The sequence below is a fragment of the Lactuca serriola genome, chromosome 4, assembly GCF_051521515.1.
Source record: "Lactuca serriola cultivar US96UC23 chromosome 4, Lser_US96UC23_V15, whole genome shotgun sequence".
Classification (NCBI taxonomy): domain Eukaryota; kingdom Viridiplantae; phylum Streptophyta; class Magnoliopsida; order Asterales; family Asteraceae; genus Lactuca; species Lactuca serriola.
Window position 1 is genome coordinate 98,432,872 of NC_136411.1, and position 72,089 is coordinate 98,504,960.

General features: G+C 37.7%; 5 protein-coding genes across 10 annotated transcripts in view; 1 reads left to right on the forward strand and 4 right to left on the reverse strand.

Moving 5' to 3' along the window:
- Nucleotides 1-12,420: 12,420 nt before the first annotated feature.
- On the reverse strand, nt 12,421-14,009 carry LOC145102166 (wall-associated receptor kinase galacturonan-binding protein). Its single transcript, XM_079039537.1, has 3 exons — nt 12,945-14,009; nt 12,826-12,864; nt 12,421-12,685 (listed from the first exon to the last, which is right to left on the reverse strand). The coding sequence occupies exons 1-3, from the start codon at nt 13,738-13,740 to the stop codon at nt 12,558-12,560; spliced, it is 963 nt and encodes a 320-aa protein (XP_078895663.1). The 5' UTR covers nt 13,741-14,009; the 3' UTR covers nt 12,421-12,557.
- A 481-nt stretch (nt 14,010-14,490) lies between these two features.
- LOC145102167 (orotidine 5'-phosphate decarboxylase) lies at nt 14,491-17,718 on the reverse strand. Of its 5 annotated transcripts, none has more exons than XM_079039542.1 (8): nt 17,581-17,718; nt 17,235-17,257; nt 16,359-16,614; nt 15,513-15,635; nt 15,252-15,410; nt 14,997-15,169; nt 14,785-14,890; nt 14,491-14,633 (listed from the first exon to the last, which is right to left on the reverse strand). In XM_079039542.1, exons 3-8 carry the CDS (start codon nt 16,587-16,589, stop codon nt 14,604-14,606), a joined length of 822 nt encoding a protein of 273 aa, XP_078895668.1. In that variant the 5' UTR covers nt 16,590-16,614; nt 17,235-17,257; nt 17,581-17,718; the 3' UTR covers nt 14,491-14,603. The 5 variants fall into 5 exon arrangements, with proteins under 5 accessions (XP_078895668.1, XP_078895665.1, XP_078895664.1 ...); XM_079039539.1 differs by having other exon boundaries at nt 14,997-15,193; nt 17,581-17,717; XM_079039538.1 differs by having other exon boundaries at nt 14,997-15,193; nt 17,468-17,615.
- An 834-nt stretch (nt 17,719-18,552) lies between these two features.
- Nucleotides 18,553-23,167, reverse strand: LOC145102169 (dihydrolipoyllysine-residue succinyltransferase component of 2-oxoglutarate dehydrogenase complex 1, mitochondrial-like). 2 transcript variants are annotated; one of them, XM_079039543.1, is made up of 15 exons: nt 23,043-23,167; nt 22,577-22,658; nt 22,181-22,267; nt 21,744-21,792; nt 21,615-21,642; nt 21,334-21,404; nt 20,991-21,065; nt 20,843-20,898; nt 20,677-20,721; nt 20,322-20,588; nt 20,148-20,242; nt 19,981-20,071; nt 19,798-19,908; nt 19,519-19,713; nt 18,553-18,982 (listed from the first exon to the last, which is right to left on the reverse strand). In XM_079039543.1, the coding sequence occupies exons 2-15, from the start codon at nt 22,634-22,636 to the stop codon at nt 18,791-18,793; spliced, it is 1,422 nt and encodes a 473-aa protein (XP_078895669.1). In that variant the 5' UTR covers nt 22,637-22,658; nt 23,043-23,167; the 3' UTR covers nt 18,553-18,790. The 2 variants fall into 2 exon arrangements, with proteins under 2 accessions (XP_078895669.1, XP_078895671.1); XM_079039545.1 differs by lacking the exon at nt 23,043-23,167 and adding an exon at nt 22,858-22,881.
- Nucleotides 23,168-28,036: 4,869 nt separating this feature from the next.
- On the forward strand, nt 28,037-29,098 carry LOC145098653 (uncharacterized). Its single transcript, XM_079036271.1, has 2 exons — nt 28,037-28,484; nt 28,641-29,098. The coding sequence occupies exons 1-2, from the start codon at nt 28,037-28,039 to the stop codon at nt 29,096-29,098; spliced, it is 906 nt and encodes a 301-aa protein (XP_078892397.1).
- A 32,246-nt stretch (nt 29,099-61,344) lies between these two features.
- LOC145098654 (aspartic proteinase-like) overlaps nt 61,345-72,089 on the reverse strand; it is a 16,786-nt gene continuing 6,041 nt past the window's right edge. Inside the window, exons 3-13 of the mRNA XM_079036272.1 lie at nt 66,007-66,101; nt 65,609-65,721; nt 63,281-63,449; nt 63,143-63,182; nt 62,973-63,037; nt 62,349-62,462; nt 62,202-62,266; nt 61,955-62,111; nt 61,752-61,871; nt 61,544-61,632; nt 61,345-61,429 (exon numbers count right to left, since the gene is read on the reverse strand). Of these exons, the coding sequence (XP_078892398.1) occupies nt 61,345-61,429; nt 61,544-61,632; nt 61,752-61,871; nt 61,955-62,111; nt 62,202-62,266; nt 62,349-62,462; nt 62,973-63,037; nt 63,143-63,182; nt 63,281-63,449; nt 65,609-65,721; nt 66,007-66,101 (1,112 nt within the window). The remainder of the gene's footprint in view (nt 61,430-61,543; nt 61,633-61,751; nt 61,872-61,954; nt 62,112-62,201; nt 62,267-62,348; nt 62,463-62,972; nt 63,038-63,142; nt 63,183-63,280; nt 63,450-65,608; nt 65,722-66,006; nt 66,102-72,089) is intronic.

A 72,089-nucleotide genomic window follows, 5' to 3' on the forward strand; every position in this document is an offset into this window, starting at 1 on the left:
AGTATTTTCCAATTACACCCTTAATATGAAATTGTTTGCAAAATTGGTCCCAATGAGCCTTAAGTGAGAAATGCGCCTTTGTTGCGTATGCTGGACGTACGTGGTCGACACTAAAACCCTAAATTTTAGGGTTTAGACCCTATTTAAGAATCATTAACTCCCAATACTCCTTCGCCTCATCAGCTTCCCTTTCCCACTTCATAACTTAAAAACCCTAATTTCCATTTGTGAGTTTTTGAGCTTATTTTGGTGATTTGGTCTCCATTGTGGGAGGGAATACGCCATTGGATAGCAAGAACAGAGCTCCAAGCTTTGAGATCTGAGTTTTACACCCATTAAGCAGCCTCTAGAAGGTATAAAGTTCTGAACTTGTTGATTATCTCATTAGATCTTGTTAGATGTGAAGTTTTGTGCTTTTTAGTCCCATATTCTTGGTCTAAGTGTGTATGGATTACTCTAGAACAAATGAGTTGTCGTTTTGGACGTTTTAGGGTGTTTAGAGTTATAAAAAAGGGACCTTCTTTGCTCACATCCCTTCATGCATGCTTTTGGTGGCTTAGGACCTTAGGTTCGGTTAGGGTTTTGGTGTTGGACTCTTAATAGCCATGCAAGATCATAAAGTTGGAAACTTTATGATTAAGAATGTTATTTGGGACTAGATCTGGGTTTTGGACAAAAGGACTTAAGAGAATAAGCACTTAATGGAAAAGTAATATATGACCGAGTATGCTAGGTGTACTTCTGAGTACGTTGCACATACTCGTATGGAGTCTCGTTACTAGATGGTGAGTACACCATGCGTATATGTTGAGTACATTGAGTGTACTCAGTCTGAAGTTCGACTTCTTTGACTTGTTGACTTTGACCTTTTACCAGGTTTTGAACAAGTTTGACCTAAGGGTATTTTGGGTATTCTAAACAATACTTTGAGACGAGGTCATTGTTTGTTGTACAGGTGACCTGTAGAGTTGGTATACGGAGTTGTGTTGTGTTCAGCTATCTTTTCAGATTAAGAGGCAATTTTTCCTCACTGTACTTGTTGGTCAAAGGCATCAATGTCGGCCCAGTTTGTTATGTATCATAATATAGAGGATGTTTATATGTTGTAGTGATCTATTAGATATGTGTTATTTGTCTGTTGACTGGTTATATGATTAATAGTTTTCTGGATATATGTTATATGTTATGTATATTTCGACATAGTATGGTTAGTTCAGGCAATGTTGCTTTGTGAGGAAGCCAACAAACCTGGGAGCAAGCCAGACATAAGTTGTGGGCCTGAAAGGCAAGCCATACTTATGTTGTGCGCTCGGGAGTAAGCCAAACTCATGTAGTTGACTAAGGGGTAATCAATTATGTTAGTTGTGGACCCAGTATGCATCTTGTTATATGTTCGTGTGGTGGAACTTTGTGGGAACTCACTAAGCTTTGGCTTAAAGTTTCAGATTTATGTTTCAGGTACTTCAGATGATCGTGGCAAGACGAAGACGTGATCGTACACATCCTTTTATGACATTTTTTCGGAGATTTTATGATACACTGTTCTTGGGATATTTGTATTTGATACTTGGTCTTGATACGGGTTTTTTTTTTTAAAAAACAATGATTTCTCTTAATTTAAAAATGAAAATTTTTATCGTGTTTTTGGAATGTTACAAAGTATGATCCGTTTTAGTGAATGAAAAGTTTTAAACCATCAAAACTTCAACAAATAAACATGTATTCTCCTCCAAAGTCGTAAAATCATAAAAGTGGGTCGTAGAACTCACCCTAGTCGCGTGAGTTTCTCTTGATCGCGAAATTGGAAAACCGGTCACTAATTCGACGTTTTGGAATAGGATGCTTTGAGATCGATCTGAACACACATAAGGGAAAATAAAGATGTTAGAAACCTAGGAAAGTCATATATCAATAGAAATGACCGCCACAGCAGTCTCGCCGAAGTTCCATGCGTCGTCGACCACGGTGGCACATGGTGGTTGTTCTTGGTGGATTTCGTCCTGATTTCACTCATAAAATTTGAATCCTCATATGTGGATCGAGATTTGAAGCAAATAGGGAAAGGAGGGTGATGGGGTCATCCGGCAACAACGCGGGTTAGGGTGTGTTTAGGCTTGCTTTTCATCCAGAAAGAAGAAGGAAAACAAGGAAGAAATGGGGGCAGCAGCCTCCGATGGGTGTCTCACTTTCCTGGCGACTGAGAGAGCAAAAAGAGAGAAAGAAAGAAAGAAAGAAAGATATATATATATATATATATATATATATATATATATATATATATATATATATATATATATAGAGAGAGAGAGAGAGAGAGAGAGAAAGTAGAGGAGTGGAGTGGAAAGGAAGGTCAGAAGGAGTTTGGCAACTTCTATAATCTTATAAGCTAAATTTTTGGAAGATTTTTGTGGTTTGATTGTGTACTTGGTGATCTAGGAAGGATTTTGGAGAATACATTACATTATTGTTCCGTGTGTGCATTTGTTTGATTGTGTGTGTGAGGAGATGAGCGAGTATGGCATAGGAACGATTAGAAAGTTGGTCATATTCATGTACTTAGTAGATTTCTATTAGATTTTAATCATGTGGTGATATTTTAAAAATAATAATGCCTCCTAAGATCAAATCCATAGTAAAACCAAGGATGTGTACGGTCACGCCTTCGCCTCGTGTCACAGTCCTTTGAAGAACTTGAAACCATAAACTAAATTGTAAGCATGAAGCTTAGTGAGTTCCCCCAAAGTACCAACATACAAACAGATAACATATACAAATAATAGCTTGTCTGGTCCAATCAACCATCGGGTTGTAATACCAATATACTATGGATCTAGTCAACCATCGGGTTGGAATACCCTATATACTATTGGTCCAGTCAACCATCGGGTTGGAATATCCTAGGCCCAATCAGCCATTGAATTGGAATGCCCCCGGTCTGTTGGCTCATGCACATAGCAGAAAAGCCTCAACCACCAACAAATATGCTCCCATATAACAGATAAACATATAAACAGTCTACAGACAGTCAGACAGATCCATAGATCAGTAAGCATAGCATCATCCTATATACCAGGATACCGATCTAACAGATCATTATAGTACAATAACATACTATCACATAACAGGATATCAAATCCAAAGGGCCTGACCTTGGTGCTCGAACCACAAGTATAGTGAGGAAAACTCACCCGAAGTTGTTGAATATCTCAGACAAGTTCTCAAACCACTGATCTGGAAATCCTCGCACGCTAGAACCATCAAATATCATCCAATTAATAATTGAATCTCGACCCATAATCAAGAATCTAAATTACTTGCCTAATGACTAGGGTAAGAGACCGTTTTACCCCTTTTTCTTACTTGGCCCAAAACCAAGGCCGAATATGGACCAACTTCCTAATTGGGCCCAAAAACCATTCTGAATCAAATTCCAAGAAATCCCATAATCAATCCATGGCCCAAGGTCAGAAGTCCAATGGCCCAATAAGGCCCAAACCAAAACCAAAAATTTCACATCCTGGGGAGTACGCCAAGTGTACCTAGGGGTGTTCGTTTGGATGGATCGGTTCGATCCGATCCAATTAAGTAAATCCAAATGGATTTTGGTTTTCAAAATATGGATCCAAATAGTCCAAACTAAATTCAAATCCGATCCGATCCGATCCGATCCAATTACAATTCAGTTGGATCGGTTTTTAGAATTCGGTTTTCAAAAACCATAACATTTTAAAAGGACATAGAATTATAATATGATCTAATTTTACAAAAGTAGCAAAAACAAATTATTTACTTGTGATTTAAAATTTATAAACAACCACTAAGAAGACATATTATAGTTTATTATTTAATAGATAAAAAACTTTTGACAGAAAGTACATATTAATGTCTTTTATTAGGTAAAACCTTTTGAACTTATTTTAAAAAATTATAAAATTAATAAATAATTATAGATATATTCAAAATAAAAAACATAACAAATTGTTATTCGGTTTTTTTGGACTATTCGGTTCTTATTTTATAAACCAAAACCAATCCGAAATCCAAAATTATAATTCGGTTTTGTTGAAAACCAATCCAAAAATCCGAATATCCGAACAAAATAGTCCAATCCAAATTGTCCAATTGGACAATTCGGTTTTATCCAAATAGTGAACAACCCTAAGCGTACCAGAAGTGTATGCCCTGTGTACTCACCCTCTAAGCGCAAAGTACAAGTCCTTAAAGCATGAAACTGCATATACGTTGAACATACTTTTGAGTATGCCCAGCGTACTCATCAGGGGCCAAAAATTCACATTAAGATCTTATTGGGTTAAGACAAAGGCATCCAACCACTTCTCTTAACCCTAAATGATGTCTTAAACCATAAAGTTGAAACCTTTAAGCCTTTACATGGCTAAAGAGTAATAAAATCTCCAAAAACCTTCCTTTCAGAACACTTAAAAGCACTTAACTCTTGCATGGTGCTAAGGAAACGATCAAGCAAGCATTTTTACTGCTCAATACACTTCAAGACCTCAAAAAGGATAGTTAATATGGTTTGGAGTTCTACATACTCACAAAGATCCAAACTTTGGGACAAAAGCTCATGAAATTATGCCATAAAAAATTTATGAATAGATTCATCAAGTTTTAAGCTTTATACCTTGAGAAGATAAATCATGTTGCACTAAGCCTAGATCCATAAGCTCCAAGAAATCCCACACTTCTCCAAGAAGCTCCTTATTCTTCCATGAGCACCAAAATTCATGAAATACCACTAAGAAATCAAGAACCACACCAATGGAGGCTAGGGTTTCATTTCTATGGTTTCAGGGGATGGAGGCTGAAGATAATAGGGTTTGCTGGTGAGTTAAGGTGCTTAAATAGGTTCCAATACCCTAAATTAGGGTTTAGCTCTGACTGGAGTACGTCCAGCGTACTTCTGGTACACCCAACATACTCCCTTAAGGCTCATTGGTCATTTCCCTTAGTACGCCCAACATACACAAATGTACTCCCCGCGTACTAGCTTTACACTAGTACGCCATGCGTACACTTGTGTACGCCCCGCATACTCGGTTTCCCATGATAATTATCTCCACGAACAGGTAACGAGAAGCTCTATACTTCTATCAACTCATTATTGCCTTAAAACTTTCCAAACAAAAATCCAAAATTCATAATAGGCCTGACTGCCACTTTACGGTTATACCCTTGGGCTCCAAATAACAAACTCAAATTCCAGATCATGTATCCTACCTTATCCACACCTAAATGGTTCTAAATCCCCCTTTCTCAAAGGCCCTAAGCCTTATGATAACAAGTCTTTGGGTCACGAACCCGCATTAGGAAATGATTCGAAACATGGTGTTACATTAATTGATCATAAAATATGTCCCTCCTATATATATATATATATATATATATATATATATATATATATATACACACACACACACACACACACACATTATATTTAGAATTATCGTGTCATTTCCGTCGTTAAAATCCACATGAACCGGATAGGATTTTTATATTATTCCCGGAATAAATTACCAATAATGAAAACCATGTCGAAATCAATAATTTAAGGTTTCAAGTTCAATTTGGTGTAATTCTATGGTTTTCTCGAAACCGGTTCCTCATTGGAATAGAATAGCATCTAAAATAAACTTGGATGAAAATCATAAGTCTTTGAGTTCAAAGTAGGTTAATTTTTAAGCAATTAAGTATAATACCACCTAATCTTGCTTAGCAAACATTGATGTATCATACAATAGGTCTAATTATAGTAACGTTCACAGTGATTGACGGTCAATTGTTGACCTAGTTTACCAATTGTTACAGTATGTATGTGTTCATGAGTGTGTAAACCAAAGTAGCTTCTTCCAGTGATACCATTCATGCTAGGAAGATAGGGTTAGCTCAATCAATCAACCTTACAATATGAATGAAAGCAACTCACAAACCTTTAAGAAAAAACATCTTGAAGCTCTTAAATTCTCACCATAAAAATAAAGCATTTAAACCTTTGAAAAGGTTTCCATCAAAGTTCTATACAGGCTTGGCCCCCATATGTGCATAAAAATCTAACTTTAGATCAATAATACAAGCCATTTGTCTAAAATCTAAATTACACCATCTCCCCAATGGTTGATCCACAGTAAATGCCTATGTCTTGTGTGGTGATTTCTTTTCCATTTAGTTTTCTTATAGGGAAAATAACAAAAAAAAAAGTCATTAAGTTTACACCAAAATCATAATTTGACACTGTGTAACATCCCAAAAACTGTGGTAAAACTTTCATTTTTCAAGCACCCAAAAATACAACCAATTTGTCTCAAACCAACCATATTATAACATATTTTCAATATTAGAGTAAAAGCAGATGTTAGTGCGGAATAAAATCAAGAGGATGTTGTGTGATTACGTCGGGCCCTTCCTTTGAAACGGGAAGTACCTGAAAGTGTTAAACCACAAAATCATAAGCACAAAGCTTAGTGAGTTCCCCCAAAATACGATATTACATATAAATGGGCCCATCCAACATATAAATGGGTCTAGCCCAACATAAATAACAATAGGCCCAACCCAACATAAAAATGGGACCAGCCCAACATAATAAATGAGCCCATGCTAGCATACAAATGGGCCCATCCAAACATATAAATAGGCCCAGCCCAACATAACATGCAAGAGTCACAAAGACAACTAGCATAATCCAATGGAACGATATTTGTGCCTTCGACCCACGAGTATACTGAGAAGACTCGCCTCACTGTAGACAAACGAATCTCACACTCGAGTTGCTTAAACTAGAATTCCCATACTAAAAAATGCATCATAAAACCCAAATTAGAAAATTAACATAATAATTCACACTTAAGGGTCTTAGCCCATAATCATTCCCTCTTTCTAGGTAAAATATCATTTTACCCTTCCATGTCCATAATACACTCAACTTGACCTACAACCCGTTTTGACCAGAAATCTACTTCTGGGCTACGCCATACGTACCATGCTCTACGCCCAACGTAGAGACTTTGGATGGAATCAGGAGAGAATCAGGCTATGCCCAACGTAGCCAAGATTACTCCCCGCTTAATGCTTTATTTTGCTAACTTCTTATTAATCCTTAATCCATAAGGACCAAACGTCCAACTCTCAAATCTAGTCTCAAATAACATCTTAAGTGATAAATCCATCAACTTTACGCCTTTCATTGCTTAATGGTGCATAATATCAAAACCTTAAGTCCAAAACACACTTCAATTCCCAAAGACACAAGCATGAAAGGATGGGAGTAACCAAGATCCCATTTTTATCACTCTACAAGCATTGAAATGATGGAAAATGTTACCCATGAGGTCTGGAGTAGCTCATACTCACTTGTACCAAGGTCAAGGGACAAAAAGCTCATAAAACCCACAAATAGCTAGATCTAACAAATAAATCATCAAGGTTCAAACTTTATACCTCCTAGAGAATGTTGATGCAACGCTTGGTTTCAAATTGATTCATTATTCGAGATTGTAGCCCGATCATCAGTTATCATAAGTATTAGGGCCTTAGATAAGAAAGTTTTAGACCCATTTGGATGTGGGTGATCTTGGTTATGTGATGAAAGGGTTCGGTTTGTACTTTAGAGACCAAGGGTATTGGTGAAGGCGTTGGTTTGGGCCTTTTATGAATTTTGGATTTTATTTTAGTTGTTTTTCAAGCTAAATAAAGTTCATAGAAGTGTAGGGATTCTTGTTACCTTTTCGTGGATATAAAGAACGTCGAAAACGGATAAGGGATGCGAAAGTTATGATCATTTGAAGTTAGAGGGGTTTTGGGCCAAAACGGGTACGCATGGCATGCCAGGTAGGAACACATGGCGTTCAAAAAGGAAATTGGACGCGGGCCAACTTGGGAATGTTGGGTGTTCCTAAGGGAATGTTGGGCTATTCCAAAAGTTTGTTTTTAGGGTTTAGCACCTTTATAAGCATCATTATGGACCCAAACCTCTACCATTCTTCAGCCTCCATCTTCTCTAACCCTAAAAACAAAACTCTAGCCTCCATTTGAGTGATTCTTGAGCTTCATAGTGTTTTAAGTGTGTTTTTGGTACTTGAGGAGGAAGAAGGAGCTTCATGAAGAATCATTGATTAGCTTGGAGATTTTGGATCTAAGATTTATTTAGATAGATCTAGCCTCTGGGGGTGTAAAGTCTCAACCTTAATGGTTTTCTCATATGGATCTACTTGGGTCTTGAGTTGTTATGTTTTGTACCTTGAAGAAGAAGAAACTTGGTAATCAAGCCTTGGTTGGAGTTGAACTTTTAGATCCAGATTCTTCATCACAATTGCAAACTATGAAAGGTGTAAAGTTCTCATCTTGATACTTCTACATCATAAGATCTAAGTTAGGGCTTGAAGTATGCATGTTATGGTCTTTTGAGGCTCTTTGTGAGTTTGAGTCACTCCAAGTGCCTAGGATTGTAGATCTTGCCTTTTCTAAGTTGGATTTGACATAAAGTTGGAGTCTTGATGCATTAAGTTCTCCCATGCTTTAGTTATTGGTCTCTTGGTGAAGTTTGAGTGATTGAAATCATGATTGGACCTTTTTGAACCATGCAAAGGCTTAAAGACTTCTCCTTTATGGATTAAGTCACTGATATGAAGCTATTTAGAGGATTTGGACGCTGGAACTAAGGTATTAAGACGTTTGGTGTGATTTTTGGTCAATGACCGGGAACGCCATGCATTTATCTCGGGAACGCAGCGCATTCGGTTCATCAGTGAGCTTTTGGTCATGGACTTATTTTAGGGTTTAGGCTTGTTTCCTTGGGCTATGAATTATCTGTTTGGGCTCTGGTTGGGCCTCAGGACCTTGAGTGGGCCTTAGGTTTGGTTTGGGCCTCGAGTTGTGTTGTTGGGCCATTAGTGGGCCTTAGGCCAAGTTTGGGTTGGGCCCATTAAAGAATGGGTAAAATGGTCTTTTACCCTAGGATTCGGGACTTATGAGTTGAGACCACTGTTAATGGATAATGGCATAATTACTAATTAGGATTTATTGGTGTTTAGTGTAGGATTTCCTGTTCGGCAGCCGAGTGTTATCTGATCAGCAGCGGATCGAGGTGAGTTTCCTCAATGGGTTTAATGGGTCGAAGGCCCCAATATCGGCCCATGGTTTTATGGTAGGAAGCTAGATGTTTGTTCGACTCTTGAATGTGTTCTATGATGATATGTTTATCGGGCAAGGCCTAAGGAGGTTATCGTATGTTAATTATCAGTATGTGTCATGATTACCGGGCTAGGATCGATGTCGGGCGGGGCTCGATGACTGTATGGAATGTTATAGTTTTTGTGATTATTGCATGTGTTAGTAGGTTGTATGATTATATGATTATATGGTTATATGATTATGTGAGTATCGGGTGAGGCCCAATGTTAGGCGGGGCTTGGAGAATGACAGATCTATAATCTGAGCGGGACTCAATGTCGGGCGAGGCTCGAGGCCGACTGGGACTCAAGACCGGGCGAGGCCCGTTTGAGGGGGGACCCAATATGTGATTTATGTATGTGTGGTATGTGGTATCTTAGGGAACTCGCTAAGCTTTGTGCTTACGATTTTTAGTTTATGTCTCAGGTACTTCGATTTTCGAAAAGGAATGGCTCGGGTTGACTACATGGCACACATATTTTATGTTCTACATTTGACTTTGTTTTGGGATTTATACTTTGATTGTAATGTATCAATTTTGAAACAAGCAATTAATGATACTTATTCTATAATTAAAATGAAATTTTATGTCAATATTTTTGGGATGTTATAGTTGAAGAAGAGTAGAATCTGGATCCACAAGCTATGGACTCCCAATCATACCCTCAAGGCCTCCTTCTTCACCAAAAACACAAAAAGGGTTACTCAATGCTTCAAATATCACACCAAAGGGCTAGGGTTTCGAGATTAATGAAAGAAATGATGGAGGCTGAGTATGGAGAGGGTCTTAAAGAGTTAAGGTCGTTAAATATGGGGCACAACCCTACAATTAGAGTTTGAACCATGTGCACTTACGCCATGCGTAAACATGTCTACGCCTTGCGTAAGGCATTAAACCCTCGCAAGGACTTGTTGACCTACGCCATACGTAGGAATACCTACGCCCCACGTAGGACCAATTTTCCCAAAATATAATTAAGGCTTTAATAGCAATCTAAGAAAAGTACCTAAGGAAACGGGTGTTACACGTTGTGTTTTTTTAACTCAAATTTGATATTATGTTTTCCAGTTTATTACAATTCTAACTATTTGGTCGGTCAACACTGTTGCTTGCGGACGTGGCATGATGATATGTCAGTTTTTGATGACGTGGCATAATGACATGACATGCTGACATGTCAAAATTGTTTTTTTTTTCACAAAAGATATTAAGTTTTCACTTTTTTCAATTTTAACACTAAGTTTTATTTTTTTTTTCATTTTTGACACTATATTCTTTTGTTCAAATTGATTATCATTTTTTTTCCAATTTTGTTCATTATTGATTATTGCCCATTTGAAACCGTATAAATATTTTATATTACATTTTAAACCGTATAACTATAAATACAGTTTTTTTCATTTAAATACCATACTTTGTATAAATATAAGGCTCTTTTAAATTCAAACCATAATGTAGAAATTACACATATTTTTATTTACAAATAAATAATTATATTAGGTATATAGTGATGTTGCATATAACGTTCGCTTGAAGCATTGAAAAAGAGGCGGGAAATATATATAAAAAAATATATCAAAATTCAATGAAAATACTTAAATAGATGTAATAATGGTGATATTTATCCTTCATAAATATTTTTGAAAAAAATTAATCTGAAAAATATGATTTTCAGTATTGTTAATGAACAGTGATTACATACCTCCAAAATAATTAAATTGTCATTCAATAATTAAATGACCATTCAAGATTAAGTCATGATACCATTTGGGAGTTACAGTATGAGATTCAAGATGTTCCTAATAATATTATGAATTTGATATGAGATCTAAAAATTTTACGGGTTGCAAACCTGGCCTCTAGGCCTTGAACGAATACATGTCTTTGAACCTTCACGATTTTTATTTAACTAATACATATTTGTTAAAAAAAAACATTGTATTCATACAAAAATATGGTTTTTAAATGAAAAAAATGTATTTACACAGTTCAAATCTAATACAATATTTATACGGTTTTAAATGGAAAATGGTCAACACTGAACAAAATTGAAAAAAATTGAAATTGAAAAATTGAAAAAAAAAATTAATGTTAAAATTGAAGAAATTGAAAAGTTAGTATCTTTTGTGGGAAAAAAATCAATTTTAACACGTCAGCATGTCATATCATCAACCGACACATCATCATGTCACGTCAACAAACAATCAGGTTGACCGGTCAAATTGTTAAAATTATAACAAATTGGAAAACACAGTGTCAAATTTGAGAAAAAAAAAACATAATACCAAATTAGAATTTTGATATAAACTTAATAACTTTGGTATTATTTTTTCTTTCTTTTATATATATATATATATATATATATATATATATATATATATATATATATATATATATATATATATATATATATATATGGATCGCCTTAGGTAGTTTGGATTCTCCATAGGATCTCCCGAACGAGTACGATGGAGCAACGCTTTGATTGGGCATAAGGGCATCCACAATGAATTGAACTCTATAGAGTTTAACGGAGTGTCATATCATCATTCACTATTTCATACAATTCTATTCATTTTAATCCCACAATGCATTAAACTCTACAAGTTCAATGGAACATATTAACAAAATATTTATTTAAAGATTTAAATACTTCCTTTTTTCCCATTGAAGAGTTCAATGGTCATTGAACTCCAAATTCATTGAATGCCAAAGTGGCATTTCACAAGTAGAGTTGTATCAACTAAATGACAAATAGGCATGACACCTTATTGAACTCTTCCATTAAACTCTCTATTATAGATGCTCTAACAATATTATACTTCAAATCTAATATGTTTCAACCTTGTGCTGATCTACTGCTCCAAAAAACTAACTATCTCTAACTCGACTGTAGACGTAACACAATTATCCCGATCCAATGAATCGTATAAATGCTCTGTGTTTTACCCTTGCCTTGTAGTAGTTGTGAGTTAATAGTTTGGTTTCCCTAACACTCTTTTTCCTCAATATAGGTCAACCTTTTCTACTTACTGATTTTTTGACTTCGCATATCCTATGGTTAACTAAGTAATTATAATGATCAACATTTACCCAAATATCCTATGGTTAACTAAGTAATTATAATAATCAACATTTACCCAAATATCCCGTCATAAATTGTTTTCCAGTTGTGTAACACCCAAATACTAGATACATACCAATCTTTACTCTTGTTAAAAATCACAAACTTTAAACAACTACTAATAAAATTTTATATAATATCACCAATATGACACAACGATTTAGATCAAAAAGAAAAAGAAAAAAAGAACCATATAAAATATATTGTATAGGAATAATATAAAGTAATAAATGTATTGAAGAATCAAAAAAGCCTATTCTCATTGCTTTGAACTCCATGTGTGACTGGTGCTTGAGCTTTCACTTTTCTAAAGTACCACACCCCTGCCCCTATTCCAATTGCTCCGGCCACCGAAACTGCCGTCGCAGTCCCTACAAAATCAAAAACTTATTTAACAACAACCACCGTCATCTTTGTATACTAATGACACGATAATCAATGAATAAGGTATTAAGTTCAAGTGTTCAACTCAATAACACACAAAAGAAAGTAGAATACATAAATTTCTCACCAGCAACTACTCGATTACTCTTCCCATGTTGAGAATGATCTACAAAACATAAACCCGTAAGTTGAGTACTTCAACAATATAGTAAAGTTGTCACAATAAATAACCATTTTTAAACGTACCTTTGCAATAAGTAGTGACATTTCCATGATCACATAAGCACGAAAAACCATGTGTTCCAACATCAAACCCACACGTACCACCTCCTTTACTTCCATCCTGACATTGCAAACACCGAGTAGTAACAGGAATATCAAAGTCGATCCTAATCCCATACTCCGGGGGTATGTTATACGTTTGTGATTCTCCTAAATTCCTCCAATACACACTAGTATAAGTCTCGCAATACTTCAACATCAATCTTAACGACTCAGTAGCTTTTGGATAATACGAACAACACGAAGTGCTAGCACCTACTGCATGTGTGCACTCAGGTAAGTGTCTACACAAATAGCTAGCACTATCACACGTCGAGTCGCATCTATCAGGGAACCTTTCACAAACAACCGGTTTAGGCTCCACGATCACGTCCTTTTCGCTACAGTTGAAGAAAAGATAGTCGTTTTGTGGGGAAAGCGAGAAGTGGATGCTTGTGTCGAGGCTAAAGGGTCGAGGGGGTCTGAAGTGGGTAGCGTCTTGGCAGTTCCACATGGAAGGATCTGTTACGAGGATGTGAGGATCTGAATAGTCGATTCTACGAACTGGGTATTTTCCTGATGGGGTTCTGAGTTCGAGGTGGTTGGATTCGGAGCATACGAGGATGTTTCTGTAGTAGGGGCTGCCACAGCCGTCATCTATGCCGAAAGGGTAGTTGATTTGTGTGTCGCCACAGGAGGTCCTGCAGAGATTTGATTGGGATTTTACAAGGGTGCAAAGTGTAAAGATTAGAAAATGTAGGGAAATGAGAAAAGTGGCCATTGGAGAGAGTTTTAAGGAAGGCGAAGAAGAAGAAGGAAGAAATATGACAGGCAAAAACAAGAGTGCGTTGGTGAGGATTTAGGAAGAGACAATCAAGTTGAATGGTATTTTTGTGATTTTAATCAACTTTTTCTTTTGTCTTTTCCTTTTTCGGTACTTCATTTAGTGCTTTTCCTCTTCTTTGTTTTTCTTTTTAGAGTAAGATTATACTGATTTTTAAGTTAAGAAGGGATTTGTTTGTATGGAAAATCATAGAGTATATGCATTTCAGTATTTCTTTTTTTTTTTTTTTTTTCCAAAAGTTGATTTTGTTTTTCAGCAGATGTGTATATGACGATATCAATACGCGTTACAACATTTTTTCACTTTTTCCATTCTTGGAATTTGGTTTTTGAATGTCAAACTTCACAATTTATTGAATTAAATCCACCTCAGTATATGATCAAAATTTTGAGGTCATATAATTGGTTATATATAATTTATAGACTAATCTAAACAAACTTATTTACATGCTTATATTATCGAGGCCATATAAGAAGTTGTAGTCATTGTAAATGGTTTTTGCAAATAATGTAACAACATTCTGAACAAAATGCAAAACAAACATAACATTCTGGAAAATGACATTCTGTAAAATGAATATTTTTTTGTTTTCACAACTTGTCTAAAGTTAACGATTATTATAAGATACAATACTATTTATTATGTTTTTCATTGAAAAAAAAAAAGACAAAAGCGCTATGCAATATATTGTTCACAAAATATATCACCCTTTCTTTAAATCAAGTATAAATTAAGTGCTACGTTTTTACACATGGTTTACTTTGAACAAATATTTTTAAGTCTTAACCTTAATCGCCATGCTATACCCGTGGCCACTGTGGACTAACAACCTACACAGAACCAACACACGTGTAAGCTTTTCTCAAAAAAAAATCAATTTTTGTCCAACTAAAAATAGCAATTTTGTCTCATTAATTAATATTAGTCTCCAATGCAAGCCAAACACAGTACAACCTGTTACACAAACACTGTGACACTCACCTCGAGTGTGCTAAAAATTAGTCTCATTCGGCTAGCAACAACCGATGGCTCTTCCGCACACCCCACCACCGCCATTTGCTCTAGTTGAAGTGTTTTCACCGGAAGCCTTACCCAAAAAAAAAAGATATATTTTAATTTTACAACATAAAGAAAATATTGATTTGAAAATAAATTTTTGATACAAAAGAATGTTTTTAATTTTTTATTTTTACCATGCCATTCCTCTTAAATAGTAAGCGTTTGCTATTATGGCACAAAATCCTTTCCATTGAAGCTTGATTTCATCAGAGACAGGTGGCGTTGGAGACCACCGAACTATGGTGGGTTGTGGTGTACACAATATGGTTATGAAGATAATACTCAACCATAATATACACTCGTTCACCTGTATCATGAAATATGGGATTTTCTAATATAAATGAAAAGGGTATATTTGGAAATTCCGTTTTTTTTTTTTTTTAAATTACCTCTTGGTAACAAATCTTAGATTTAAGACCGGTGGCCCCACCATAAGTTTGCATTTCTTGGATCTCAATTCCGGATTCTTTGATATTTGTAAGTTCTTTTCGTAACCCTTCATCAGTGCACCCCAAAGCATATGCGTTTACCCCAGCACTAATGAATTCCTGATTGGATGATTTCAAAAAATTTAATAATAAAATTGTTTTCTTCACACTTAAAAAAAAAAAAAAAAAAAAAAAAAAAAAAGATTAATTAACAAAGTTTACTTTTAGATTGTCGGCTCCTCCTCTGTCTATGAAGTTGCGGTATCTTTTAAACAAGCTTATTGCTATGTTGCGTGATGATCGATACTCTTCATCATCTGATGAAATCGCATCTTGTTGTTGACACTAAAACAATTCAAGAAAACAGACTTAATTGCTATGACTATTTCTTTTTTTGAACAAAATGAATCAGTGTAAATGATCATTTTACCTTTATGTCTACAAATGATGTGGAATAAAAATGACTATTTATATGTGACATGTTATAATGACAAATTTTGACATTTAAGAAACTTAAATTAGAACTTTTTAATATAAACAAGGGAAATTTACGATAAACTCCGACTATTCTGGGTTGGTTTATGGTTTAATCATAACATTCATTTTTCGAACAGAAAAGTCTCAATTATCTAATTTTATATGATAATCTGTCATTTTCTGTTGAAAAAAAATAATAAAGATTGTTTCGTTAATTTGGGCAAAATATAAAATAATCGGGCCTGTTCTGTTGAAAAAATAAAAGTTGAGATTAAACCGTACACTAACCCAAAATATTGGGACATTATTAGAGTACATATATAGTTTAATAGAAAAAGGCTCTTAACCCAGTAAAAGCCCTTAAATTTGGTAGAAATCTTCGGTTTTACCCTTTTGCGAATTCCTAGTTCATTAAAGTTGGAAGTTTGCAACTATTCTATTTCAATTTTACCCTTTTGAGTTCTGGTTCATTAAAGCCCTTAAGTTTGGCAGAAATGTTCATATTTTCTCAAATTTTTATTAAACATCATTTATGGACAACACTTAATGAAGAAAAAAAATAACAGAAGAGAAGAGGATGTTGCTTTTTACTAGTAATCTCTTGGATGTTGTTTGATGTGAAGATCGGTGAATTTTGTCACGATTAAAGCAGCTTTTTGAGGAAAAATGTGAACTTTGAAATCCATTACTACAACATCCCTTTGCAACCACACAAGAATTTACACTAACTTTGCAAGGAGTGATTGGATCGAGCCTAGTGGCAATATCCGTAAATAAGCAAAAGTTGTTGATAGCTCCTGGACTTTGAGTCATCATCACCATGGTTTAACCATGATATGGTAACCACCTTCAAAAATACAAGTTTTGATACATGTTAAAGTAAAATGCATATGATAACCTTTATAGGAATATGCTTTCATTTAGTTGGGATATTATATTATAGCATTATACTCATAAAGTTTGCTTATTAAGGCATTGTACTATGAAAAAAAAAATTACCAAAATTAAAGCAATGTACTTTTTAATTTTTATTTCTTGTTGAACATTATACTTAGAAAAACTTACTTAATTGTAACAATGAAAATTGATTTGTATTTAGATGAGGATGAAATGAAAGTGGATGATATAGTAAACAAAATCAATGAAAGTACCTTTTTATTTCTTGCATTTAACTGTTGATAAAAAGAATATTTTTATCTTGTGAAAATTCTCCTATTACTTAAGCTAATCAACGACATGGATGATGCAAATATGAAATGATTGCTAAAGTAAACATTAATCTGTTTTTTGCTATCAGATTCTTTATCACTAAAGTAAGGTTAAGGAGGAAACTGATGAAATAATAAACTAACACCAAATTGGATCAAACAATCAATTTAATTCTCAAAAAAAAACCTCTTAATAACGATTCAACTGCAACAATGCTTTACGAATATAAAAAGAAAAAAAAAAAAAAGAATTGCGTACCTAATAAGTGAAGATGAAATCGTCTGCAACAACAACAAAAGGTAGCTGAATTAAGAATAAAATCAAACTTTTTCTACAATAAAGACGAATGAATCAAATTAACGTGGTGTAGCATATGGACGATCGGAAACACAATTGGTCAACGAAACGTCGACGAATATTCGATCGCAAATGTGTTATTTGAAAAAATCGATAGAAACAAAAGATCAAAAATTCTAGGGTTAGCTACTCACCAGATCAGTATATATGGAAATTTATAACCAGATTAAGAATCGAATCAAGGTTTATTAGAGGAATTTAATGAAATAAATATGCGTTGAGAAGATGAAAAGAGGTGTGTACATACATAAAGCCACATGTAAATGGATATTAAGCATATAGAATGAAAATGAATCCACGATGGGGCCACAAACTTGTACGAATGGCTATGAATCTTTGCTCCAAAAATGTTTAATACCATTTCAACAAATACAAATCGTCAAATCGATATGATCCTCTCGTGTTTTGGATTTGTGGTCGCCTAGTAGTACGTGGCAGTTGCATCTCAATCCAGTTGCAACTTGCAAGTTATAATTTCTCAACAAATATAGAAAGTGATTCATTCACAAATAAAATATAAAATAAAATAAACTGTTATATATAATAACTTATGTATTAAAAGATTATATAATTTGTATATTATGTAATTTCTAAAAAAAGTTATATATGGATTAGCTGCGAAAATATAAGACTATTATGTTTAGTTTAATTATAAAACCATTTTCTTTTCAACAAAAAAATAACCATACATATAACATACCTCGTGAACAAACAATGATCATTTTTTGACTCGCCTTCACAATATATTCGATTAATTTGTAACCCAATTATGTCTAATCCATAACACTATGGTCTCGTGTTTTTTAAAGAAAGAAAGAGAAGTAAATGTGAGGAAATTGTATTTAGGAGGGAAGAAAAGGAAAGAAAAGAAGCATAAGAGATTGTCTCCAGGTGTACTCGCGAATTCACAATCTAGGTTAACTTTAGACTAATAATGTTAATCATGGAACCAGTTTGGGATACAATCGAATCATTTCTTTGATTTCTCAACAAATATATCATAAAAAATAGATGATTGTGAAATAAAAAATAGATGATTGTGAAGAACGTGATAATCCAAATACCATGAAATCAATAAACACTTGCTCACATTTGTTTTTCCCTCCCATTTTCCTAAGTATGTCAGTCATTTTCTCAAATATCTTTTAAAAATCATTTACCCACACAGCACATAATGAAAAAAGAAACAGAAAAATGTCTTACCTTCAAAATCAAAATGTAACAAACTCAAAGTAGAATTGTTTACCTTTTCAACAAGAGAGCATATATATCATTTGCCCTAAAAAAACCAACAACATAAACCTTCAAATGCACATTATCCCAAAATGAATCATTGTAGCCTCTAACGTACTACGAGGCTCTTTCGTTATACAATCTCAAGGACACGTTTTTTATTCCGCTTTTACCAAAACAAAAACAAAAAAACACAATCTCCTTCCTTGCGTTTCTTTCTTTCTTTATATATCAAGAAGCAGTCTTCTCGGGTCTTCAACAACATCCTTGATACGCCTCAAGAAGAACACGGCCTCTCTACCATCAATCAAACGGTGGTCATAAGTCAACGCAATGTACATCATTGGCCTCGCCTTTATTTCACCCCCAACAACCATCGGCTTGTTCACTATCGAATGCATTCCCAATATAGCCGACTTCACACAAAAAAAAATATTAATAATAAAATAAAATATAAATTAGTTTTTCTTATACACCATTATTGACATGTACAACACTAAGGGACTGTTCGCGATATGCCTCTTACTGAGTCTGGTAAAAATGTAAAAATGCTCGGTCAGATTCAGATTCAAACTGTTCACTAAGAGGATGTGTCTGACTGACTCAATCAGACTTTGAGTTGGGCCCCGTTTGATAGACACTTTTCGAGATCTGAAAAGATCTTTCTGGATGAATGGGCTGGAAAGACTGTTTGATTTAATAAAAAAAAAAGTTTTTCCCGATAAGATATGTCTTTCCCAGAAAGCTCCAAAACTATATCTTTCTGGCCGAATGGTCATTTTTCATCATTCAGCACAGTCAGTCAGATGGATAATCAAACAACATGGTTTTTTTCCCAGTCAGTAAACTTTCCCAGACAACAACTATCAAACGGGCCCTTAGACTTGATCAGATCTGACTCGATCAGCAATTATCAAACAACTGCTAAAGATGATGATGATGATGATGATACCTGAGGAGGGTTTATGATGGGAGTACTTAAAAGGCTTCCATAGACACCACCATTAGAGATAGTGAAAGAACCTCCAGCCATTTCATCAATTGAGAGGGACCCACTGTTGGCCTTTTTAGCTAGACCGTTGATTGTCTTTTCTATTTCAGCAAAGTTCATTTTCTCAGCATCACGGATCACCGGAACCACAAGACCCTTCAATTCAAAACCATATTATTTTTTAAAAATTTTATATCGATAATATTATTTCCAGATAAAAGGGTAAAAGTGGAAATATACCTTTGGAGTACCAACAGCAATACTGATATCAATGTAATCTCTATATATGATGTCATCTCCATCAATCACAGCATTAATGATTGGTTGATTTTGGAGCCCACTAACAGCAGCCTAAAAAACATACATCAACCATAATTAAATAAAAATAAATAAAATGCAAGAAACAATGGATTTGTAACTTACTTTCACAAATCCAGACATGAGTCCTAATTTCACTCCATGCTTCTCAAGGAAAGCTTCTTTATATTCAGATCGAAGTTTCATTAAATTTGTCCTAAATTAAATAATATAAATTTTAACTCATTGAAAATGTGATGTGAATTATTTAAATATAAAATATCATGACTTACATATCAACTTCATTGAAGGTAGTCAACAAAGCAAAAGTATTTTGAGAATCTTTCAAACGTGTAGCCACACGCTTCCTCAGCCTTGTCATTGGGACCTACAGTAAATTTTATAATATTAAGTAAAAAAATCTTGACTTTGACTTTGACTTTGACTTTGACTTAGACTATACTTACTCTTCTTTCTCTATCTTTTGGAGGAAGTTGAGGTTCAGATGCTGAAGGTTTTGGAGGTGGTGGAGAGGATACTTTTGGTGCCTCTTTTGGCGGTGGGGTGGGTGGTGGTTTCTCAACTTTGGCCGGAGCGGGCTCAGGTGCCGCCTTGGTAGGTGGCTGAGGGTCGGAATCAGATGGCTCCACATGGGTGGTTGCACCTTCACCGGATTTTGATATTATTGCAACCTTTGTACCTGGTTCCACTGTGTCTCCCTCTTTTGCAACAAACTGAGTTAAGGTTAAAAGGGTATGTGAGTAATTTTAACAAGAAGGATAATTCTGTACTTTTTGAATTCATACTAAAATTACAATTTACCTCTTTGATAACTCCAGCTTCAGGACTAGCAACATCAATTGTCACCTGCATGATTAACAAATTTAGAACTCATAATTACAGACACAGATTTGTTCTCAAGCTCTTGTATGTGCAAAAGACGAAAATGCCCTCATCATTAAAAAAAAACAAAACAAAACATTAGTACCTTATCGGTTTCAATTTGGGCAATTGGCTCATCAACTTCCACACGATCTCCAGGTTCTATGAACAACAAAAGCAAAGTTTTTTAAAAAAAAAACAAAAAAAGTAATTATACAAATGAAAGAGAGAAATAATTTGGCTTTTTAACATACTCTTTAGAAAGGTTGCTAGAGTGCCATCACTAATGGATTCCCCCATAAAAGGGACAACAGCATCAACCAAGTCACCTTCACAACAAAAAAAAAGGATATAATTTAGTCATTATAAAGTACAAGAAATGAAAAATGTACTTTTGTTTATTTGTTTATTATATTTACAGCATCCTACTTTCATTTCTTCCTATAATAACCTTGTACTTTAATGTTAGACAAAAAAAAAAGAGAAGGATTTTTTGAAGTACAATGATTAATAAGAAAGAAATGAAAATAACATACAAATAAATGAAAATGTGTTATTGTGTATTGTGTTGCATTTATCCATAAGAAAAAAAGATACCACTGTCTGAAGAAAAAGATCGGGTCCACATTTGCGTTGAAAAATCTGTTTTAAGTGATGATACAACATTCCTGTATAACATAAAGATGTTTAAGTAAACAAAGGTTAAAACACAGATTATTCCTATTTAGCATCAATGTAAATCAACTAATCATGTTTAATGTCATTTTCTTAATTTGTATAACATGATCTCTCAAGTTTCTTCAAAAAGAGCTATTGAGTGTGTGTGTGTGTGTGTGTGTGTGTGTGGAGATAGAGAGAAGGTACAAAAGTATATAAACCTTAAAGGCATTGAACAAACCGGAGCACCTGTAAAAGTTTAAGCGACACATTAAGAAAGTAAGAGATTAATACATGCAAGAAGCTTTGAGTGTGAAAAATCAAATCTTTTTGTGGAATAAAGAACTTACATTGATGAATTTGTTGTATTAGGTTATGATTTCTTCCAAGAGTTTGTGCCTATAATAATAGCACATGACATCAACAAATAAATAAATTAATATGATAAATAGTGACAAAAATGTTAGGTTGGATTTCATTACTGAATACCAAACACTACCCAAAAGATCAAACTCAACTGAATTAATGCATTTGACAAACTATAAACATATAGGATTGAAAATGTAAGCATTCCTAACAACTTAACTTGTGATTACCAAATTCTACTGAATCTCATAACCACTCAATAGTCAGAGATAAAGAGTCACAAAAAGAAGATTTTACAGAAGAAGTGAATCAATGTGATTTACTACATTGCAGATGTTTATATGTGATAGCATATAGATCGTGTTTTGTGAGCATAATAGCAAACAAAAGAAGCAAAAAAAAAAAGTGATGAATGCATTACCTCAGGCACCAAGATTGATTCAACATAACCATGGGACTTGGATCCTGTCAATGCAGGCCTAGCCCTCCCTATAGATTGTACAGAGCCCTGGAAACAATTCAAACAAGTTATGTATATGCAAGGGTACATATACACACATATACGATATACACACATGTATACTGTGTGTGTACATATAAATATACATTGTGTATATGTGAGTAGCCTTAAATAATCATGCTTCAATGTTTGTTACTTCCCCAAATATTCTTCCATTTGACAAGTTTCCATAAGAAAAAGTTTAATGATTGGATTTACTATGAAATGTAACATCTCCTAATAGAACATATGAAGAATAAAGCGACAGGTTTTCATAACAAGAAGAAATCAGAAACGAAAATGGTGAAGCATACATACGTAATTCACTAAATTATATGAGCTCGCAGAAGCAGCTTTCCGCCTAAGGATTCCCAACATCTTGCCGTGCCTCTAATGTTTCCTACACAATATGAAACATTCAATATCCATACAAGTGAATATAATCTAATCTACGCAATGATTCGACAGTTCTCGATCTCAAGGATAAAGATCTGAAACCCTCTTTAAAAACACCATCAAGGGAAAAACCAGCCCTAATTTGTAATAAAATTAAAATGAAATTTCGCAATCAATGTTGTAGAAAAAGAAAACAGGTATACCAAATTGCGAGACAGTTAGGGTTTCGAAAGACGATAGTACGATGAAAAAACGAAATAAGGATTTGATTTTTGCAGATTCATTTGATCGTTTAAATAACTAGAACGCACATCACGAGAAAAGCATATAAGCACTACACGGGTTAGATGTAAAAATTGCAGGAATCGAGTCAAAATCGAGTGTGTACCTGGTTTTTTTTTTGCGATGAAGAACTCCAGATGTAACGTGTTCGCTGTTCTTTTACATACACGGGAAAGAATTTATTCGAATGATGGGAGAGAAGCAGGGGAGCAGCCAATTTTTGAGCTTCTTTCTAGAATTATTATTATTATTATTAGTCAATAAAGACTGGAATTATATAAAATATAAAATTATGGATATACTTTTTTTTTTTTTTGTCAATTTTTGAAAAATATAATTTATATTTAAGAATTTTCAAAAAATAACCAAAACAATGGGAATTTCTAAAAGGGTAATATAGTTTAGATTGTTTATACTAGTTATTTATTTATTTTTGTACTTGATTATTTATATTTTTTATATATGTTTAGAAACCTATGTTTTTGCCTTTGTACAGATATGACCATTGATGGTCATATCTGTATAAAGGCAAAAACATAGGTGACTAAACATATATAAAAAAAAACATAAACGATTAAATATATAAAAAACATAAACATAAGTGACTAAATGTGTAAACAATCTAAATAAATGATGAAATATGTAAAAAAAATAAACATAAATGACTAAATGTATAAACAATCTAAAATATGTTACCTTTTTAGTGCATTATCCCTATCCGTAAAACCAATTGATGCGGGTTTTTTCGGTTTGGTTTTGCGGTTTTCGATTACTGTGGTGCGGTTTCAATTTTAACCGCGAAAAAATGGTGGTGCGTTTTACCTTGGAAGATTTTTTATGTTTTGAATCTACATAAATAAATGAAAATATTAATATATAAACCACTATTAATCATAATCATAATATGAAGTCAAAACATATGGAAAAACCTTACCAAATTTTAAGCCCGTCATCTTCTTATTAAATTCATCGATGTGTTACTCTTTATAGTACAACCAAGCTTAAGATCCACCGATGAACACCTAATTAAAATCTTGTGCACAAATTAAAGCTTCCACGGTGTCAAAGTTAAGTGGACTTCTATATTTATCAAAAACTTTATCATCCGTAATAAATGTCGACTATGACGCACTCGTCGAGATCGACATAGCCAAAACACTTTATTTAGTATAGACAATATAGTGTTAAACTCAGTATTTGAGAAGATGGGTGATATTTGTGTACGTTTACCTGGAATCAAAAGTAGCAAGAGTTTAGTGTGCGATTTTACATTTCCTCAATTTTTCGGAGTTTGATATTCAGCAGGCAATGGGATTGATGCTTAGGAGGCTTGGACGGATAAAGGTTGGTGGACTTAGAGCAAACTACATTATCAAGTAAAATGGCAATTCAATTTTTTGGTTTGTCCCTTTTACTTGCTTAGTCTCTTTGCAACTGTTTTTCAATGAAAATAGGTTTTTATTAAATAAATAATATAATTATATATATATATATATATATAATTATGCGGTGCAATTTTAGTTATTTGGTGTGGTTATACAATATAAAACCGCAGCGCACAAAAAGACTACGTTTTTACAAAATTCAAGAACGCACCATCGATTTTTGTTATGGGTTCAGTTAATGTGGTTTTTCAGTTACAGTTTGGTTTTTGCTCACCCCTAATAGAAAGGCTTCTAGATATTGGGTATGCCCTATGCAGACTAGCATTTTCCATTTCTTCTGCTTTTCTTCTTTTTGCGAACTAAAAAATGTTCTCTAAGAATTTAGATACAACATAGTTAAAACAATACTACAACTTCAATGAGCTTTAGCCATGAAAATAAGCAAATCTATAGCCCATGTGTTTTGACAAAACATATCATCAACATAACGACATATAACAACTATGTAAGGAGATGTGTATTTGGAACAAATACACATGTCAACACTGTTGTGCTAAAATCCGAAAACAATTACAGTAGTGTCAAATCTCTCATGTCACTATTTGGGAGATTGCTTCAGCCTATATAAGGATTTAACAAGTCTAAAAACTTTGTTTTCCTGTGCAAGTATCACAAAACCTTCAAGTTGCTCTAAGAAAATTTCTCATTGAAATAACCATTCAAAAAGGTTGTCTTCACATCCATTTGATGAATGTACAATCTTTTTAAAGCTGATATTGCTATAAGAGTTATAAAAGAACTAATCCTAGAAACTAGGGCATATGTATCAAAATAATTAATCCCTTCTCGCTGCCCATATCCCTTAGCAACTAATCTTGCTTTATAGGTAGATATAGATCCATGTGGATGATATTTTCTCTAGAATATCCATTTGGATCCTATGTGTCTCCTCCCCTTGGGTAGATCAGTTAACTCCCATGTTCCATTACCCATACTTGAGTCCATTTCATCATTGATGGCTTCCTTATACAAAGGAGCATCTCTAGACGTCATGGATTTAGTAAAGGTCTTAGGATCATCATCCAAGTTTGTAACATCCCAAAAATCATGACCAAAAATTTCTTTTTAAAACAATAAATAAACCATAAGTATCAAATCATTTCAACCATAACTAAGATAGATATATCAAATTAGAGTATCATTTCAAAACATGTTTTAATTATCAGAGTAAAAACATCTCAGGCTAAACTTCTTGGTGTATGCCATGCGATCATCCCGAGCTCTTCCCTCCGCTACCGGAAGTACTTGAAACAAAAACTAAAAACCATAAGCACGAAGCTTAGGTGGTGTTTGTTTTTTATTAAAAAACTCTTCAAACCTCTTCGTGCTGCGCGACGCAGCACACGTGCAACACTTTCTTTCCCGCGGCTGTTTGTTTTTTCGCAGACTTCGAAATTAAAAACCTCTTCCCGTCCTCTGCTTGGGACAACACTTGAAAATTGCTTCTAAACTCTTCAAACCTAAACCCTAAAAACAAAAAAGCGGCCGACCTCCCATTTGTTCCAGGAAATCGATCGCAAGGCTCTCGTCTCGTCTCCAACCTCCTGTCGACCAAGCTACTGCTCACCGCCCAGCCACCACCGACGTCTCCTTCCAGCAACCCGTCATTCCAGGTTCGTTTTTTTTTCGTTTTTTGCTGCTGAAGGCAGCGATTGTGCTTGGGTATTTTCAATATTTCGATTTTGTTGGTGGGTTTACTTCATTGTTCATGCTTCATATTAATTGTTTGATTTTTGTTGTTGAATCTTTGTTTTTGCTTAATCTTGATGCCAATCTTATCAAATAGTTCATGCTTTATATCAAATAGTTGTTGTTGAATCTTTGTTCTTGCCCCCATTGTCTTCAATTTGTGCTTAAAATTTCATATATTGTTGCTTAATTGTCATGAAATATTGTTGAATTATTGTTGAACTGTCACTAATTATTGCTAAAATGTCACAAATTGTTGCTGAATTGTCATAAATTGTTGCTGAAATGTCACAAATTGTTGCTAAAATGTCACAAATTGTTGCTGAAACGTCATGAAATATTGTTCAAATGTCATAAAATGTTGCTGAAGTGTCATAATTGTTGCTGAAATATTAATAATCTTTGTTGAAATTGGTTATTTTCATCAATACAAGTTTGTAATTATGTTGAAAGTTGTTGGTATAAGGTTATGTCTGCTAAAGTATGTATTCCATATGTTTTTTTATTAGCAATTGCAGATAAACATACATGGACCAATGAGCAAACAAAATTCTTATTGAACACTTGCATTGAAGAAGTACAAAATGTGGGTAGAAAAGGCTTGAGTTTGCACAAACATTCATGGAATAAATTAGGAACAACCATTAAGGAAAAGTTTGGTGTGGATTTGAGTCAAAGACAATTGAAAAACGCCTATGACAACCTTAAAGCCAAATACATGGGATGGTTATACTTGAAAAACAAAACAGACAACCTTTACAATCCTCAAACAAACACTTTTAACTCAACAAATGAGGAGGGGGAGGACTTTATAAAGGTGTATATATATATATATATATATATATATACACACACACACATATTAATATGTATTTTGTTTATATAGTTGCCATTTATTCTTATACTACTTTTGTTACATTGATTGGGTTTAGGGACATCCGAAAGCCGCTTCTTTGAAAACCGCCCCATTGTTGTTTCCAGAGCTTTGTGCAGAACTCTTTGATGGAAATAGTGCCGCCTCTAGTAATCTTAGCTATGCCACATCCCAAACACCATCGAGACATGGATCATCTTCTTTCCATGACGCACCACTACAACTTATGGACACCCCTTCTGTTAACATAGATGAGGATGATTTCTTTTCCAATCATACTACTCAGCCTTCACCTTCTGTTGCTTCACCTTCTGGTAACCCCAACAAAAAAGTTGAACACTTAACTCTTAGACCTCGAGCTGCTAGTGCCTCACCTAAGCCACCTTCTAGTGCCTCCCATAAAGCTTCTATTACTGCTGATGATTTAGCATTGGAGATGCAGAAAGCTCTACGACATTTGACTCAAGGGCCAACAATTCCCCAATGTTTATAGAAGCTAGAGTTACTCGAGTTAGGCCCAGTAGACCCTCTACGATTTGTTGCTTATCATATTTTTGGAGGGGACCATGAATATGAGAGAGATGTGGGTAAATTTGCCTAATGATCCACAAATATTAAGAGGATGGATCGAGATGGCAGCTACAAGTTTAGGAGTATTGAAGGATGGAAAGATTGTCCGTTAAGTTTACATATCTGAATTGTTTAGGTTTTAATTGATGTGTTAGAACTATGTGGTTATGTTTTTTGGTTATTTGGTACTTGAATGTTATTTGCAGTATGTTGTTATTTGGTACTTGAATGTTATTTGCAGTATTTGGTACCTGAACTATGTGGTTATGTATTTTGGTAATTTGGTTATGTTATTTGGTACTTGAGTTTTATGTTTTTTTATTTGGTACTTGTGTTGATTAATAGGTTCCTAATGGATCACGACAAAAGATACTACTCATAATTCTAATGTACTTGTACGTCCGCTACTTTTGGAAGAGGGGTGTCAAACAAGTGCGGGACAACGATTCAGAAATGACGGGACATGAATTTACGTTAGAGTTACTTCACCGTAATCCTCTATAATGTCTTGAAGTGCTACGCATGTCCCGTGAATCATTTGTCCAGCTATGTGCTCATTTTAGAGTAAACTACGCTTTAAAGGATAGCAAACATGTGTCGGTTGAGGAGAAGATGGCTATGTTTTTTATGATGATCGGTCATAACCAACGTTATGTGATTATCAAGCGGAGATTTCAACACTCAAAGCAAACAATTCATAAGTTTTTTCATGAAGTGTTGGACAAAATGTTGCTTTTCGCACATGACATTATAGTGCCAACTTCTTTTAATCTAAATCCAAACATTTCGGGACATAATAGGAGGCTACGACGGGTGTTCAAGGGAGCAGTTGGTGCACTTGATGGCACTTTGATACATGTTGTCCCTGCAAACAAACGAGATTTATATAGAAGTAGGGGAAACGACGATTGTTACCAAAACGTATTGGCAATATGTGACTTCAACATGATGTTTACGTTTGTTGTGGCCGGTTGGGAAGGGATATCACACGATTCTAGAATTTTATCATAAGCATTAGCAAATCCACATGCACCATTCCCGCTTCCACCACCAGGTAAATTTATGGTTATTTAAATAGTTTTATCTTAGCTTGAAAAATAAATGACTTTCTTTTGTTTTTTTACAGATAAATATTATCTTTGCGATGCCGTCTATTCAAACATTCGAGGTTTTGTGGCACCGTACCATAATGTGAGGTATTGGCTTGGAGATTTCCGTCGAAGACGTGCATTAACGAATAAAGAAAAATTTAACCATGCACACACAAAACTTCGGAATGTCATTGAACATGTTTTTGGTGTCTTGAAAGCGCGATTCCCTATATTGAAGAGGATGGCACCATTCTCGTTGGTTACACAACGAAACATTTCCCTAGCATATTTTGTGCTTCATACTTTTATAAGAAGAGATGGACTACGTGATGAGTTTTTTGCACGATATGATGAACCAAATGTCTCGGTTCGGAATAACAATGCAGTCGTTGATAATGATGAAGATGAGATTCCAACACATGGTACTGTAGCGTACCGTGAATATATGACCCGGGATGAAATTGCCGAACAATTGATACAAAGTATGGAATGAGAATTATTAAAGTTTGGTTGTATGAATTTTATTTTAAAAAGTTATTCTAAGACTAATTTGGTTGTTTGAATTTTATTTCAATGTTTTAAGACTACAATTATTAAATTTTTGGTATTATAAAATTATTTTCGGTTTATTAAATTACTTTATTTTAAATTTTTTAATATATGTAGTAGCCTGCGGACGTTAAAAAAACAAACATGCTTCTCATTACAGTCTGCAACACTTTGGTCCACCTCTTTTGCTGCAGAGGACTGCAGAGGTGGTCCGCAGACCTCAGACAGTTTCACTTCGAAAAAACAAACAACACCTTAGTGAGTTCCCCAACCTACCACATACCACAAACGCATAACCATATACACATAACCACATACTGGGCTCCCGTTCGTTGCATCGGGCCTTGCCCGACATTAGGCCCCGCCTGGCATCGAGCCCTGCTCGGTATACAGATTTGTCTCTCTTAGGCCCTGCCTATCTCTGGGTCTCGCCCGCTATACACATACATGCAATCAAATAACATACTAGCGCATAAAGAAAACATTCTCTACTATACTCCTGTACTAAGGCCTTGCCTATCTTGGGCCCTGCCCCTGGTCAGCTACTGATGAGTTATGGAACCCCGTCCACACTCCTGTTGTTAGTGAGATACGATCCCCCGTCCACACTCACTTCTCTCCTATCATGGGCCTCGCCCTTACTCTGCTAATATTGAGATATGGAACCCCATCCATACTCAGCTAGTGATGAGATACGGGACCTTGCCCATACTCACCTCCCTACCAGGCACATACAAGTATCACAAAAACAACAAGTATAAACTAACATACAAACATTCCGTGGGCACCCGCCCGACATCGGACCTTGGTTCGGAATCACATACTAGCATACAGTGCCTAGGGCTAACCCCCAGGTCTTCCTACTCATAAACTACATGGGTCGGCGTTGTGGCCTTAGACCCATTCACATAGTGAGGAGACTCACCTTGCACTGTTGAAGACTAGCTGAACACCTTCGACTGCTAACCAACAACTCCTGAACTGCTGATCCTTCGGCTTCTCGAACTATTAATACCCAAAATAACACTTAGACCACAAAACCCTCAAAAGTCAAACCAGGTCAAACTTTTTCAAAGTCAACGCTCCGAGTTGACTCAACTCGCCGAGTTGGCCCACCAACTCGTCGAGTCCCACTATCTATACATAACTCTTGACTTCGATCCTACTCGTCGAGTCTTCCTTGAGCTCATCGAGTTCACCTTCAAACACGTCGGGACCCTTATTCAACTAACTCGCTGAGTTCACCTTTGAACTCATCGAGTCCATCTTCATAAGTTAGGAATATTGCCTTAGACTCGCCGAGTTCATTCCTTGAACTCGTCGAGTATGATGATCTTCAAGTCCATAATTATAACGCCTGTAGATTCGGGCTAGTCAATTTTGAGACAATAAGCATCAAAAATGAGTTATTGATGGAATATTATTTAGAAGGATTAATCTTAACCAAGCGGTAGTATATGTTACAAGGGTTCCGTACATATAAAGAACGCCGAAATCCGAGTTATAACGAAGAAGTTATGGCCCGTCGAAGTTTTACGGCAAAATCGGCACGACACCGGGAGACGTAAATAGTGAATTTATGATAGAGTACTTTTTGGCATTAGTGATCTAAACAAAAGTTGTAGTATACATTAAACCAAGAGTGTGCATAAAAAGAACGCCCAAATTTGACTTCGTATGAGGAAATTTTGAATTTTCTAAGATTTGGCATGGCAGTGCGCGGCCCGAAACTCGAATTTTAGATCGAGTGGTTTTTGGCCTACGTGACCTAAATTAGAGTTGAAGATCTCATTAATAGGAATTCAACGATAAAAATACAGACGAAAATCGAGTCTGTATGAAAGAGTTACGAATCTTCCGCAGTCATTTAACACTATAATCTCCTCCTAGTGTTAAATTTAAGATCGGTTGAGAATTAGCCGATGGAGTCAAAAATGAAACTTGTAGATCTTATTTTTACCTACACATGGAGATCGTATGCGAAAGTTACGGATTTTAGAAGTCGGAAGTGTGCTGTGCGAAAATGGGTGACGTGGCACAATCTTGGCCATTGCTTTCTCCCCAAGTCTTGCCACTAGATGGTGACATGTGACACCAAGTTTAGCCATATTTCACCCTATAAATAGAACCTCTCTCACCCTCATTTTCTTCACACCTTTCCCATTCTTTCTTCTCTTTTACACTCTCTCTAAACCTCCTAAAAACTCCCCTAGCGCTAGAAGAAAGCCCCGGAGCGCTCGACGGTTTTGAGAAGAAGAGCTTTCGGCTCGGAAGTTTTGCCCCTACAGAGCCCCGCTTCTAGCCAAACCCCCTTGTAGGTAAGATACGCATACGCTATTTTAAATATAGTTTTTATTTAAATATTTGGGCTATTATTATGAGTTATATAAGTGTCGTTATAATATCTTTTTAACCACTCACGGTATGGGGAATCTAGTTTGGAGGGCCACTTGGGTTGTTGGATTTCAGAAGTGCTATATGCCAAAATGATCCTGCCCTCCGGTGTTCCATGTCTGGCCCTTGTCTGTACATAGTGGGTGAAAAGTATTGTGTTAACGCTTATATAATATTAATAATAGTTAGACTATTAATTAGTCTCGTCGAGTATTAGACTAAAATCTAGTGGTAATGATACTAGGTTCTGTCAAAGGAGTTGTTTAAAGCAAACGAAGTGTCATCCGAGTACCGAGTCACCACCTTATGAGGTGAGTACATAGTTCCTTTCATGAACATGATTTTAATACAAGTATTGATTGAAGTATTAATTATATGTTTATGTGTGAGTTAATTGATGTTGCTTGAAATACGTGTTAAAGAACATAGCTGATTATATATGATGATTCAAGATAAAGAGTAAACCTAAATTAATTATGAGGAATATTGGGTAGTATTTTCTTACGAGTACGAGTGAGTTATACTCAGAGAATTGAACTTTAGTATATGTCATTGATCCGGGAGCATGGATTAGACATAGTCATTGTCCCTTGTCCGAGAGTATGGATTGGACATAGTCAACTGTCATTAATCCGGGAGTATGGATTAATACATAGTCAGTTGTCCTTAGTCCGGGAGTTTGGATTAAGACATAGCCAGTTGTCCTCAGTTCGGGAGTATGGATAGGACATAGTCATTCATCGTTAATCCGGGAGAATGGATTTACACATAGACACTTGTCCCTAATCCGAGAGTATGGAATGGGCAAAATTATTGATCTGAGAGCATGAATTAGATCCGAGAGTATGGGTTAAGTAACAGGTAAAATTTAAGGTCCGAGAGTATGGATAGTCTCGTTGTAAGGATTAACGGGGTGGGGTAAGAGTTGCCTATATATATATATATACATATATATATATATATATATATATATGGTGAAATTGTATATTTTGTGAGTTCTAAATTATATATATGATATAACATTGTGGGATTGAAATCCCTGTGTACTCACCAGGTTTCCCAACCTGACCCACTCAAGCTTATTTGTATCACATGCGTCGATACGAAGTTATATTACACTGGGAGATTAAAGAGATGTAGATCACTAGTGTAAATGAATATAAGTTATGTTTATGCTTATGTTTCTGTATTGAGGATGACATCCCAAATATTTTAAAATGAATAAAAATACATTTCTTTGGAAATGTTTTGATAATGTATTTATATGTCTTACTGGGAACAAATTCCGCAACATTTTTACTAAAAGAGGTACTCTGATTTTTATAAAGCATAAACAAAATCAGTCTTTTCTGGCCATGTCACAATTAGTATCAGAGCATTAGTTTAAGCGAACTAGGAATATGGGTTTTTTTTCTAGACTTAAACTTAGAATGCTAAGCAATGATTGTGAGGAGTGTGTCTAATAAAATTTAGGTAGTACACCTAAATAGATACAAGCACTAGCTTATATAGGGAAAATACCTAACATGGTTTTATGTGCTAAATGATTTATGATACACATTATATGATCGGATCTATGGTCTGTTGATGACCGGATTTGGAAACTTTATGTGTTCAGGTTTCTAAACGTTTAATTACAGTATTAGAACTCACATACAACTTTCCGGAGTGACAGGGAGATTTACACGTCGATCGTAAATAAAATCTTTCCTATCTTAATTCTCGTCATTACACACCGAACGTCTGAATTGGTGTATAGATCGAAATGGCAAGAACCTAAAGTGGAGTCGAGAACGCGAACGACATGAATCAACCTCTAGTGATTGAGCAGATACCTGTTGTGGTAGCCACTCCCGAGCCCATCACGATGGACGAAGTACAAGCAATGATCGAAATGATGTTGGATCATCAAATGGAGGAAACCAGATGTTTGCCTCAACAGAATCGAGAGGAAGCTACAATACCAATCGAACAACCCGAACATAATGATGGGCAGTCGGAAGGAGGGAACTACAGTGGGACCGTTGTTCAAGCCAACCCACCAATAGTTCGACGAAACAACCAAAAATTTCTTTTTAAAACATTAAATAAACCATAAGTATCAAATCATTTCAACCATAACTAAGATAGATATATCAAATTAGAGTATCATTTCAAAACATGTTTTAATTATTAGAGTAAAAACATCCCAGGCTAAAACTTCTTGGTGTGTGCCATGCGATCATCCTGAGCTCTTCCCCCTGCTACCGGAAGCACCTGAAACCAAAACTGAACATAGTAAGCACGAAGCTTAGTGAGTTCCCCAACCTACCACATACCACAGACACATAACCATATACACATAACCACATACTGGGCCCCCACCTGTTGCATCGGGCCTTGCCCGGCATCGGGCCCCGCACGACATTAGGCCCCGCTTGGCATCGAGCCCCGCTCGGTATACAGATATGTCTCTCTTAGGCCCCGACTATCTCTGGGCCCCGCCCTCTCTACACATACATGCAATCAAATAACATACTAGCGCATAAAGGAAACATTCTCTATTGTACTCATGTACTAAGGCCTCGCCTATCTTGGGCCCTGCCCCTGGTCTGCTACTGATGAGTTACAAAACCGCGTCCACACTCCCGTTGTTAGTGAGATACAGGCCCCCGCCCACACTCACTTCTCTCCTATCATGGGCCTCGCCCGTACTATGCTAATATTGAGATATGGAACCCCATCAATACTCAACTAGTGATGAGATACGGGACCTCGCCCATACTCACCTCCCTACCAGGCACATACAAGTATCATAAAGACAACAAGTATAAACTAACATACAAACATTCCTTGGGCACTCGCCCGACATCGGACCTTGGTCCGGAATCACATACTAGCATACAGTGCCTAGGGCTAATCCTCGGGTCTTCCTACTCATAAACTACATGGGTCGACATTGTGGCCTTAGACCCATTCACATAGTGAGGAAACTCACTGTGCACTGCTGAAGACTAGTTGAACACCTCCGACTGCTAACCGACAACTCCTGAAATATTGATCCTTCGGCTTCTCGAACTATTAATACCCAAAATAACACTTAGACCACAAAACCCTCAAAAGTCAAACCATGTCAAACTTGGTCAAAGTCAACACTCCGAGTTGACTCAACTCGCCGAGATGGCCCACCAACTCATCGAGTCCCACTATCCATATGTAACTCTTGACTTCGATCCTACTCGTTGAGTCTTCCTTGAGCTCGTGGAGTTCACCTTCAAACACGTCGAGACCCTTATTCAACTGACTCGCCGAGTTCACCTATGAACTCGTCAAGTCCATATTCATAAGTTAAGGATATTGCCTTAGACTCGCCGAGTTTGTTATTTGAACTCATCGAGTATGATGATCTTCAAGTCCATAATGAACCTAACTGGCTGACTCCTCTACCAACTCAACACACACCTGCTATCAGAAGGGTTTTGGGCAGAAAACGGACTGATTCGCCGAGTCCTAAGAGCAACTCGTCGAGTCCTCCTAAGTCCAATTCTATTCAGACGATTTCAGTCGACACAAAGCATCGAGGATCCAGATCTACCCTTCTAGGGTCGAAATAACACGCAAAGCCTATGCCTTTACATCCATGTATGGCCCTTTTTGCTCAAAAGGCCATAATAACCCCTTTAAAGCTTGCATGAGGGATCCAATGGCATAAAGCTTGCACCTTTATGCCTTAACCACTCTTAGGGACCCCAGATCTGAAAGGATCTTTTCTTGGGACATCCTTGTCCCATAGATCAAGCTCCATGGACCAAAACTCTCATAAAGTGGACATAAATAGATCTAAGAAGCTATAAGTCAAGATTAAGACTTGATTACCAGAAAATGATGGAAATGAGATGGTGTTGCTGGATCTACAAGTTCCTCCTTGAACCTTCAATCTCCTTCTTCCTCTTCTAGTTTTCAAGAACACCAAGATACTCAAGAATGGCTCACACACTCACCAAATGATCTAGGGTTTCGTGGGTTATGTTCTGGACAATGGGAGCTGGGAATGGAACCAAAAGGAGGACAATAAGATGCTTAAATAGGGTTCCAAGTCCCCAATTTAGGGTTTCCCAAACCCTGACCAACTCACCGAGTCATTCCTTCGACTCGTCGAGTAGGTCACTTAACCCGCGACCCAGAACGCGCTCCTACTCGTCGAGTCACCCCACTTACTCGATGAGTCGCCTTATGATTTTGAGGTTTTGCTTTCCTTTCTAGGTCTTCTGAATTTGGGGTGTTACAACTATCCCTCACTTAACCACAATTACAGACTCATTCTAGACCAAATATACTGAAAGCCTAGACCAAACCATTTACTGGATCCTTCACTAGCTGAGGCAAAACCCGCTTCCCACTCCTTTCTTGCATCAATTTCCTTTGCACTCTTAGCTTCCTTCCTTCAAGATCCTCTTTTCCAAGCTTCAAACCCACAACAAGGCACACACACATGAATTAGGGTTTCCAAGGGTTCTCAAAGACTGCAAGGAGTCCCAATGGAGGCTGAGGCTCCTTTAAATAGGGGTGCAAACCTCGGGATTTAGGGTTTCATTTGCCAGCTCCTACTCGTCGAGTCCCAATAGTGGACTCGCCGAGTAGGTCACTAACCTCGCGTTCTCACCCCGCTGCTACTCAACGAGTAGGTCGACCAACACGTCGAGTAGAGCTTAACCAAAAATTCTTAATTAATTAATAACTGAGGATCGGGGCATTACAATGTGATTAGGCGAAGGCTAGACCAGATTTTACCGAGTCAGAGGTTTACCGAGACACACGAGTTGAGTCTTCTCACTATACTTTACCTAGAGTGGTAATTAGAGTCATGAGACAGAGTATTTGTATGTTCTTGCATGATGTGATTTCTATGTGCTTATGCTATGTATGTTACAGAGTTAGGACCGGAAGGTCCACTGAGTTAGGGCCCAAGGGCCCACAGAGTTATGGGACTGGAGGGTCCCACTGAGACACATTGACTAGAGGGTCAAACATAGTTATAGCCTCGAGTGGCTAATGTGTGTTGTGTGTGGTATTTTGGGGAACTTACTAAGCATTTATGCCTACAGTGTTATGTTATGTGTTTTAGGTACCAGTGAGGATCACGGGAAGACGCCAACTTGATCGTTACACACACGAGGAGTTTTATATTTTGATCTTGGGATATGATGTTATGTTTTGACTATGTGATACAATGGTGTTTTATAACGATCATGAATGATAATGTGTTTTATAAAATGTGAAAAATTATTTTGGAAATTTGGGTGTTACAAGTTGGTATCAGAGCCTTGGTTTGAGGGATTCAGGTACACCTTCGGGCGAATTTGAACTCAAACTGAAGATTTGGGAGATTTTCAAAATGAAAATTTACAAAATTTTCTCAAGAGTAAAAAAAGTTTTTTTTTTTGAAAGAGCAGAGCAGAGCAATGTGTACGATCAGCCAGCGCCCGAACGGTGATTTCCCAAAATACCCTTACATTATGAGTTATGAGATATGTTATTGATATTGCCGTATTTATACCTATTTTTAGGCAATATTTAAGTACATTTTTATTAATAAGTTGGTAATTTGTTTAGAATAATGGTACTTACGAGCTTAAATGATTTTTGCAGCCAAAAAGAAGACATTTTGAAGAAAAGGGACTAAAAGCGTTAAAGAAAGAAACTTTGGGAATTAAAAGATTAAAAGAGAAGAAAATCTGGAAAAAAACGTTCTCACGACGTGAAGAGTTGGTTCTAGAAGATATGCACGAGGGTGAAGGAATCCTTGACGGGCACGGTTATCTACAACTCACGACGTGAATTTCTTATTATTCACGATGTGAATTTATGGATATCGGCAACTATATAAATCCTTGACCATTACGAATAGAGGAGACTTTTGGCTAGAGAGAGGAGTTCCAGAAGACGATTTTGAGCAAAGAAAAGTTCTGGGAAGAGGCTTTCAACACCAAAAAGAGTGAAGGTCCATAATTTAGGTTATTTTTGTTAATTAAGAACATGTTTTATATCACTTCAATTTGTGTTAGTTTGTTAGTTGCTATGATGAGCAGCTGAATCTAGCTACTCTTGTTTAGCTAGATGAAGCTTCCAACTTATGAATAGCTTAATTTTTATGGATTTATTTAGTTGGTAAAATTGCTTGTGTTTGATTTGTATAACCTAGCATGCTTATGTTTGTTTCTCTAATTGCTTGATTGCATGTTATGTGTAGCTTAGTGACCATTAACTGCATGAACTTGTTTACCTAATGATTTAGTGAACATTGAATTATTAGAGCTAGGATTGATCAGTCTTAGTTAGTAATTAGAGTAAATAAGTTTAGCTGTGCTAGAGAACGTGTATTGTGACTATAATTGCGTTTATATAACAAATCTTACATAGAATATTTATATTCATAATTAGTTCTGTGTTTAATTGTGTGTGAACATACATGGTTTGACATGAATTAGCTAATTATTGGTAAAGTTAGAACTAAATTACTAATACAATTAAAACCAACTTGATAATCCATAATCATTAGCTAGCCATAAGGAAGAAGTGGATTCAAACTAGACAAGAGTGTGTTTTTACTTATTGAATTTGAGCTAAGTTTGTCTGATCTTGTAAAATCAGATAAAACCCCTTTTAAACTTGTTAATAATTAGGTTAATTTAATAGTAAGTAGATTAATTAGTAACACTGTTCCCTGTGATCGACACCCGACTTACCCAAGCTATACTGTAATCCGATTAGGTACACTGCCTATAAGTGCATAGTTAGTTTATGTTTGTTAGGTTATAAATATTAAAATTAGTGGGTACTTTTGTGCACATCAGTTATGATATGATATGCATGCTAGAGTAGGCTAGGTATTCTTATTAGGACTAGAGTGGCCTAATTTGTGATGCCTTAGCCTAGGGATTTTGCTTCTATGAGATGCTTGAGAGTGAATAGATACCAGCGAGGAGCTTATGAGAGATCTGCTTGAGAGTAGACTGTGCATAGAGAGAGAGAGAGAGAGAGAGTATAGTACTTGGGATTTGGGATCCTAGGAGGAGGACTTGGGGTGAACAATGATGCGGTGTGGACGGTAGTATTGGGCCCGTACTACCGAAGGCACCGGATCAGTGCACAACCCAAGTAAGAATCCTTAGGGTACCAGGGATCACATTGGATTGGGATATCGAGTGTGTGTACACTTGAGCGAGTCTCTGGTATTTTATGTTGTATTTCAGAGAGACATCATGGTGGGGACACACAACAGACCAAGGTCTAGTGAGGGGGTGTGAGCGATAAGGAGCTCCGCCAGATGATTCATGATGAGGTGGCTGCTGCCATCCGCGCTGAGATTCCAGAGATGTTCGGGTCTATCAAGACCACCCTAATCGAGACTTTTGATAAGCGTTATGCTGCTCTTACTGATGATGTTGTTGCTGCAGCCACTGCGGCCGTTGTTGCTGCCAGGCCGCAGGGGGTGACGCGCTGCTGTACCGGGAGTTCAACAACACGAAGCCACCAGAGTTTGATGGGAATCAGGATCCGATAGCTGTGATGAGGTGGATCTCTGACATTGAGGGGTGCTTCTACACATGTTCATGTCCGGAGCATCTGAGGGCTTGGTTCGCGCTGAACCAGCTTCGCTTGGGGGTAAAGGATTGGTGGAAGTTTGTGACAACGCACTATTCTTCTGCAGAGATTGCTGCGGTGACCTGGGAGAGGTTCAACGCCATGTTTCGTGATAAGTACGTTCCCCCGGTGGAAAGGGAGCAATTGGCCCAAGAGTTCTTGACCCTCAAGTAGGGTATAGAGTCTGTTACTGTGATCACCAGGATGTTTCATGAGAGGGCGATGTTCTGCCCTGAGCACGTGTCTTCTGAGCAGGCACGTATGAGTTGGTATTTGAGCATTTTGAGGAGAGATATCCGCGAGTTCATGGCGAACTCGACGTACCGGACATTTTCCAAGCTTCAGGCAAATGCCCGGAAGAGGGAGATTGAGCTAGAGACTTAGGCCAGGGAGGAGGCGGAGTCTCAAGGGAGGGATCGGCGACCGGCGTAGTCCCAGCCGGCCGCCAAGCGGGCTAAGCCCGCCGATTCAAGATCTAGGAATCAGAAGGGTCGTACGTGTGGCAAGTGCGGAAAGAGTCATGAGGGGGTGTGTAGAGCAGGTCTTGCTACAAGTGTGGCAAGGAGGGGCATATGGTCAAGGATTGCCCTAAGGGGTTTGCAGTGTGTTTCCACTGCAACCAGACCGGACACCAGAAGCCCGAGTGTCCGCAGTTGAGAGGGTCAACTCAGGGAGCTTCTCAGGGGTCTGTCCCTGCTGCTATTCGAGCTACAGAGAGTCGGCCGGTGAAGGTCGAGGCGCCGAAGGCTTGCAGGAGAGCCTTCCAGTTGACATCGGAGGAGGTCCACACCGCACCCGATGTTGTGGCTGGTATGTGTTCTTTCTTATGTTTATTATGAGTTTGTGGTGTTATGCTTATATTGTGATATGCGTAGGTACATTTCTTGTGTGTTCTGTGCCTGCTTTGGTGTTATTTGACTCGGGTGCGAGTCGGTCTTTTGTGTCGTTAGCCTTTAGTCAGCACATCAGTATTTGTCGTGAGGAGTTGAGTCGACCTTTGCGAGTTTCCATAGCTGATGAGAGAATAGTGTGTGCCACTGATGTGATTTGAGGATGTGTACTTGAGATATTCGGCGTGGGGTTTCCGATTGATTTGATTCCAATTGCTATGGGAGATGTATGTGTCATCGAGGGCATGGACTGGTTGAGCAGATTTGGAGCGGTTATCGACTGTGAGCGGCAGCTGGTGACCATACGAGACCCTAGTGGGTGAGTTCTTACGGTTTATGGCGAGGGTACCCGTTCTGGGTCGGCGTTTTGTTCAGCCGCGAGGGCGAGGCAGAGTCTACAACAGGGCTGTAGTGGGTATGTAGCTTATGTGATGGATACGAGGGTAGGTGCAGAGAGACCGAGGTCAGTCGATGAGATCCCGATAGTGCGTGAGTTCCCAGATGTTTTCCCCGAAGGGTTGCCGAGTGTGCCTCCCGTGAGGCAAGTATAATTCTGTATCGATTTGGTTCTGGGGGCAGCGCCTATCGCCAAGGCGCCCTATCACCTTGCACCTCCAGAGATGCATGAGTTATCCTCGCAGCTCCAGGAGCTGCTGGGAAAGGGGTTTATACGGCCGAGTAGCTCACCGTGGGGAGCACCGATCCTTTTTGTCAAGAAAAAGGATGGTTCACACCGGATGTGCATTGATTACCGGGAGTTGAACAAGCTGACGGTCAAGAACCGTTACCCCTTACCAAGGATCGACGATTTGTTCGATCAGTTGCAAGGAGCGTCTTGGTTCTCTAAGATTGATTTGAGGTCTGGATATCATTAGATGATGGTGTGTGATGAGGATATCCAGAAGACAACGTTCAGGACTCGTTATGGGCATTACGAGTTCGTGGTGATGCCTTTCGGGCTCACCAATGCACCGGCGGCGTTCATGGATCTCATGAACAGGGTGTGCAGGCCGATGTTGGATCGTTCGGTGATCGTGTTCATCGATGATATATTGGTGTATTCGAGGTCCAGAGAGCAGCACGAGGAGCATTTGAGGGCTGAGATCATTGAGGCTTTACACCAAATTCTCCAAGTGCGATTTCTGGTTACGGGAGGTCCAGTTTCTAGGGCACCTCGTCAACCAGAATGGGACATTGGTCGATCCGACCAAGATTGAGGCAGTGATGAGTTGGGAAGTGTCGAGATCCCCTTCGTAGATTAGGAGTTTCCTGGGGTTGGTCGGATATTATCGGAAATTCATTCAGGATTTCTCCAGGATTGCGGTTCCTCTCACCAGGCTGACCCGGAAGGGCGTGGCTTTCAGTTGGGGCCCGAAGCAGCATGCCTCATTTGAGACACTTCGCCAGAGATTGTGCGAAGCCCCAGTGTTGGCCCTTCCGGAGGGAATGGAGGACTTTGTGGTATATTGTGACGCGTCGATATCGGGGTTGGGTGCGGTGCTGATGCAGAGGGGGCATGTGATAGCATACGCATCAAGACAGCTGAAGCCTCATGAGACGAGGTATCCTACGCATGATCTGGATTTGGGGGCTGTGGTGTTCGCCCTCAAGATATGGAATCATTATTTGTATGGGGTTCGGTGTACCAGATATACGGACCACAAGAGCTTGAAGTATCTGATGGACCAGCCCAACCTGAACATGCGTCAGAGGAGATGGTTGGACGTGGTAAAGGACTATGAGTGTGAGATCCTGTACCACCCGAGCAAGGCTAATGTGGTAGCCGATGCTTTGAGTCGCAGGGCAAAGAGTGCCCCTTTGCGAGATGTTTGTACGAGGTTGACAGTGATGACTCCGGTGTTGGACACCATTCGAGAGGCCCAGGTGGAGGCCATGAGACTGGAGAACCGCAAACGAGAGCGGGTGATTGGGTAGATACCAGAGTTCATTGCCGATAGCCGGGGGCTTATGACCTTCCAGGGCCGGATTTGGGTGCCATTTGAGGGTGGGGCATGTGCTATTTTGATGGAAGAGGCGCACAGGTCGAGGTTTTCGATCCATCCCGGGGCCACTAAGATGTATTTGGACCTAAAAAGGGATTATTGGTGGCCCTGTATGAAGAGGGATGTGGCTTGGTTTGTAAAGAGGTGCTTGACCTGTCGCAGGGTTAAGGCTGAGCACCAGTGTCCGCATGGCAAGTTGCAGTCGCTTGAGGTTCCCCAATGGAAGTGGGAATAGATTTCCATGGATTTTATCACCAAATTGTCGAGGACTGCGAGGGGCGTCGATGCAATTTGGGTGATTGTTGACCATTTGATGAAGAGCGCTCACTTTCTTGCCATTAGTGAGAGTTCCTCTGCGGAGAGGCTAGCAGAGTTGTATGTGAGAAAGGTGGTATCGCGACATGGAGTACCGATCTCGATTGTATCTGATCGAGATGTGTGTTTCACTTCCAAGTTCTGGAAGAAATTCCATGAGGAGTTGGGTACGAGGCTGCATTTTAGTACCGCATACCACCCACAGACGGATGGACAGAGTGAGCGGACGATTCAGACGCTCGAGGACATGCTTCGGGTGTGTGTTATGGGTTTTGGAGGGAGTTGGGACATGTATTTACCTTTGGCTGAGTTTTCTTATAACAACAGCCACCATTCGAGAATTGGTATGCCTCCCTTCGAGTTATCATATGGGAGGAGGTGTCAGACTCCCATATGCTGGGGTGAGGTAGGGAAACGTGTGCTGGGTAGCACCAAGATAGTGCTTCATACGACTAAGCAGATACAACAGGTTAGGCAGAGGTTACTGACGGCTCAAAGCCGCCAGAAGAGTTATGCTGATAGGCGACGTTCCAAGCTTGCGTTCCAAGTGGGAGATTTCGTTATCCTAAAGGTATCTCCTTGGAAAGGAGTGATCAGATTTAGGAATAGGGGCAAACTGGGCCCCCGATATATTGGCCCATTCAGGGTGATCGCGAGAGTAGGCAGGGTAGCATACCGGTTGGAGCTACCTGCGGAGTTAGGCCAGATTCATGATACCTTCCATGTGTCTCAGTTGAGAAAATGTATAGCCGACGAGTCGGCGGTGGTGCCATTAGAGGATATTCAGGTGGATGTAAGCCTGAATTATGTCAAGAGACCAGTTGCGATAGTGGCTCAGAGGATTAAGGTTTTGAGGAACAAGGAGGTGCCGCTAGTTCAGGTTCAGTGATAGCATCAGAGAGGGTCCGAGCTGACTTGGGAGCAAGAGACAGAGATGCGGGAGCAGCATCCTGAGTTGTTCGCGGCATGAGACTTCAGGGGCGAAGTCTGATTCTAGTGGGGGAGAGTTGAAACTTCTTAAAAATCAGGTATACCTTGTGAACCTCCTTCTTTGAGTGATTTTCATATTTAGCCCTTGATAAGAAGATGCTTGGTTGATAGGTACGCGGGGCATACTAGGGTGTACGCTCAGCGTACTTGTCCACGTTTTGATCGTGAAGGATTGCCAGGTATGCGGGGCGTACCAAGGTGTACGCGGGGCGTACCCGGCCTAGAAAAGGAACCCTAATCCTTTGAGCCTCCCTATTTAAAGAACCTTATGATCCCTTTGTTGGCCACCTTTCTCCAGAGTCTTATCTTCTCAAAACCCTATATCTTGTTCATATAGCAAGGAAGTGCCTTGGAGAGCTTGTTGGTGTGTTTTTAGCTATTGGAGTAAAGTGAGAAGCTTTGGAAGAGGAAGAGTTAGAGCTCAAGCTTGTAGATCCGAGTTTAGCAAAAGCTCCAGTTTGAGGTATAAAGCTTCATGCTTTCCATCTTTTCTGTTTATTTCATAAGAAGGATGTTTTAGGGTTTTTGTCCCCCAAGTTTATGGCTTTATGAGTTGCTGAGTTCTTGGAAGCCGAGATCTGTCCCATGTTAGCTCATTTAGGGTTGTTATGTGATAAAAATCCAATCTTGGTTGTCAAAAGTTGTTCATGCATGAGATATGGACCTTTAAAGGTTGGAAAAGGAGTAGTTTGGGGGTTGGTGACTTCCACAGCCATGCAAAGGCTTAAAGTCACCGACTTTATGGATTAAGTCGTATTAGAGAAGTCAGATCTGGAATTTGGACGCAAGTTTTAACTGATTAAGACCCAAAAACCAAAGAAGACTGAAACTGGGAGTTACGCTGGACGTAATCCCAGTATGCGGACCATAGGGGTCGCGTTCCCCCGTTTCTGTGAGATTGTCGGGTACGCCCAGCATACAGGTTTGGTACGCGCAGCGTAACCCGGAGAGGGTTGACTTTTGTTGACTTTTAGGGTTTGGTCAATATTTGGGTCGTTGAGCCATGAGAGGGGTATAATGGTCTTTTACCCTTCTGAGAGTGCCAAGAGAGAGTTTATTCTAGCCTTTGAGATTTGTATTGATTAGGGTATTTATTCCATGTGATTAGGCGGAGGCTAGACCAGATTCTACCGAGACACCCGAGGTGAGTCTTCTCACTATACTTTACCTAGAGTGGTAATTAAGGTTATGAGACAAAGTATTTGTATGTTCTTGCATGATGTGATTTCTATGTGCTTATGCTATGTATGTTACAGAGTTTATAGAGTTAGGACCGGAAGGTCCACTGAGTTAGGGCCCGAGGGCCCATGGAGTTATGGGACTGGAGGGTCCCACTGAGACACATTGACCAGAGGGTCAAACAGAGTTATAGCCTCAAGTGACTAATGTGTGTTGTGTGTGATATTTTGGGGAACTCACTAATCATTTATGCTTAGAGTGTTGTGTTATGTGTTTCAGGTACCAGTGAGGATCACGGGAAGGCACCAGCTTGATCGTTACACACACGAGGAGCTTTATATTTTGATCTTAGGATATGATGTTATGTTTTGACTATGTGATAAAATAGTGTTTTTATAACGATCATGAATGATAATGTGTTTTATAAAATGTGAAAAATTATTTTGGAAATTTGGGTGTTACACAATCAGTGAAGGAACAAGTGGTGGAGACCACCGCTCGAGCGGTGGTGGCGACATACTAGCAAATAGAATGGAGAGGAGAGGAGAAAGTGGGAGGTGACAACGATTGGTAGCACAGCAGCGGCGGCAGCGACGATGCAACCAAGCTCGGTACTAGTGGCGACTTCGTCTTCAGCAGTCTGGTACAGCGGCGGTGGTGATGCAGTCGTGAAACAAGGTGGTGGCGACGACTGGAAAACACTCAACCTAGCAATGGTGGTTGCGACAGCCTCACTTCAGTTCTCGGTGGCTCCGTCTTCATCCACATCGGCAACTCCGTCTTCATCCACATGGCAGCAACTTTGCCGTCGATAGCACGAAACGAAGGGTGGTGGCGGCTAATGAACATACGACGGCTGATACATCATCTAGGTTTATGGTCTTTAGCATGGATGGATTTTATATGGGAAGAAAATGTCTTCGGGTTCAAGTCCCGCTTCCTTTCCAACTTTTGCTCTTTTATCCAATTCTGACCCCTCCCCATCAAATCTTTTTCAAAACAACTCCCATATTTACCATTCAGCCCCTTACTTCATAATCTTTTTCAATTTAAATCCAGAACTTACCCTTTAGCCCCTGGAGATTCAATTCTTGTCATTTGGCTTCCCGAAACCAACTCCTAACTAATTATTATTTGGTTTTGGGCTATAATAATATAAAATAATAATAATAATAATCACTTCCCAGGGTTCCGGATTTATTATTTAATCACTATATTATAAACAGGATGTTACATGAACATCCTAGGGATTCACCCCTTCTTTTCCTGCGCGTTGATTGGCCTTCCCAAGGCAACTTTCCATAACAACAACCTTCTCGATCCCTGGGTAGAATAAACCCTTTGCTATACCAAAGCTCCAGTCATCCCAGTGTTGGTTCCTTCGCTATTACCCACAACATGTTCCTCTTACTATATCCCGGTGCTGAACACCCAACCCAGCAAATGGATCAGATAATCCTTTGAGTAAAAGACTAACTGCTCCTCCCACAAATTTTCTTATCGCTGCTTCTGCCCGAAGATCATGCTGCCTTTCATCCGCCTTCCGGATGAACTGCTACCACCCTGGTCCCCACTGATCTACCACATTTGGGTCTCCAGACTCCCACGGGTTACTAAACCCAAGCTCAAACTCTCTGTCGCTCCCAGCGACTTCCGAAGAAACTTCGGCTATCTAAAACTACTCCATCTACCTTGCCACTCTGGCTCTATAAATCCTGGGATCCTCGATCCCCTATCTTGACCCTACGGTCTCTACCAGGTCCCACCTGCGCTGCTATAAGTGCACAGGCCTGGCCCACGGGTCTCACCCAACTATAATTCAAAGCGACCTCTCCCACATGTCTCACCTATCTAGGGCTATGCAGGCCCACTCCTCGAATCTCAAGTTACTATCCTTCCTCGATCTATATCCGGCTAACTAGGAGATACGGGCCTCACCCACACTCCTCTAACTAAATTTCTAATGAATTCTATGGCTATCCCGCAGTATTACAACACCCTCCCATACCGTCTAACTACTGGCTACTAGCCTAAAAACATCCAACAACGAGTGTTCCAAAGTATAACATCCTAATTAACTCGTGCTACCGGGAAAACACCAACCTGGTTTCCCAAACTAATCCTTAACTACTACGAATACATGAACCCAGTGTCGGGATGTTTCTCAAACCCCTGACTTCCCCGCTGCTCTATCCAACGGCTGCCTAAGCTGCTTTCCTTCTCAGCAAGGATGCGGACATATCCAAGTTGCGCTCCTATCTCAGCTCCTGACTACTGGGATAGTACTCCCCCACTTTGATTCAGCTAGTTTCTCACAGTCCACAACTTGGAAGAATTCCCAATTCTTCCCATCATCCCCTGGCTACTCTGCTAAAATCCACGTTACCACCTAAAATCCACGCTACCACCGCTGGTGATCTAACCGACCTATTCTCAAACGATACTTCCCCTGAAAACTAGCGAGACACGCCCGAGTCTCACACATGCATGCTCCAGTTACTGCATCATGAGTAGCTTGCTCTAAAAGGGAACGACCTCCAACTATCATTCTAAAATCCAAGGTATGCAGATGACATATAGCTCTATCACAAGTAGGCCAAGAAATACAAAAATACCTTTACCAATACTGATGCAGAACCATAACAATAAAATCATAACATAAGCTTACAAAGAAATGAAAGGTACGCACCAGACACATCGGGCTGCTCACTTGTGACAACCCGAAATTTCCATTCGTACAAACCCTACAGTCAAGCATTTCAATTAAAAGCCAAACACATTTCTGCTAATTTTTAGCCGGTTTAAAGTCCGTTTGAGTGTTTTTAATATTAATTCTTCAAACGAAAAAATAAAAGGAAGTATTTTCTAGGATTATGGTGTAACAATAAAACAATTAACACCTTAACATGGTGTTTACGGCCAAACTTGGGGAGTTGGGGCCGTAAACTCCACTTGGCCGTGAACTCATGGTTAAGGCATGAGTTTACACCTCATTTCCTCACTTCTCACTTCCAAACTCAAGAACACCCACATTTCTCTCTCAAGTATCATAACACCTTTCTTCCAATTTTCCAAAAACGTAAGTGCTTCTTCCTTTGATTGGTTGTTATAACACTTCATCTAGTTGTTATACATGATTTCATCCATGAAGTCTTCCCTTTTTCATAGATCTTCAAGTGTTATTCAAAACACCAAGAACACACACTAGTGTTCTTGGACCTTAAACACCCAAACAAGCTTCTATATTGTAAGTACTCTTGTCCTAGCTTGTTGTATACTAGAATGAACTTGTTTACACCTTAGAAATATCAAGAAATCTGGAATGGAAGGGGGCTTACGGTCAGGGCACCTCCCAAGGCCGTAAACTCTATAGAAGGGTGCAAAGTTGCCCTAAACTCCTTCCTAATGCTTAGAACTTGGACTAGAACCATTCACCATTGAGCTAAGGACCTTAAACTACAAGTTTGTGGAGTTTGCCATGGGTTTACGGCCGTAAACCCACTAGGGTCGTAAACCCTAGGCCGTAAACTCCATGGGGTTTGGTCCTTGGGCCGTAACTCAAATGCAAGACCTTACACCCCTTGGATGCAACCCAATGGCCTTCTAACACTTAAACCAAAGTGTTTTCCACGTTTTAGGGTGTTTATACTTACTTAATTAGTGTTATAATCACTAATTAGATGCATACATATGTCTTTATATGTTAATAGGATCATTGTGTGTGTTCAAGTCTTCACTTGACACTTAGCACATTGTCCAACACTTCCATACATTCCACTCACTACAGGTGAGTTCATACCCCTTAATCAAACTTTTAAATGATTTTAAATGCTTTTATGGGGGGGGGGAATACAAGTTGAAACGTTATAGTTATTATATCAATCGCATGTGATTAATAACTATCAAGCAAATAGGTTTACTATACTTTCAGCTGTTTTATCAAACAAACTACTTCAACTGTTTACCAAACTTGTTTTTACACGTTAAACTCTTTATCAAACTTGTTTCTATATGCCAAACTGCTTTTAAATCATTTTCTAAAGTGACATCAAGTCATCAATATTTGTTATTAAAATCATTAAAAAGTTTTACAAAAACTTCTTTTTAAACTTGTATATATATTGTCAAAATCATGTCTAATACATATATAGTTATATAAGTAAGGTTTGAAGGACTTAGGACTGATGACTCACTTTATTTCCTATTCCTTGTTTGGTTGTGGACTTAGAGTACCCGGTTGTTTGTCCTAGTGTCGTTTGATCCTTAGTTATATATTATGTATATATGTATAAGACATAAAAAGCTTTTATTTCAGTTCAATACATTCAGTCATCCAAAAAATTCTACTAATAAACTATAATAGGCATAGTTTAGGATAATACTATTCATTACTTCTAGTTCACTGAAGCATACAATGAGTCAGTTCATTCATGAGTCAATACTTACTATTATGAGAATCTATACAACTATACTATAATGAGAGTCAGAGAGAACATACTACACACTAGAAAGAGAGAACATACATTATTACATACTAATCATACACACTAAATACTATACCAAAGAACATACTATGATGAGAATCAAGGAGGACACACACTACACTAGTGCATACAATACATACATACTATAACATAAATGTGAACCACTGTTTCGGGGCATGGCATCACCTGCCATGGCTCGATTTGTATCCAGAATCTTCTGGAGGGAGAGTGTGAATTTGTGTATAGATCTATACTGGATTGACAATCCTACACCTTACTGCTAGCTACAGTGGGATCTGCAGATCTTCGGGTGACAAATGTCATTACTGTTTGACGTATTACAACGTCATGATTTTCCTAGTCAATTAGTACGGTTACAATTATATCACATTATACCTTAATTAACAATTGGTTTAAGGTAATTAGTACAACAGTAGTTACTATATCATAATACTACAGTACTTCATTATTTTCCCCATTACATCTACTTTGTGAGCATTTCACATAATCAGTAATGTAAAAACTATATTTTACTAAATGATAGTCATCTTTGGGAGGAATACTCACTTTTATAACAAACAAACATATAGAACTTTGATGCCTTGGTAGAAGGCTACTTTTAGTAGAAAATATATGATTTTCTAGGAGATATAATTACTTATACAAATATTTACATTGTCCATTTAACAACATTTTCTTCAAACTTATATTAACATGTATTACAAACATTTACAAACTTATACCTTCAAACGTTTACAAACATTTTCATACAAACAATGACACTAAAATACTTATGAACTCACCAGCTTTTATGATGATAAACTCTTTCAAAATAACTTGTATTCTCAGGTCTTCAATAGTCAAGTGCAGTCGACCAAGTTTTGAGAAGACGGAGCGTGTTCATGACACGTCTTTTATTTTGATTCATATTTTGGTGTCTTAAAAGCTTTACAGAACACACTTGTATAACAATTATATTATTAATGCAATGAATGATGTTGTTGCTTGTTTACTACTATGCTTTGTTGTGGTACTGTACATGGCGTCCTCCACCCCAGAACGTTTCCGTCATTTCGGTTTTGGGGTGTGACATCACGCCTCCTCCGAAACCAACTAATACGTCTTGATCCTCGCCGTAGGTGCCTCTGCCCTGCTCTCATGGCCGTCGGTGATCCTCAAGGTTGCAGGGGCAGGTGCCATCACTTGTCCTGCTGAAAGCAAACTCGGACATTGGGCCTTATTGTGGCCCCTCTGACTGCAATGGAAACATATCAGGTCTGATCCCTGGGTGGTGGTAGCAGTACAATCTCTGCTAAAATGACAAATTCGGACGCACTTGAAGTAACCTGAATCACCACCACTACCGCTCCTACATGCACCTTCGTGTGTCCTACCGCACTTGCCACAGCGGCCCCGGTCCTGACGACGTCTCGACCTAGAATCCGATGACTTGGGCCTCTTTTCTAAACCCATAGATACTTGAACCTATGCCAGCTTCCTCTTCTTCTCTGTCTCTAGATCAATCTCTCTCTCTCTCTCCCTGGCTCGAGAAATCATATCTTCCAACGTCTTGCAGCTGGACCGACTCACAAACTGGATGATATCACTCCTCAACATCTCGTGGTACCGAGCCTTCTTCATCTCCTCGTCTGCCACATACTACGGAACCAGAATGGCTCTCTCCCTGAACTTGGCCGTGATCTCCGCCACAGTCTCAGTCGTCTGCCGCAAATCCTGAAACTCTCGTGCTAGCTGCTGCACCTCGATCACCGGTGCAAAATCGACCTTGAACCTGGTAGAGAAGTCACCCCATTTCATTACGTCCAACGGGTCATCATCCCTCATAGCATGTCCTACCTCCTCCTACCAATCACGCGCTTTGTCCTTCAAAAGATAGGAGGCTAGTTCGACCTTGTCCCCCACGGGACACCGGCTAGAACGAAAGGCATTGGAGAGATAAGACAACCATCTACAACTAGCAATTAGGTCCCTAGCCCCATGATAATTTGAAGCTCCACAAGATCTGAACTCTTGAAATGTCAATGTACGCGCTCCCATCATGGCCATCATATCAGTGCGGAAGGCTCCCAACCTCTCATCCAAAATCTGCATTATGACCTCCTTGACTGTACCAAGGATCACAAGAGTCTGGTCTAGAATACTGCACGTAATCTTAGCTGATACAAACTCCCTCATCCGCTCCTCGAGCTATCCAACCCCTGAAACCGAGTCTGATCCCTCTTCGATGTCTGATCCGTCCACCGGTCTCTCACGCAATGTCACCATGCTGAAAACATGCCACAACAACCATCAGAATACACATCCCTTCTGAGGGATCACACACATACTACAAGTTCCCTGGTTTTATCTTGGCCCCTCTAGAATCGAGTACGAATCCTCTGCTTTCAGTAGTACGGGCCCATACTACCTTCCACATATATCCGTACTTTCCTCAAGAGTTGCCTCGACTCCACCAGGTCCCTTTCACTACCACTACTGCTCCCAGCACTAAACTCATCCTAGGCTTACCCAAGGGAAAACTCCAACCTAAACCCAGTCCTCAGCTACCGAAGGTATCTTCATAATGCCAATTAGCCATTACTTGAATACTATGACATGTGACGAGGCTTAGATAATCCTTCGAGTAAAGGACTCGTCCCTACAGCGGTTGGACTCAAACAAGAGTTGTGTAATAGGGCCAAATCCAACACTCTGAGATTATTCAACCCCGATCACATGTGACTTGGCATATTCACCTAATGGCTAACTCCCATCACTCAGAGTCCCACAAAGCACAAAGCAAGTAACATTCAGACAAAAAGGAAAATCTAACCATAACATAAGTAAGAAATCGTATTCACATATCAAGAATCTGCACTAGCATATGATATAAGCTGATGTAATCAGGCATAACCTAGTCAGGCTATCCTACCACTGTCTAACCAGTACTAACATGCAGCTCAAAAAATACATATAACAGGCATATAAGGCTTCCTTCCTAGATTCTTAGCCCTAAACTAGCATGCTGATCACATAATCATATCATAACATAAACTTGTATGAGTAATTTGGGAGAACTTACTTGAGCTCGGCTGATTGCATGCACCACACCCTTTTTCTCTTTTCAAAGTCCTTTTTCCTTTTTCGAAATCCTTTCTCTTTTCAAAGTTATTTTTATAAAACGATTTTCTTTTGAAAATTTTCTTACCGCGTCCTCAGTTTGAGTTCAGTCACACCCGAGAGCATGTCTGAATCCCTCAAACCAGGGCTCTGATACCAACTTGTAAAATCCCAAAAATCATGACCAAAAATTTCTTTTTAAAACATTAAATAAATCATAAGTATCAAATCATTTCAACCATAACTAAGATAGATATATCAAATTAGAGTATCATTTCAAAACTTGTTTTAATTATTAGAGTAAAAATACCCCAGGCTAAAACTTCTTGGTGTGTGCCATGCAATCATCCCGAGCTCTTCCCTCCGCTACCGGAAGTACATGAAAATAAAACTGAAAATCGTAAGCACAAAGCTTAGTGAGTTCCCCAACCTACCACATACCCCGGACGCATAACCATATACAGATAACCACGTACTTGGCCCCTACCCGCTGTATCGGGCCTTTCCCGGCATCGGGCACCGCCCGACATTAGGCCCCGCCTGACATCGAGCCCCACTCGGTATACAAATATGTCTCTCTTAGGCCCCGCCTATCTCTTGGCCTTGCCCGCTATACACATACATGCAATCAAATAACATACTAGCGCATAAAGAAAACATTCTCTACTATATTCCTATACTAAGGCCTCGCCTATCTTGGGCCCCGCCCCTAGTTTACTACTGATGAGTTAAGGAACACCATCCACACTCCTGGTGTTAGTGAGATACGGGCCCCCGCCCATACTCACTTCTCTCCTATCATGGGCCTCGCCCCTACTTTGCTAATATTGAGATATGGAACCCCATCCATACTCAGCTAGTGATGAGATACGAGACCTCGCTCACACTCACCTCCTTACCAAGCATATACGAGTATCACAAAGACAACAAGTATAAACTAACATACAAACATTCCTTGGGCACCCGCCCGACATCAGACCTTGGTCCGGAATCACATAGTAGCATACAATTTCTAGGGCTAACCCCCGGGTCTTCCTATTCATAAACTACATGGGTCGACATTGTGGCCTTAGACCCATTCACATAGTGAGGAGACTCACCTTGCACTACTAAAGACTAGCTGAACACCTCCGACTGCTAACCGGAAACTCCTGAACTGCTGATCCTTCGGCTCCCCGAACTATTAATACCCAAAATAACACTTAAACCACAAAACCCTCAAAAGTCAAACCATGTCAAACTTAGTCAAAGTCAACGCTCTGAGTTGACTCAAGTCGCCTAGTTGGCCCACCAACTCGTCGAGTCCCACTATCCATACGAAACTCTTGACTTCGATCCTACTCGTCGAGTCTTCCTTTAGCTCGTCGAGTTCACCTTCAAACACGTCGGGACACTTATTCAACTGACTCGCCGAGTCCGTCTTCATAAGTTAGGGATATTTACTTAGACTCGCCGAGTTTGTTTCTTTAACTCGTTGAGTACGATGATCTTCAAGTCCATAATGAACCTAACTGGTTGAGTCCTCTACCAACTCAACACACACCCGCTATCAGAAGGGTTTTGGGCAGAAAATGGGCTGACTCGCCGAGTCCTAAGAGCAACTTGTCGAGTCCTCCTAAGTCCAATTCTATTCAGATGATTTCAGTCGAACACAAAGCATCCAGGACTCAGATCTACCCTTCTAGGGTCGAAATAACACGCAAAGGCTCTGCCTTTACATCCATGTATGGCCCTTTTGCTTAAAATGCCATAATAACCCCTTTAAAGCTTGCATGAGGGTTCCAATGGCATAAATCTTGCACCTTTATGCCTTAACCACTCTTAGGGACCCCATATCTTAAAGGATCTTTGCTTGGGACATCCTTGTCCCATAGATGAAGCTCCATGGACCAAAACTCTCATAAGTAGACATAAATAGATCTAAGAAGCTATAAGTCAAGATGAAGACTTGATTACCAGAAAATGATGGAAATGAGATGGTGTTGCTAGATCTACAAGTTCCTCCTTGAACCTTCAATCTCCTTCTTCCTCTTCTAGTCTTCAAGAACACCAAAACACTCAAGAATGGCTCACACACTCACCAAATGATCTAGGGTTTCGTGGGTTAAGTTTTGGACAATGGGGGCTGGGAATGGAACCAAGAGGAGGAGAATAAGATCCTTAAATAGGGTGCGAAGTCCCGAATTTAGGGTTTCCCAAACTTGACCAACTCTCCGAGTCGATCCTCCGAATCGTCGAGTAGGTCACTTAACCCGCGACCCGGAATACGCTCCTACTCGTCGAGTCACCCCACCTACTCGACGAATTACCTTATGATTTTGAGGTTTTGCTTTCCTTTCTAGGTCTTCTGAATTCGGGGTGTTACAAAGTTAATGGAAAAATGACCTCTCTTGTCACTTTCTTTTGTGTTCCTTCGACCAAATAAGCATAGAAATCATCTCCAAAACTTTTCTCTATTATAGCCCTAGAACTTCTCTTTGGTTCCTCCATAATAGGAAAGGGTGGGAGTATTACTCAAGAAATACTAGTAGGTGTTGTGTAATTGGATTTTTCATCATCCCTAGAAAACTTGTCCTCAAAGAATTCCATATCTCTGGTTCTATGACAAAACCAGATTCATCATCCAATAATCCGTAAGCCTTGTTTTTCTGAGCATATCCAATGAACACACTCTTCATAGCTCGAGTTCCCAATTTGGATCTATTAGGATCAGGCGTCCGATAATATGCGACACACCCCCATACTTTCAAACAGTCTAGGTTAGGTTTTCTACCTTTCCACAACTTATTAGGGCTTTTAGGAATCACACGACGAGTGATCTTATTATGGACATAGCAAGCAGTCAAGAGTGCTGCCCCCCACAAATTGTTTGGCAGACCAAATTGGTTCATGTCACAACTAGCCAATTTAGGGTTGAGATTGTGATTCATGTACAAAGCAATTCCCTCTATGTAACCTTATTTCACTAACTATTGAAGTCCACAACAACAATGTTATATGAATACATATGAATCAAGTAGTAATAACCTCATGCAAGCCCAAAACTTGATCCAATAGATAAGCCCAATCAATTATGGGCCTTGACCCAAGAATTCTCGGCCCAAACACCCTAGGCCGAAAACCCTTTTCTTTGGGCCTTATTGGACCAAAAACCCCTTAATGGGCAAAGCCAAAATCGAAAGCCCATTTAAGAAGCCTTGAAGGCCGAAAACCTATAGGGTTTCGGTTAGGGCTTGAGTAAAAAAAAACCAAAATGCCATGCCACCTCATGTTTATCCCTCATACAACCAAACTTTGGACCAACATGCATCCAAGAAAGTATCACATCAACCATCAACAAAGTCAATCCCCCCTCTTATACTTTCGGCCAACACACACACACACACCACACCAAAAATCATTCCACTCACTTTACTCTCAAGAATCCCTTTCTTCTCTCCCAAATTTCCGTGAACCACCATTTAAGAGGAGTTGCATCTTCAAGTGGTCCTATGAAATCTAGGTAATTTTCTTGTAAAAATCAAGTGATTTTGTACACCAAAAGGTTAAGATCATCACATTTACACACCATTTTCGGGTGTAGCTTCTTAGATCACCCCCATTTTCAAGAATCCCTTCAAGCTCAAGACTAGGCTCGAAATCTCTTCACTTTCCTTCCTACAACTCACGCAAATACCAAGGTGAGTTCATACCCATAAATTTTCATGTTTTCTTCAACTTTTAGCAGGGGGGGGGGAATACAAGTTACAACACCAAAACATAATCTAAACTTAAACATCAACTTTCAACAGAAAAGTTATGGTCTATTCACGGACTATTTTGACCATTTTAAACCTAATATTTTTCAAAACTGTTCAATATGAAAATAGTTTAGATTTATACCTTTCTAAGGATTACTCGCACGCATTCATACGATTTTTCTACAATTTATGGTGATTTTTACAAAACTGCCTATCATTTCAGAAATGATTTCAGACCAGTCTGTGAAGATGAACATTTTCACACTGGTTTGAGACCACTAAAATTACAATAAAAAAATTATGAACAAATTAGACTTATTTTCTAAACTCTCAGAGTTTACAGATCCAAATTTAGACTTACTATGAGTTTTCTACAATTTTTCTAAAAACAGGGATAGAAAAGTCAATAAAAATTTAGAAATTGTCCTCATCATACTAAATGTTTTATACTTGTGTTTAGATTTAATTTTATGTGTTATAATATTTTAAAACACCTAGACATGATAACTTACATGTGTTTATATATTTGATTATATAAATAGACTTAACAAAACATTCATAATAAACTATAATTGGTATAGTTTGGAAGTCGCAAACCACACTTTTCAAATATAGATATAATTATTTAAAGGTATAATTATCTTAGTTGCAAGTAAAAGGGGAGTCACAGTTCACGTAAATCTGTTAATGCTCTTGTTAGACTTTCCTTCACCGTACCTACCTAGCGTACACCTTAAGTCCTGCGTTATAACCCGAGTCTCCCAGAGGGAAAGCGAGACCATTGTGTATAGATCTATACGGGATTGACAACCCCACACCTCAGCTGTTCGCTACAGTTAGACCAGCAAGTCTAGGGTGACAAAAGTCTACCAAATCCGACGCCTGAAGAATGTCGTTTAGGGATAACAGTCATATCAAGCATGGTTATAAGAACTCACATAGAGATTAGCAAAACTATTTGGTTTACGAGAAGCTTATACTTCATTAGTTTTATTAAAAGAAATGAAACTAAATATTATTTTCTGTATAATATCCACTTACATCTTGGTCTTAGGGTTTAAGACTACAAATCACCTTTAAGAAAATATTATGTGTTTTTGGAAGTACACATTATTACTTTACAAGGAAAAGATAAGAAGGAATTACTTACAATTTCAGTTCATGTTAAAGGAAATATTGGATTTTCTGGACCATCTTTCGCGAAACTATTACATACCTTTTTCATGCAAAAATGCTTATGAACCCACCAACTTAATTGTTGACATTTTTCAAAATCACTTGTATTCTTAGGAAACCAGTAGACAGGTACTCAACCCTTCTTGAGGGTCGGCGTCGTCGTCTCATGTTTTCCTACTTTTCAGTTATTTGTATTCAACTTTTGAACAACTGAGTTTTGTAAACAATGTAATACTTGAAATCTCAATATATGAATGTTTGTGCTGCTATGTTTCATTACTATTCAATTGTTATGATACTGTACATGAAGTCACTCCATCCACCCCCAGACATTTCCACCATTCTGGTTTGGGGGTGTGACAGTTCAATATGTAGTTGACCATCTCACAAAGGGTCCTATTCTTTCTCTCAACCAAACCATTATGTTGGGGAGTATATGGTGAAGTTCTCTCATGTTTTATTCCATTATCATTGCAGAATGTCTCAAACTCTTGGTTGAAATATTCTGTCTCTGTCCGAGTGAAGAATTTTGATGTGTCTTTCAAGTTGATTTTCAACTTCAGCCTTATATAGTTTAAATGCATCAAAAGCTTCGTCTTTTGATATTACCAGATAAACATGTAGATATCGATTGTCGTCATCACACAATGTAATGAAATACCTCTTTCCTCCTCGAGTAAGTATTCCATTTCAATCACTTATATCAGAATGAATCAACTGAAGTAATGATGTATTTCTCTTAATTGATGGAAAAGTTTTTTTTGTAAATTTTGACTTCACACAAGTTTCACATTTTCAAAATCTTTTGTGCCATTTTTTAACATTCCTTTAGTTTCCATTTTTTTCAATGTTTTTAACATTAGTGTGTGCTAAAATGTTTATGCAATAAAGAAATTGAACAAACAAAATAACTAGAAAAATTCACTTCATTCACATTAGAAACTAATCCACCAATTAGATTATTACTAGCAACATTAGACACATTCGCAATACCACCACTATTTCTATCAACACTTGGCTCACTCGCACTACCCTCATAACTAAGGCACAAATGATACATCCATGAACAATTGTTCGCCCTCCCAACATAAATTCTGCCCCTAGTGATCATAATTCTGCCTTTCTCAAGCTCCATCTTGAACACACCCTTGTCGAACTTGTTTGCAGAAACCAACCCCTTCAAGATAGTAGGAACATGAAGATAATCTCAAAAGGTAACCCATTCACCACGTGTGAACTTCAAACGAACATGACCTCTTCCTTAAACTTTAGCTCTGCGACCATTAGCACAGACAACTACCGTTCGTGGTGGCATTGGACGATAAGTGAGGAAGCTCTCTCATTGCCCACAAACATGCATGGTGGCTCCAATGTCCACAAACCATCGTCGAGCACAGATTGCTCGGGTAAGCGAAGAGATCATGAGAATCTCTCAAAGGTTCAAAGTAGACACCATATCAGTAACCTACTCGACTGCATGTGCTACCAGTCCTGATTTGAGATCTTTGTATTCTATCACATAGTGCCCAATCTCTCCGCAGATGTGGCAAGGCCTGACCCTCTTTAGCTTTGAGTTAGGATTCTGATGACCCGGTTTCTCAAAGCTTTGTTTCTTGAGTCCAAAGTTCCTTTTGTTCTGTCCCCCATACTTAGTCTTATGACTAGAACCCCCAGCTGATACATGGTGTACACTCGATCTAAATTTACCACACTTGTCCTTGATGCTAGTTTTCTCCTCAATGCGAATGTGTTTCATCAGATTGTCGAAGGAGTAGTCCTCACATTTGTGCATCATTCTCTTAGAGAAATATTTCTATGAGGGTGACAATTTTGCGATGATCACACCAACTTGAAAGAGATCTTGTATAGATATGGAGAACGTGTTCAACTTGGTGACCATAACCTGGAGTTCATGCACTTGCTCCATGATAGGTTTGTCATCGGTCATTTGGAACTCTAGATACTTAGGTGATGTTTGTTTTTTCGAAGAAAAAATGTCTGAAGTTTGCGGACCACCTCTGCAACCCTCTGTAGCAGAAGAGGTGGAACAGACGGCTGCAACATTTCAAAAAAAGTCTGTTTGTTTTTTAACGTCTGCAGACTGCTGCAGTAAGTTAAAGTAAGACGTGAAGAGGTTTGAAGCAGCCGGTTTAGTGCTGTGCCATGCATCACACGCGCAACAGTTTTAAGTCAGAAGTTTTCTGAAAAACAAACAACTGCGAAGGGCCAAGTGTTGCGCGTGTGCTGCGCGGCGTAACAATAAGAGGCCAGAAGAGGTTTTTTTAGAAAAAATAAAAAGCACCTTAGACACAAGGTACTTATTAGTACCTTCCTCATGTGCCTTTTACTTGAGTTCCAAACACTCCATAACTCTCTCAGATCTTTGACCGATTCGTAAAGATCTTAGAGCCGATCAGATAGCGAGTTCTTAATATGACCCACACGCAGTTCGTCAGACTCTCAACACAAATCCCTTTGCTTTTCCAGATCAGAGGTGACCATTGGATCCACAGTTTTCCCCACCTCGGGAATTGGATCAACGGGAATTGGGGTCGGTTTTGGGTCCAAAACATAGGCGAGCTTCAGCACATGAAGCATGAACTTGACCTTGTCGGCCCAACGGGTGTAGTTCTGACCATCAAATCGGTTAAGCTTGAAAAACTCTTGGTTCATCTAGTGGATACTATTCGTATTTGAGTGTGTATTAGTCTGTTAATTTATAAACATAGTAAAACCTTTAAGATTGTTGTATATCAGAACCAATAGATACACAAGGAAACCAACAAATAATACAGCGAATTATATGTCGATTAGCTGCGAATAATAAAACCAATTATTATTAATATGATTACCAAGTTTCTTCCAGAAACCAAATCAATCATTCTCGATTAGATCTGATCATAAGAAAGGTAGAAGAAGAGTGTCATGTTATTGATAAAACCGATTTATTAACTGCTGATCTTGATCTTAGAGAACTGTACAAATCAAACTCTTGTCCTTAAAGGTTTTTTACTTTGCTTCTATCGGTTGTAAGAAACAAAATAAAACCTCATGATTTAATGCAGATTTACCCGGTTTCCAACAACAATGGAAAACAATAAACGCAAAGTGAATACTGAGAAACTGGGAAGAAATCGCAGAGAGAGAGAGAGAGAGAGAGAGAGAGAGAGAGAGAGAAAGAAAGAAAGAGAGAGAGAGCCTTGAATTTTTCGTGTGTGTCTTATGGCTCCCTCCTAGGGAGTTGTATTTATAGGTGTCGAAACTTTCTAAGGAAGTAAAAGGGCCCTCATAGTCCGACCCCTAGAAACCTTAAACGCTGGTCAACCGTTCGACCCGAACTCACCGAAAATGAAAGCTCCTTAACTCCCAACCACCGATGCGTCGTGCACCTAAATCGCGTCATTTCGCATATTGCGGCATCGGCTAGGCGTGTGTGAGCTTGGCCCATTCATTTGATCCATTAAACTCTTTGAAGGCCTATCATGAGAAATGTTTTATAAGCTCACAAAAGGTTTCTTCCCCACCAATACGGTATAGAGGAAACTTGCTAACTTGTAGTATTTCTTATATGATTTCCAACATATATATTAACTCGTTTGTTTTAGATCTAGACAAAATGTTGAGAGTTATATCATAAGAGTGCTGATAGTTATAAGTTAGGGGATCCAAGATCTTATTTAAGTGTTCTTTTTCTTATTCTATGTTGATTGATGCATTTGAATAAATAATGAGCTCATTCTTCTGTTTTCCCAAACCCTCAATTGACCTGGAAAAATACCTTGGTTGGAAAGATAAGAGAAAAATACCTTCTAGAAGTAAGAGGAAAATACATTGGCCTAAAAAAGAGACAATTCTTGGTTTTAAATCCTACAAAACTAACAAGTCTTTTAGTTATAAACTCATTAATTTCTTTTTTCATACTTCCATCAATGTGAGATGAGTTAAAAGCCACTTAACCCATTTATTATTTTTTCCCAACTACAAATTTCTCCTTCATTTTTAATCCGTTTTGGATGTGTGATGAATATATCACGGAGGAGAACACGAATATATAATTATTCGTCTGTTTTGATTATATTTAGAGTCCGAAATTCGTATTCAAAAACGGGAAAAAACCCATTTTTGGAAGTTAATAAAACTAATTTTCGATCATATAGATATAAAATACTAATGGCCAATCACTTATATATGTTTTCCAAAATATGTTAATAGATCCGCTGATTAAATCAAATCAATCCGAACAATTATCTATATGGTTAAGGTGAAAAGGTCTTGTTCACGCAGCTTCTGCAAATCCAACTCTTAGATTGCCATAATCAAACACAGTGTGGTAGCGACGCATAAACAAATCACCTAATATCCTGCATCACATGAAACACAAAAATCCTGTAATAGTTGACTTTTAAAGATAATAGGTTTTAACATCTAAAAGCAAGCTAAAATTCTGTAGTCAAACCCCAAGAAGGCACACGTACCAGTGTGGCCCACGTGGAGGAGGAATATCCAAAGGCATGAAACCACTAAAGCAGTGTGCATCCTCACCCTCCCCGGTCTTAAGTATGTACTAAGAAACAAACACATACTAAGTACATGGTATTAATTTATACTAATGTTTTTGGTCACATAAAATTTTGTTTCTATCAACTATAAAAGATAAAATATATACAACAAAATTAATAAAACCTCATTAGGTAAAAGTTCAAATTCTTTGCCACGAATGGTAAATGAAATAGTAGGCATAGAAGGAAGTCTCGCACAGTCAACCATCGACTCTTCTACTGGGATGGGCACCAGTTTACATAGCTGCAAATTTGGACTCATCATATTATCATAAACAACAAATTATGTGCCAAATAATACTAAAAACAACTAACAAGAAAACTCACATTGCCCAATGTTTTTAAAATCATTTCTTGTGTGTTGTTGTTGGCGATCATTTTATGCATAAGCCCTACTATTGCTTTACAGAGAAGGCAATTTGGCGCGGTTACAGATGGATGGGATACACCATCATTCCTATCTACAACACTCTCAATGCCAATACTGTGCGAAATTAAGGATAAAATCACCATACAAGAAAAAAGATTGATGATGGTTTTTGTCTATGTTGCAATAAAGCATTAGAAAGCTAACCTAACTTCGTGATCCCCATCAAGAAAACAGAATCCAATAAAGGGGCATATCGTCTTCGTATTGACCTGTTCAGGAAGTAAAGTAACATGTGAGGTAAGAAACTGGAACTTCTAATAAATTTTGATGTGGGAATTGGAAGTTGTATACAAATGTCGAAAGCAGCCCAAATATTATGTGTCCAAAATTAGAGACAAAACCGTTGCACGCCTCGGTTACAATTCCTTGAGCCCCGATGGCATGATTTATCTGGGTGATCACACTCTGAAAGTTAACGAGCACAAAAGTAGATGAGCACACTTAAGAACTAGTAATACTAATGATAATAAGATCACACCCATCCTAGTTCTAAGAATTTTAGATACAAAGTTAATGGATAATGTAACAAATTAATTAACAATCCAATCAGAATTAAATGGAAAGATAAGGTTCTTCGATTTTTGGTACAATGGACGATATTTATACCTACGTATTATTGAAAAACTATATGTGTAAATCATGAGAAACGTGTATTAAATATTATAGCTTTATAAAAAATATTATGAAAAACAACTGCTAATATTAAATTTACATAAACAATGATAATTTACAACAAAAATACTTACTAATAAGCTCAGATCAATCAAATTTTATAGAAATCAATACCACTATATTTTTATTGAAGTTACACTTTGTTTGTATATATATGTTATTCCTCGAAGGATTAATTTATGTTTATAAAAACTATTTTCTGACCTATCATAATATGTTAATGATTATATGAGAATTACAGACCGTCGGTCCAGCTAACAAGGCAGTTCCAGAATCGACAATAGCTGCACATTTGTTTTTACAAAACCCTGGAAGCAACCACAACACATCATATATATATATATATATATATATATATATATATGTTCAAATATCCAACATGTAGTAAAATATAACGTTGGTCTGTTACATACCAGTTGATTGCCCACCGATAAGTACGTCGTCCATATCAAACTAGCAAAAAGCAGAACAACAAAGGGATTTAAATTATATGTTTATATGTAAATACTCATTCATTTCTTGACTTAACATTAGGGAGTAGACGAATGAACCTGCCAATATCCCTTTTGAGTGACGGGAACGAATGTGTGCACACCTTTGTAGTGATTTGGATCAACACCACCAAAGATGATTTCACCCCCTTCTCCTTCTTTACCTCTTTGGTTAAGCCAAAATGAAAAAATGTGTTGCTTAACTAGATGTTGATTGACCATATTGTTCCTATATAACATAAATGTGAACTATCGATACGTTAAAATTAGACAAAACATCATGCCCATCGAAACTCCCGGCCAACTAAACTACATGAATCTGCATGGCCATATGAATACCAATATTTTTATAACTGGTACAATCTTTGTAATGAGGCGGATTCTCTTAGATGTTTACCACAAAAGGTTAAAATATAGGTTCCCTTCATTTGTTATATAGGTTGGCATTTGAGACATCCACTTAATCTTGTCCAAACTGTTTTGATATTAAAATGACTTAATTTTCTTTTTGAAACACAATAAATTGTATTGAGGAACAAAAGCTAGCGAGAAACTGCATGATTACATGGGATCGATCATCCAAAGATGGGCATGCCACAAAATTTTCCATCTTATCCACTTACCACTCCCATTCCCAAAGCAAGTCGTGATCTAGGCTACAATACATATTTTTCCCATCAAATCAAGCTACCAATCCTAGAGCGATTATTGATCGATAAAAAGACAAATACTAGATATTGTTAGTATGTTAGCATCTAGGGTGTAGGCCCAATGTCCTTAGGGTTTAGGTTAGATCAATGTCTCCTATATATCCCTATTTCTATGAGGTTTAACATTCACTATTAATCAAACAACTCATTATCTTACATGAATTCAGAGCTCTAGATTAAAACCTTATTGTAGACAAAAACTCGTTGCCTCCATCCTCTACCTCTGACAACCTTCTCTAATAGTCTTCGGAGGTTCCTCCATTAGGTTTAATATTTTCCCTTTTCATCTTTATCCTCCTAAATAATAGTACAGTCGCTGACCCAGAGCTCCTTTCATGGCTTCTTGTACTTCCTCATCTACTTATGTCTCCTCCTTGACTGACCCCTACCTCCGAGCCTTCTATCTCTTCCTCAGATGACCCCTGCCTCCGAGCTTTCTGTCTCCTCCTTGGTTTGCTGCTTCTAATGCTGTTGTTGCCTCCCTCTGTTGGCACATTTTCCTTCGGGAAACCTTTGATATGTAGTCATCTCTCTCTCTCTCTCTCTCTCTCTCTATATATATATATATATATATATATATATATATATATATATCAACATTGTAGTCACTGATATCGTCAAAATTGGCTCCATCCATAGCAGCTCGAACTCTTTTCCTTTCTCGCTGCCTTTCTTAGGACTCTTTGGTCGCCGACTTCATGATTGCCGTTACCATCGACTCTCTTCTTCTATAATGGAACCCTCTCTGGCCGCGACTTCTTCTTTCTTCTTCTCCGACAACCAGTCGTTGTTAGCCACCATCGTCAGAGCTTTGTTACCGCCACTGTTGCAGTCTACATTTATATATATATTTTTTATTTTTATACTTTGTTTATTTTACTAGTTTAATTGTCTCCTCCCGATCAAACTATGAGAGTATATTAGTATGTTAGCATCTATGGTTTAGGCCTAAGGTCCTTAGGGCTTAGGTAATGCTAAGAGCCCCTTATATATCCATATTTATATGTGAGCATCTATGGTTTAGGCCTAAGGTCCTTAGGGCTTAGGTAATGCTAAGAGCCCCTTATATATCTATATTTATATGTGGTTTAACCATAGAAGTACAACATATCAATTTTGAATGATATCATTAAGATGGAAAAGAGATATGTCGGGAGTCCTAAGCATGAACTTAGACAAGGTAAGCCTCCACCAAAAGATAATCTTCTCTCTTTCTAACAAGAGAGTTCATTTTTAAACCTCTAGATCTCAATCAAAAGGCCCAATCATAAAACCTCCTAAGATTAGTACCAAGAGTGATCTTGAGGTTAAGGGAGCAGAAGGTGCCTTTCCTACAACTTATAACTAATCCATCAACTTAGTCTTACCATCATTCACACCAACAGAAAAGACATTGTTTTTTCAAGAGGTTGACTTTGAGGGCTGAAGCATGTTGGAAACATTTCAAGATGCATAAAGAGTAACAATATTACCGGTAGACCACTCTCTTATGAAGATGACATCAACTTCTGATCTTCTTCATATTAATAGAACTAAAATCTAAGTTGATGGGATTTAACAATAAAATAGTTTATGAGAAATTAAAATGGACATTTAACATAATTGATTTTTTAACACTATATATATATATATATATATATATACATACATATACACACAAAACTAATTAAAAACATACCATATTGGGATAACATTATCAAGAGATATCTCCTTAAATCCAAGCCCAAGGATACCATCAAACTTCCCTCCCAGTAATGTAATACCAGGTTCACTTGTTGCTTCGATGAAATCCTAAATTGATCATAGATTAAAAATATTTTCAAAACCATGTTGTTAACCAAGTCGTATCCAAATAAAAAAAGAAATCAAATATCCTCCTACCTTTTGTTCATACTAATCATACTACTCATTAGATCAAGACAAGTTCAAAATCAAGAAAGGAGATTAAGAGAGAGAATTAATGGATTCAATATGTCATTGTTTTATAGGAGCACTAGGATAAGTAAGAATAAAGATAGAAGGATATTTAATTTTCCAAATAAAGTTGGCTCGTGGCGAAATTTTTTCCAAATTCACCTGATCCTCAATTACTATATCCCCAACTTTGATGTTGTCTTCACTAAAGTATCCAAATATTGATCCACTACCATAGTCGATACTAGCATGTTTTCCTGTGAGCATAGAGACAAGTATTTTCTACTTTAAGATGTATAACGAAATTTTTTACGACGAGATAAAGAGTAGAAATATAGGGCAATCTGATTAGATATTTGAACAAAACAAATGATGTTGATGTCGAGTTATGATATGATATTTAAACTTTATTCAAAAATTGAAACCCAGAACTAGTAATTTTTGAAGGTTTAAGTGAAAGACAAAAATAATAAAAGAGTAGAAGAGCAGATTCGATGGCGATTTATGATTTTTAAAGGCCGAAGAGTGAAGACAAAGAACATAGAATGCTTCGACTGATATTCTTGAAGGCTGAAACGAAATTCCTGCTTGAAGACCGGTACCAAGAATATGAATTGTTTCCAACTTTCCATCATTGAGATTAATGTCACGTTGATCATTGAGAAACCCGGTAACGAAATTCCCACTCTCCAATTTCATGCATATGGAAAATTATAGAAAAGCCCAACCATTTATCTTTTTGCGTTTAGAAAAATCCTTACATTATGTTTATATTTAGAAAAACCTTTATATTATCATTTACCTTTCAATAAAATCCACAAGCCAGTTTTCTTATAAAATTTCAATAAAACCCACCAACGCCAAGCTTGTTTTCTTATAAAATGACCTCATGATTTAGATTCACTGAAATGACATAAAATAATATAAAAAATGTCCTTGATATTTTTAATGTTTATGTGGTTTCCATTAAAATAAAGACTCCCCCATATTATCTTCAACTTATCCACCCTTGTACCACCTGTAGAACCTGAACCACCACCCACTTTAGCCGACTAAAAATCGACAACACCGTTCCACCATTTCACCATCCATGCACCACCATCTCCTCCATATCTCCAATCCACTACCCTTTACCAACATATACCAACACCACCACCCTAATACGTATCACCACCATTGCCATCAATAAAAACAGATAGAACTGGTTATCCACCGCCACCGAAGACACCTTCCTTTACCCATCATCATACATGTTACAACCGAAAATAAAGAAAATCAAACCACAACCAACCACCGTACACAACCTTGTTTCACCCTTATACTACAAACCTCCCCAACCTCCAAATTAACCATCATTACTATAACGCCCGCTTTTACTGCTAGGCTTAGTTATCAAATCTGTAACAGTGTCGTTAACTATTGTAAATCTTTTAGAATAAATAAAAGTAACTTACTCAAAAATATATATGTTTATATGAATTTTATATATGTGATATAGGTGTAAAATCTTACGTCGAAATGTAATAAATAGGAGTAAAATATAAATTAAAAGTAAAAGATTATTTTGGATAAATTATCTAAACAAAAGTCGTAAACCTGTTCATGTTCATATAAAGAAGACCCAAATCTAACTTCGTGAGAGGAAGTTATGATTTTTCGAATTTCCAGGGCAACTGTATACGACTTAGAAACCAAAAGTGAGAATTAGCTGATGGAGTCTAAACGAAAGTTGTAGATAAAGTGAAAATTAGCTGATAGAGTCTAAAATAGATCTCATCGATAGCTTATCGTGGATATAAAGAACGTCAAAAACGAAGATCGTATGGAGAATTTATGAATTTTTAAAGAAATTATAATTTTCCTTGCACAGTCGCGCGCATCGACAAGGTACGCGACGCACTTCTGACCTACCATAATAACATGACATGTGTTACCACTCAACAATTGTCACATCACCCTACTAACCACTTACATAGTGCACCCATATAGGTTGCACGGCGCACTTTCACTTTTTGGGCCTATATAATCTTCGATTTCCAACATTATTTCTTATCCAATTCCTTCAAATCCTCTTTGAAATTTCTCTCGTATCCCTAGTATTTTACTCACTTTACTCCCTAGTTCCCGGTTACTTTAGCGAGGACGTGCGATGTTAGATAGTCGATGATTAAAAGCTCTCAGGTCAGAGTTCTGCCCGCATAATTTCCAGTTTTCTTCAAATTACATTGTAAGTTGAGCTACACTTACTCTACTTTAAGTGTAACTTATAATTATAGTTATAGTCGTTATTATGAACCTATAATTAAGATTTATTAGTGATTCTAATGTCATTATACTGATTGATCTACTTATGGGAGTGATGTTTAGGCTGGATTTGGTGGGGTGTTTAAAGTGAGATTTCCAAACAATATACTTTGTATACCAAACGAACCCTACCTCCGATATGATACTACCTGACTATTCCTTACTTGATAGATCTTGATGTAGACATTGAGATTATTGATGAATCTAGATTATCATTATATAGTTACTAGGATTATGAAAATAAACTAAGACTTAGTGTCATTTTAATCTAGGTATTTTGAAAGGATAAAGTGTTAAGACAGAGTGTTGCCCTAACTTTGAATCACCTATTTTTTTTTCAAGTGAGTGCGTAGTTACTTTCACGAGCATAATTTAATAAAAGTATTTATTAAATGTTAATTGTGTCAATTGTACTCTCTGCTATGTGTATACTATAATAGTACTACTCATCAAGAACTGTGTTAGGATCAGATCGCCTTTAGTTATAGTATAGGATAGTATAGACTTACAACAGGTGCATAGCTACAATAAGTTGCATATCTGATAGGTCTCATTCTGGGGTAGAGTGTGAGATCATAGCAAAGTGTAGTAGTCATCCCATTTTGGATGATAAAAAATGGTGGGTCCAGATCAGACAAATGACAAGTATGTCTCGGTCATTGACCAGAGTAGATGACAACACCTGACTATTCGATTCAGTCTAGTGAGTTACATTGCTAATGACGACTTATAAACTACAGACGTAGATAAAATGAGATACCATATCTATCAATAACTCCAAACAATTCTTGTCTTTATATAACTTACACTGACCAAGGACTCGCTAGCTGTATAGTCAAGTAGTTTTTTAAATGATTTGTCAGGTTAGGTGATTCCTCCAGATAATCGTTGATTTAGGATTTGTGAGAATCGATTGGGCAGGGTTGGTGGTCTTATGTCAGATTATAGCTATAATGTTTGTTGCAGGAATGTTATTAAATATTATCATTAATATATTATGAGCTTGAAAACCATATGCATCTCACCAGGTTACCTAAACCTGACTCACTCATTAAACCTGACTCACTCATTTTATGTGCATCACATGTAGCGGATATAAGGTTGTTGAAGTCTAATTAGGATGCCAAGTAAAATAAGAGATGTGCCTATATTAGTATTTCAAGACCATTTTATTTTTACACTGCAATCTATGTTTGGATATTAATGGTGACATCGATTGTATTTTAATAGAATGAAATAACTTATGTAATCTCAATTGTTTTAAACTAGGATTTTATGCAACACAAGAAATCAAATCATAAAGAAAAAGTTTTAATTGGTTCTGAAACTTAGGGGATGTCACAATTACTTTTAAAATCTCCACATCCCAATGTACTCGAACTTGTTACAGCATCACCCGGAAATCCTTTAAACGATTGCACGACCACGGCCACTTGTTTTAATTGTGATCAATCATCAACCCTACACTACTAGTACACCTTCACCAGTACATCCCCTTTCGACAACCTTCAAGCCACATGTTTCTAGTCGAACACTATCAAGAACTACCCTCTCTACTATCATCACATCTGGAAGAATCTTTCAACCGCTACCACTTCCAAATATACCACCCTTAAAAACCAACATAAAACTTCCAACCATCGGACCACCCCCACCTTAACATTTAATCCACAAAGCAACCATCGTTTACCACCTGCTCTTGTCGAACCACTTTGTTAATCTTGATAAATACAAAAGAGGGGTTCGACTTTTACTTACTACAATGAAACAAGAAGAAAAAGAAGGATGTGTGTGTTTTTTTTTCTTATTTAACTTCAAAAGAAATAACCACAAAGAGAAGTAGGGTACATTATAGTGTCGTATGGTTCACATAATGTTTATAAGGAATTGGAACCTATCAGGAATTAGAATCCAATTCCATAGTATGTTTGGCTAGTAAGAAATGGAATTGGAATCCAATTCCATTACATGTATGGTTGGAAGGAAACATAATTGGAATGATGTAAAATGACAAAACTACCTTTCTTGTTTTTTTTTTGCTTAAATTTACTTTTTTTTTATAAGTTATATGGTGGTGAGGGTGGTTGGTGGTAGTTTGTGATCGTGGTGACAGTGGTGGTGGCGGTAGTGGTGTTGGATGTTGTGGTGATAGTAGTGGTGGTGGTGGTTATGGTAGGTGTTGGTAGTGCTAGTGGTCACAATGATGGTGGTGATAGTAGTGACGGTGATGGTGGTGGTGGAAGTGATGGTTACAGTAGGTGGTGAAGGTAGTGGTGATGGTGGTGGTGGTCATGGTGGCAACATCAATGTTGAAGACAAAAGTAATGGTGGTGATGGTTATGGCAGAGGTGGTGGCGGTGGGTAGGGGTAGTAGTAGTGATAGTGGTAGTGTTGATAAGTGATGGTGGTGGTGGTGACGGTGGTGATGGTGGCAATGATGGTGGTTGTGATGGTAGTGGCGATGTCAATGGTGGTGTTGGTGGTAGTGGGGGAGGTGGTGGTGATGGTGGCAATGGTGGTGGGTGTTTTTGGTAGAGGGAAATTGCATTTTGTTTTAATGAATTGAAATTAATTACTTCCATCTTTTAATGGAATGTACTTTCCTCCTACTAATGGAAACTTTTTTCATTTAGGAATTTAATTCCTTAGCAAAAAAATTAAACCAAACGTAGGAAATCGGTTGAATTGGATTCCAATTCCCTCTAATTTCTTAAAATTTTAGTGAACCAAACAACCCCTAAAGATTTAATGTGGTCTAGCTAAAAATATTCACGTCATCTTTTATATATTTTATGCCATGTCATTAAATCGCCCGGTCATTTTATAAAGAAACATGCTAGGTGGGTTTTATTGAAAGGTAAATGATAATATAATGGTTGTTCTGAATGTAAACTTAATGTAAGGGTTTATTTATTTATAGAAAATAAATGATTGGGTTTTTTTCTATATTTTGCCTTTCAGCCTTTCTGAAAACGTTTGTTTGATTGACGAAAGAGTACAGAGAATTTAAGCCTAAATGATTAAATGAATATAGACTAGTATTCTGTGGATAAAATATTTGGGCTCCTAATTGAGCCTTGATCATGGTACCCACCTAAAATTTCTTGTGGTTGGCCACAGACATGCCGGTGATTTGGGTGATGTTTGTTTTTTCTGAGGCAAAATGTCTGCAGTCTGCGGATCATATTTGTAGACCTCTGTTGTAGAAGAGGTGGACCAAACGTCTGCAGTCTGAAAAAAGAAGACTGTTTGTTTTTTTTTAACATCTACGGGCTACTAAAATAAACTGAAATTTTTTAACTTCAAAGTGATTTTTTAATATTTTTATGATTTTGTTATAAATAATTAACGAATCTAGATCAACTTTTATGTATTATTGTATAAAAAATAAAAATAAAAATGATATGAATTAACGTATATATTTGATAAAAACCAACAACTTTAGTTGCAAAATTATAACTAAACATTATAATTAGTGATCAAAGAATTTGATACATAAATGGATGAAAATAAACTTCGATTTTTTCAATTAAATCCATTAAAAACGTACCATAAATATTTTCTCGAGAAATTGACGATGCTGTATTAAATAACGTTTTACAACATTTGGCAAAAAAATATATGAATATATTATGAATTTTTTTTTTCATATTTATATAAACAAGTTCAACGACTATTATTGTATTAAATCTTTATTTATAAATTTGTCAAAAATATCATTTTGTATCGTCAAAAGTTTTTTTTTTTTAAGTTTTGTAATTTTTTTTTCAAATTGTTATCATTAATAAAGTTGGAGAAAATATAATTAAAAAAAACTTGAAAAAAATAAAGATATATATGTTTTTTTTAGGCTAAAAGATGTCTGGAGATGTTAGAAGACTCTTGTCCACATTTGCGCCAAGAAGAGGCGCGCATACATTTTTAGGTCTGCAGTCTTCAAA

What these genes read in the sequence shown, in the direction of transcription:
- LOC145102166 (XM_079039537.1), bottom strand. Translation starts at nt 13,740, where the DNA reads ATGGCCACTTTTCTCATTTCCCTACATTTTCTAATCTTTACACTTTGC. An exon ending in TGTCACTACTTATTGCAAAG is followed by an intron (nt 12,865 to 12,944) that starts GTACGTTTAAAA and finishes TATGTTTTGTAG; the next exon opens with ATCATTCTCAACATGGGAAG. An exon ending in GAGTAATCGAGTAGTTGCTG is followed by an intron (nt 12,686 to 12,825) that starts GTGAGAAATTTA and finishes TTGATTTTGTAG; the next exon opens with GGACTGCGACGGCAGTTTCG.
- LOC145102167 (XM_079039539.1), bottom strand. Translation starts at nt 16,589, where the DNA reads ATGGTGATGATGACTCAAAGTCCAGGAGCTATCAACAACTTTTGCTTA. An exon ending in GAGGAGCCGACAATCTAAAA is followed by an intron (nt 15,411 to 15,512) that starts GTAAACTTTGTT and finishes TCATCCAATCAG; the next exon opens with GAATTCATTAGTGCTGGGGT. An exon ending in CTAAGATTTGTTACCAAGAG is followed by an intron (nt 15,194 to 15,251) that starts GTAATTTAAAAA and finishes CATTTATATTAG; the next exon opens with AAAATCCCATATTTCATGAT.
- LOC145102169 (XM_079039543.1), bottom strand. Translation starts at nt 22,636, where the DNA reads ATGTTGGGAATCCTTAGGCGGAAAGCTGCTTCTGCGAGCTCATATAAT. An exon ending in CATATAATTTAGTGAATTAC is followed by an intron (nt 22,268 to 22,576) that starts GTATGTATGCTT and finishes AATTGTTTCCAG; the next exon opens with GGCTCTGTACAATCTATAGG. An exon ending in CAAAAGATAGAGAAAGAAGA is followed by an intron (nt 20,243 to 20,321) that starts GTAAGTATAGTC and finishes AATTTACTGTAG; the next exon opens with GTCCCAATGACAAGGCTGAG.
- LOC145098653 (XM_079036271.1), top strand. Translation starts at nt 28,037, where the DNA reads ATGTCCCGTGAATCATTTGTCCAGCTATGTGCTCATTTTAGAGTAAAC. An exon ending in GTTTACGTTTGTTGTGGCCG is followed by an intron (nt 28,485 to 28,640) that starts GTTGGGAAGGGA and finishes GTTTTTTTACAG; the next exon opens with ATAAATATTATCTTTGCGAT.